The sequence below is a fragment of the Miscanthus floridulus genome, chromosome 6 (genome assembly GCF_019320115.1).
Source record: "Miscanthus floridulus cultivar M001 chromosome 6, ASM1932011v1, whole genome shotgun sequence".
NCBI classification, from domain to species: domain Eukaryota; kingdom Viridiplantae; phylum Streptophyta; class Magnoliopsida; order Poales; family Poaceae; genus Miscanthus; species Miscanthus floridulus.
This window is the reverse complement of record NC_089585.1, coordinates 12665691-12731287: the sequence shown is the minus strand read 5'-3', so window position 1 is coordinate 12731287 and position 65597 is coordinate 12665691. Positions and strand designations below refer to the sequence as shown.

Below are 65597 nucleotides of genomic sequence, written 5' to 3'. Positions count from 1 at the left end.
CCATGCTTAAAGGCAGTCAACTCAGATTTGCAATTTTCTAGACAGATTTGATGATTGATGATTCTTCTTTTTTTTCTGTCCAATCTTTGAGGTTATTTTAGTTGAGAATACATACAAGATGTTATATTCATTCAGTCCTCTCATCAACACTCATAATCTTGTAAATTTTCCTTGTATAGCTTATTCAAATCAACCTCAAACTTGATTCAAGCGAAACTGAAACTTTTGATCTAAATGGTCTTTAGCAGCAACATCTTTCTTTAGGTGAAGAATAACCTTTAAGCTTGTGAATTAAATTAGCACAACATCTTCTTATTAATTTTCTATGAATAAGCTCAATCACAAGAAGATATTAGTAACACAAGCACTAGTTTTCCATTTAGTAACCATTTATATGTGGATGACAAGTGGGTTACCAAAATGGAGAAACCTCATAACATGGACTAAATCTCCCTTGATGTCTCATGCATATTCTTTTGAGTGGAATGGAAATGTAAATGTGCATGGTTGGTCATTTAAGTCCAAAGGGCAGATTTAAGCCATATTATGGTGAGTGGCTAACATAGACAAATCTAATCCAAATTAGCTAGAGAGAAAATACATCACATAGTTTTGGATTGATAGCCTTCATATAATAGCACACTCTATTTGAGAAACACATTCTCATTTAGTGAGACTACATAAATCACTTAGAGAGAAAGATTAGTCTCACAACTCTAGCCATAGATTAAAGTCTCCTTTTATAAGTGCTCTAAGTATTTGAATTTCTCACATAGGACTTTATTCATTTAAGAACTTGAGATTTTCACTCTATGTCTAGGTCATGACAACAATAGTGCAATCAATTTGAACTATGCCAAGAGATACTCATAACCATTATAGCATGTAGATGCCCATAAGATGAGAATGAGAATTTAGCAATCTAACATATGACAAGATTCCATCAAGTAGGAAGTTCTTGACTTGTGAGTAATAAGTCCCTTTACTTGACTTGAGCTTGATTCTTTATTCTTGGCCATTTTGAAATCTATGTTGCTTGATGTGGATGATCAATTCAATTTTGATCATATTTCTATTCTATGACCAGCAACCAATGAATATCCTCAAGTGCTTCTATTATCCTAAGTGGTTACACAAGACACAAAGGAGTTTAGTTTTAAATAAATTGCACTTGAGATTTAGATGTTACCACCCTTCTTGATTGTAATGGATGAGGTGATCTTTTCATCTTCATCTTGCACATATGAAGGTTGTAGATTTGTCCATGAACTAGAGTGGAGTCAGCTGCTACTATGTAGGAGGGACGGCACTGCCGCCCTTGGGTGCGGCACTGTCGCCCTGCTAATTTGCAGCAGGGGTGTGCTGCACCTCTGCATCAAAGTTGTCAGCAGAATTTGGTACAGCAGCAACTTGAGGAGCTTCCACGTCTATAGCATGTACTTCTTGTGGTCTTATATCACCAATGGCCATTTTCTTGATTGCTCCACAAGGTGGTTCCTCATTACCTACAATATGAATAAGATCTTGCTCTACTAGAGAGCCATTCAAAGCATCATATGGCAAATGATTCACTTAGACTTGAAGTACTCTAGCCACTCTTAATAATTCACAAACACACATATATTTGTCAACTATTAGAGACTACACATGTCAAGTGGCTAGCTAGCAAGGGTTAGGTACTAGTTACCAAGGTGAATATGAAGTTTGAAGTATTTTCATTGATTCATCTTTGGGTCAACCATATAAGAATATGCAATGTGAATTGATTGATAGCTTGAGTGAATATTTTCAATCAACTTGCTCAAGCACCCCAAAGCTTCATATCACCTTCAAGTACCTACAACACTTACTAAGCACAGTTTGGTACCCAAACTATATTGGGTCCATTATGGTTATTCACAAGAGACTTAGGCATCCAAATGGCCTATGTGCTAGCACATGGTGAACCAATCACCTTTCTAGCACAAGTGTCATTTTTGGGCCTCCTAAGCATATTTAAATCAATTGACAAGTTGAGCTTAGAAGTGTTACCCATGGGACAATCCTTACTTAAATGTTCCTTTCCTTTGCAAGTGTAGCATAGGCGGTTCTTGTTCTTTCTAGCCTTCTCTTCTTGCACTTTGCTTGCTACCTTGCTAATGAACATCTTTGTTGATGATGACACGCCTTCACTTTTCTTATTAGGACATGAGCCAATTTCATGTCCCTTCTCATGACAACCATAACACTTTCTCTTGCTTCTTGTCTTGTTCTTTGGAAGTGTGGCTTGATCATCGACCTTGTTGGAACACATAGAATCATTGTGTCCCATGTTGGAGAACTTGATATGAGCCATCTTCTTCTTCTCTTGGATCTTGCTCATGCCCTTCTCTTCTTTCTTCAAGGGGCAATCTCTGACATGGTGACCATCTTTCTTGCACTTGAAGCAAGTGATGAGAGTCTTCTTGATTGACGTTGCACCTTGATGGCCTTGGGAACTTTCCTGTTCTATCTAGGTATGGCACTGTCGCCCTTGGGGTGTGGCACTACCATAGTCTGTGCAGCTGACTGAACTACTACATTCTGGACAGATTGCACTTCTTTAAGTATCCCCTTCACTTTGCCATTGTTGGACTTGTAATCCTTTTTATAAGGCTTGATGCATGCATCGGTTGATCCCTTCTCAAGCTTCTTCACCATGTCTTCATGGTTATCTTGAGAAGGTTGAGCATTGCACTTGCCCTTCCATTGAATCAAGTCCCTTTTTAGCATTTCAACTTTTTCCTTGAGCTGTTCGTTTTCTTTTGCAATGAAATCATCACAAGTTTCTACAATTTCATGCTCAACGGAAGGTTGGCTTGCTTGAGAGCAACACTTGTTAGCACATGATAAAATAGATGAAACTTGTGTATATGTGCATTTGTGAGTGTGAGGTTGGTATGATTTTACCGTTGTTACCATAACCTCATGAGCCACTTCTAGCATGAGATGAGACTCCATAAGCTTCTCATGAGAGCACAAAAGCCCATCATGACTTTCTTGCAAAGTCTCATTTTTGCTAGTAAGCCTTTCCAACTTGTCTTTGAGCATATAATTCTGATCTTCTAATTGAGCAACACAAGATAGAGAGTTAATCATATGAGTTTGCTCAATTGACAAGTTTTTATACCTTTGGATCAAGCTAGCATGAGAGCACTTAAGCTTTTCATGCTTTTTGGTCAACTTCTCTAAGCATTTGATCTTTTCAACGAGAAGCTCTTCTTGCTTGTAGAGATCTTCTTCTTGCTCTTGAATCTTCTCTATAAACTTGATCACTATCAACTTGTCTTTCTTGCTTAGACGTGCAAGGTGTTGATTGATCTCATCATCATCACTACCACTGTCACTGTCACTGTCACTCTCACTCTCACTCTCACTTGCCACTTTTTTCTTTCTTTGCCATGAGACTGATATGTGAAGTGGTATGGAGAGTTGAGCTTCTTGGTAAGGTGGATTCATCATTTGGCTTCTACTGATTGCAAGCTTCTTCTTTCTTCAAAATGTTAGTCTTACAAGAACTAAAGAAAGTAGAAGTACCACATGTAAAAATATTGTTCTCACCAACTATTTCATTACCATCCAATAAGTCATATGTTGGCGAGGAAGTGGATGTGGCATGATCAAATAGGCCTTTTGAGAGAATCACTTGAGGCTCATCATTTATCGTTGAAGTTGAGCATTCCTCAAGTGGTTTTTCCAATGAGAGGTTGCTCTCTTCACATTTGGAGTTGCCGTACATTTCCTTGAGCGTGGTCCAAATGATATGAGCATCACCAAGTGGTTTACCATCTCCAAATATGACAACATCAAGTACATCTTCACTCAAAGCACTAAATAAGACATTAGCAGCTTGAGCATTGAGTTGTAAGCATTTCACTTCCTCTCTAGATAAGTAGAGCAAATCATCATGAGGAGGTAAAATGCTCACATCTACAATCTGCTCTATTTGAGGACCCATGGTCCTAAAAACATCAAGCACACTAGCAGACCAAGATGTATAATTTGAGCTATTTAAAAGTAAAAGTTCTAGAGATACCTCCTCACTTATCGACATCGTTCTCTCAAGGCGGTTAAGCCTAGAATTGAGAGCCAGGCTCTGATACCAATTGAAAGGATCTTGATGCCGCCTAGGAGGCCTAGAGGGGGGGTGAATAGACTTGTAAAAATTCAACTTGAAACTCTGTTAGAACAGAGGGCGGCACTGCCGGCCTTATAGGGTGGCACTGCCGCTCTTCAAAAATAAAGCAGATAGTGTTGAGATTTCACAGATAGTAACCTGGCCCTCTCAACTGCTCAATCCCGTAACAGAAAGATAAAATCCAGTTCAAAAACTAGATACCACAGAAATCTCACACAAGAGAGGATTGAGCTACGAAACCCTAACAACAGCTAGCAAAAAGTTGAACCAGCAAGAACACAAAGTGAAGCTCGCGAGACACAAAATATATCCCGTGGTTTAGTTCACCACCAAGGCTTGCCTAAGTCCACGTTGTTGAGACATCCATAAAAGGATTGGCTCGCCACCAAGGCTTGCCTTGCCCTCGTTCTCAAATCAAGAGAATAAACTCTTGAAGTGAGGGGTAATTTCTTAGCTGCAGGATGAGGTTACAAACCTCCCAAGGCTGCCACATAAGTTAGCAAGCACAAGGGCAACGCCTAGCTAGCTAGGAGCAAGCTCCAAGAGTAACAAACCCTTGAACCGTTGGCCAAACGTAAACCAAATGCTCTTAGACTTTGGGAATAAGTGGATCTTCTCTCCAATCGAGTTTTGTTGCCTTTTCTCTTAAGTTTTGATGGTTGAAATCAAGGATTTGCTTGAGGGATGAAGGAGCAACAATGGAGGAGAGAGAGGTGAGCTTTGGTCTGTTTAGTTTTAAACTGAACCGTTGGAGAAGAAGGCTCACTGTTGTGGGCCGACCTAAATGGTATTTATACCTGTTGGGTCCCAACAGTCGTTTATAGGCGGCACTGCCGCCCTAGCCAAAATAGGTAGAATCTGGAGATTTTTGGCTGGCTGCTTTGGCTAGGTAAGAGGATATAGATCTATAGTTTCGAGCATCTGGTTGCACAGTTGACCAACTGTACTAGAATCTCTCTTTATAGTATGGCTTTTCCTAAACTCAAATTCAAAGCATAAAAGAATATAAATGCCTTTGAGCTGGTTGCCACTTCATTTGGCAATTGAAAACTTCTATTATCGAATATGTTTTCCTCATTCTCATTATACCTTGATTATATGACTTGAACCATTTCCATACATATGAGTTTACCTTTATGGCTTCAAGTCACTTTCACTAATGATTTGATCCTCAACACAATATGACTTCTCATAGCTTGATTAGTACCTCGACTCAATGCAAGTACTCTCTTCTTTACCTTAGCCATGGTACCTTGATCGCTAAGCCATCGCTTGCCCTTCTCCTTCGCTTAGTACCTTGAAGCTCTTTCCTTGCTATCTTCACCCTATCAAGCCATACTTAAGTCACATTATATTAAGCATCCATTGAAAACCATTTCTTCAATATTTTGATCCTTGCTTGAATATTTTCTAGATATGAATGTTGAGATCAATCAAGCTTCAGTTTGTCTCACATAGAGACATACATGGATCAACATCAATATGGTCAAGCCAATTCATAATTCCTTATTCCCTTCTTATTTTGGCTTGACATTCCAATTGATCTTTTATATATTCATCCATGTAAGCAAACCAATGTAGAGACCGACTTATATCCACTATACATTGTCATTTACCAAGTATGTTTGCTTTCACATGATGCTATGATATCCCACAACATAGAAGCCATTTCATTGATTCCATTTGCATTGTTGTCTTTTGCTTGAACTAGATTGCATCCAAAGACTTCCAATACAACAATACATAGTTGGGCATTCACTTTAACATAATGTGGCATATCATTAAGTTTGCCTACTAGTTGAACCTTGTATATACTTGTTAATACACAACCCACAAGTATATGCGATAGACTCAATTTCCTGTTCAACACTTAGCAAACTTATTAGACCTTTAATTATGTTATCATTCAATTTACCAAAATCCACTAAAGGGCTAGATGCACTTACAACGAGGCGCGGCGCGCGCTGCTGGTGGGGCTGGCGTGCTCTAGCCCAGAACCCGCGCTGTGGCCCGAGATGCGCGGCGTGGTGCAGGTGCTGGGCGGCGAGGCGGACCCGCCATTCGTCCCCATGGCTAGGCCATCCATGAGCCTCGGCAATAGTGCCAACAACCAGCAGCTGTTGCTCAGCCTACAGGACAGCGTGTCGGACTTGCTGGGGCTCACCGGACTGTCAGACGACTCGTCGTCCGTTGACTCGCTCAGCTCATCCTTGCTTACCAGCACGCTGCGCAGGGGCGGCCATGACATCGGGTTCAGCAGCACCGCCGGTGACGCTAGGTGACCGGTGGCCAGCGGTAGGTAGCTAGAGTTTGTCTTCTGAATCCTTGTCGATCTCGAACGCAAAAAGAAGAAACACCATATGTATGTATTGACGTACTGGCGGCACACGACACTCGAGGCGCAGCTGGAGAGCATCACGGAGCCACCAGTATATGGCCGCCTTGACTCCCACAGGTTCTTCGGCCTGTACCGGAGAGTCGACGTGCTCTCGTTCGACACGTTCGTGGACAACCTCACCGACGCCTTCCGTTGGATGACGCTCGAAGACGACGGCAACCTTCACGCATACTACTAGACCAGCGGATCCAAGGCGTGGACGTCGGACTATAGGGCCATCTTGGAGCGGTGCGAGCTACCAACGCCATGCGGAGCGTACGGCCTATGTGTCCCCGGGAAGGCCAAGTGCCAGTGCCTCAACGACAACAGCACGAGCGCCCCCGCCGCCACCGACACACTATCTTGCCACGCCGAGGAGACCGCCGGGTGCGGGTGCTGACGATGATGGCCTCCGCGTCGTGCACTACGGCATGCGCCATGGCTCCACCGTCTTTCTCAGCCTCCGCCTCCGCACCGACGACGCCTTGCAGTCACAATACATGCTCGCTGCTAGTTTCGGTACACACACGCTTCACACTTTGCGTGACCAACTAACCATTCCATCGCCATGGAAGGCATGAGATGCGTAACATGCAAACGCAGCCAGAGCAGCCAGTCACAACCATGAGCCAGCTACTGATGATTGACCAGCAGCTGGTGATGCGCTTCGAAGACCGCGATGACCATGGCGACGGCGGTGGTGGCGAGGAGGAGGAGGCTGGTGTCGCGGCGGTCGCTCCGCAAGATCCTGTCGCGGCTACACGTGTACGTGTGGATGGCCCAGCACAACGCCAAGCTCCTGGACCTTCTGCTGCTACGGTGAACGCGCGGCGGCAGCGGCGTGGGCGACCTCACCACGGAGGAGGCGGGATGGTGCTGGAGAGGACGAGGATGTGGAGGCTCGACGACAGTGGGACCCCCGCTGGGAGCTCGCCGTGGAATCGGTTGTCGGCGAGGGACAGCGACGTGAGGAAGGGGAGCGAGGACAGAAGGCGAATGTGCGGCGTCGGAGCTGCAGAACTCCTCGAGGAGCTCCTACGCCACGCGGGTGTACTTGGAGTTGCGCAGCACGCCCGCGACGTCGGCTGAGCCGTAGCTGACATGTAGCTGCTGCCCCAGCGCGTCGACCTAGCCGTGCAATGCCATTGGCAGTTGTTGTTGCTGCACCGATGGGCCACCCTGATGTTGCTGCTGCCGGTTGAAGTAGAGCATGTCGTCCTAGACCCTTAGCTCCTCGGCCTGCTTTGCCATCTCCAGCTGCTACAGCGACGGCGACATCGAGAGGCACAACCCCTGGCCTTCCACGAATAGGGCCCCGGCGACGACGTCGACGACGATCTAGACTGCTGCTGCTGCTGCTGTGGGTTCATCAGGAAGAGCTGCATCGCTCATCTGGCTGGCTGCTTGCTGCTGCTTCGGGGACGACGTTTCACCTAACGAGCCCATGCTGGCCCCACTAAGGACCAAGCCAGCACGACCCGTCGCGCCGGCCCCAAACCAACCGTCGTCGCCGCCGGACAAGCCGGCCACCCCTCCAGGCCCGGCCTACTGTCGCCGTAGCCCGAAGCAGTAGTTCACGCTCATCTGGCTGGCCAGCAGCTCGGTGGCGGAGGGCCCCGACCGTGGCGCGGGGAAGTTGAACATCTTGGAGAGCATGTTGGAGGCCCCGGCGGCCGCCACTGCGTGCTCGTACATGGACCCGGGCCCGCCATGCTTGTCGCCGTCGAGAGGGAGCAGGCCGTGCCCGGCGGCGGCGGTCGGGTCGAAGCCCTGCACCCTCAGCTTGTCGCGGCGGCTCTGCTGCGCCACGTGCTCGTGCTGCTGCCGATGGTCCTGGTGGTGGCTGGAGTCTGGGCGGTCGAAGCCATCGGAGGAGTAGCCGTAGACGTCGCTGTTGCCCTGGTGGGAATCTGTGGGAGTGGGACATAGAAGCCTAGTCATCATGCGACGTCCGCGCCGGCCCCGAACCAACCGTCGTCGCCGCTGGACAAGCCGGCCACCCCTCCGGGCCCGGCCTGCTGCCGCCGTAGCCCGAAGCGGTAGTTCACGCTCATCTGGCTGGCCAGCAGCTCGGTGGCGGAGGGCCCCGACCGCGGCGCGGGGAAGTTGAACATCTTGGAGAGCATGTTGGAGGCCCCGGCGGCCGCCGCTGTGTGCTCGTACATGGACCCGGGCCCGCCATGCTTGTCGCCGTCGAGAGGGAGCAGGTCGTGCCCGGCGGTGGCGGCCGGGTCGAAGCCCTAAGCCAACCTGAAAAAGTATGGACCTGAGTGATATGACATACAAAATTTATAGGCCTAAAAAGCCACTTTAAAAATTAATGGATCTAACCGAAACCTCCTCACAAGTTAGCCCATGTTTAGTTCCAACCCAAAATCCCAAAAAGTGCTATAGTAGCCATCACATCGAATATTTGCGGCCCGTGCATGGAGCATTAAATGTAGACGAAAAAAAACTAATTGCACAGTTTGGTGGGAAATTGCGAGACGAACGTTTTGAGCCTAATTAGTCCATGTTTGAACACTAATTGCCAAATAAAAACGAAAGTGCTACAGTAGCCCAAAATTTCAACTTTCTGAAACTAAACACAGACTTAATGAACCTGTGATGCATTTAACTAAAAAAAAAAAAGAAACATGTGCCCAATCCAACAGGGTGCTGCCGACGACATCGACACGACCAACTGTCCAGCTGCGAAGGTCGGACGAAGAAAGCCGCCACGCATCCAAATCCCAATTGTGCACTGCTGCTGCCCCTGCCAAATGCCAACCTGCCGCTGGGGTCTCCCCTGGTCCCCTATCTCGCGTCGTCTCACTGGCTCACTGCTCGCAGTATAATCACAGAGGCACAGGGACGAACGAGAACGGGATCCCGGGAAGATTCACCCGGACACCATCTTTTTCCGTTTTCCGTAGCGCACGCGACCGGACCACGAGCGCGGGCGGGGGCGGCGACCGCTTCGCGAGAAGGCCGCGCAAGATGATGCAGGGCGCGGCGGCCGCAGGGACGACCTCTGTCTCCGGAGCCTCTTGGACTCGGGCCACGCGCGGTCGCGCCTCCGCCCTCGCCTCGCGCCACGTCGGCGTCGTCGCCTCCTCGTCGTCCTCCTTCTTCGGGCCCCGCGGCGCCACCGGCGCCACCGCCCCGCCGTTGCCGCTCCTGCGCGTCCGCGGCGGCTGCCGGCTCAGGCCTCTGTCGCTGCTGTCCGGTAGCGGCAAGAATGGGGAGGTCGCCAAGGCGGCGGCTGCTGCTGCCGCGGCGGCGGCATCGGTGCCGGCGGACGACGCGAGTGCCGCCGCGGTGACGAGAGACGGTGGCGCCGGCGGCGGCATTGCGGCTACGGCGCAGCTGGGCGCCATGATCGTCGCGTGGTACCTGCTCAACATCTACTTCAACATCTACAACAAGCAGGTCTGTCCGGCCCGTTCACCGCAGCATCGATCTCAAGAGTGATCTCCATATCACCTCCCCTCTTCTTCCCCCTGATCGATCAAGACCAACCGGGTCCGTCTCCGTCCCCCCATTGCAGGTTCTCGGCGCGCTGCCGTTGCCGCGACCGTACACCATCACCGCCTTCCAGCTCGCGTTCGGCTCCCTGCTCATCTTCCTCATGTGGGCGACCAGGCTCCACCCGGCGCCCAAGCTCTCCGCTGCGCAGGTGAGGCCATTCTCTCCGCGACGACTGCGTGCGAAGCGAAGCTGCAATCTCGTTCGTTTCCCCCCTCCGCTTGGTTTGCTGATTCGTAGTACAACTTTTGCTGCTGCAGCTGGGCAAGATCGCGCCGCTGGCCGTGGGGCACATGCTGGGCACGGTGTTCACCAACATGAGCCTGGGCAAGGTCGCCGTCTCCTTCACGCACACCATCAAGGCCTCCGAGCCATTCTTCACCGTCGTCCTCTCCGCCCTCTTCCTCGGCGAGGTTCACCACCGTCTCACTCGCACCTCCTGAGTCCTGAAAAAGCAAAACGAATTCTCGCCGATTCCGCCGTGAATGGAATCAACAAGAAACAAGAAGAAAACTGGAATCTATGATCAGTTCTCATTCGATGTTTGCTATGCAGGTCCCTTCCCTGCCGGTGCTGGGCTCGCTCGTGCCGATCGTTGGCGGCGTCGCCTTGGCGTCATTCACCGAAGTTTCTTTCAACTGGTCAGTGCTGCCCGCCACCTATTTTGCCTACTGTTGGAGAATCTTTGGATCGTAGTGTAGGCCTTGTTTAGATTGCAAATTTTTGCAATCTGAACACTGTAGCACGTTTCGTTTGTATTTGACAAACTTCATCTGATCATGGACTAACTAGGCTCAAAAAATTCGTCTCGTGATTTACAACCAAACTGTATAATTAGTTATTTTTTTACCTACATTTAATGCTCCATACATACGTCCAAAAATTAATGTGATGGAGGGAAAGTAAAAAAACTTAGAATTTGGAGGTGATCTAAATAGTGGCCGTAGTACCGAGCGATTCTTTGCCTTTTTGCTGTTGGGACTCAAATGATTGGAGGAATCTTGACAGTTGACACTGTAATTTTGTCTGGGAATCAGGACCGGGTTTTGGAGCGCCATGGCGTCTAATCTGACCAACCAATCGAGGAACGTCCTCAGCAAGAAACTCCTTGCCGGTGACAAGGTGAATTTTCCTTCATCAGATTAATAGTACCGCCGGTCGGTGAACTATAGTAACAGTAAAAATTGCCTCGTGATGCAGGATGTTATGGATGACATAAATCTCTTCTCGGTGATCACTGTACTGTCATTTCTGCTATCTTGCCCTCTGATGTTCTTGGCCGAAGGCATCAAGTTCACCCCAGGATACCTCCAGAGCACGGTAGGCGTTTCAAAAATCAGACAAGATATATATACTTCAATAATCAGCTGTCATCGCTCTCCAAACAACGAAGTTACCATAATCTTGCTTTGGCATCATGTAGGGCCTTAACCTCCAAGAGCTCTGCGTGAGAGCAGCGCTCGCAGGTCTGTGCTTCCATGGCTACCAGAAGGTGAGGAGATAATCATGTTCTTCATCCCCATGGGATCTTCACCTCTTTCTGTGTCTCCAAAAAGAAAAGCTTGTGTTTGATGCATGGTCTTCCCTTGCAATGGCAGCTCTCGTACTTGATCTTGTCCAGAGTGTCACCGGTGACACACTCCGTCGCCAACTGCGTAAAGCGTGTGGTTGTGATCGTCTCCTCCGTTCTGTTCTTCAGCACCCCTATTTCGCCTGTCAATGCACTAGGTAGGTAACTTTGATCAATCCCCAACCCCCCCCCCCCCCCCCCCCCCCCCCCCCAAAAAAAAAAAAAAAATTACTCCTTTTGCATCACTTCAAGCCAAATCATGGTGTCTATGTTTTGCTGTTCTTCCTACAGGAACTGGTGCTGCATTAGCAGGTGTTTTCCTTTACTCTAGGTTGACGCGAACCAAGAAGGCAAAGGATGCATAAGCTGGGATGAAACAGATTACAGTAGTTTGAGAGAAATTACAGGCTTTTGAGGTATAGAGATTAGATCGACATTAGAATCTCAATGAGGATATGCACCAAGCATTGTTTCCACCCAGTTGTACACTTGTACCACAGGGCACAGGCAACAGCCATTTGCAGAGTTGCAAGAATCATGAACGAATATATTCTCGAGTTTCACGAGACATGGACATGTTCTCTAGCCATACTATATGTTTAGAATTAGTCCAAACCACGGCAAACGACTGTCTACGTCATTGTGTGGTGGCCCAGCGAACACAAATCAGCAAGACGGTGGCGCATGTGCAGAAGCAGCATGATATATAATATACAATATACAAAGACAAGCGCAACTTGTTGAGATTCCCAGGTCTCAACCAAGAAGCCTCTGTCGAGGCCACAAAACTCGCATGAGCAGAGTCACCTACGTGCTGGATGATCCTTCAACACATGTAATAACGGGCACTCAGTTCAATATAAAACCATGCGGGCGGCATTTACAACAGTCTTCGACATAGATTGTACATAACATTAAACGCAAACATGAAACATCAGTTGTCCATGGTTTCGTCCAAAATTCATCCCCATGCGTTTGTCTACTCAGGATTGGGTTATAATAGCATTAGGAAGTATACTAGCAAAGTCAAGTTTTAACGCTTTACAACCTACGACCACAGGCATATGGTACGGAATCAGGCGTCTCCCAGGCGTCAAAATCAAGATAGCAGGAGACCATTAGGGATCAGACCATCACCCATATCCTAAGTTAGTGATGTTCCAGGACTTCCTTGGATTTAAGCAGGATAAGATAAGGAAATAATATAACTTGTTAGGGTACCATCTTCTTATACTTGGTTTAGTCACCATCGCCGAAATTGGATTGCACCTAGTGGATGCAATCACCAATTAGAAACTCCCACGGGCTTGCCAGGAGGACTCCTGCTCCTAGCACGGAATCCATCATTGCTTGTTTTGCTCTGATCCCTTCCACGTGATCCATAGAACCTGCCATTTGAATGGAGGATACAGACGGTTGAGATTCATTCAGACGGTTGAGATTCATTCTTCATGGATGCAATCACATTCCATAAAAGATAAGAAACTTAAGAAACCAAGTGATAATAGTTGTTGAAGAAAAAGGGAATAGGACAAAAGATGCATTAATATAATTTTGTTTTCATGCTAAGCAAGTTCCATTAGATCAGTACTTCAACAAGACAGACAGCACCAAATGACAACAAGTTCAGAGATTATATAAACTTCAAAATTTCAAATGACATTGGGTAATTCCAAAGATGGTAAAAATGTTGGCTCAAAGACTAATAAAGTACCTTTCATGAAAACTGAGACCATCCCCAGACTGATTGTTGCTGGAGCTGTATCAAAGATAGCAATTAATCATGTAGCAGGGATACATCAGCTAAATAATCATCTGGATAGGAAAATTTATACACACCTGGGTGGAAAGCTTGCATTGTCACCCGTCTGATTGTTGCGGCTGCTGTTATCATAGCTGTAATGTGATGGTTCATTACAATGTATAGAAGTGCCAAAGACAATGTATAATAGAAATTTTCACCATACCTGCCAGGAAAGCTCGTAATATCACCAAACTGATTGCCACTGGAGCTGTTATGGAAGCTGCTAATTGATGACTCGTTAGGGCTGTACTAGGCTAAAAGGAAGCATTCAAACAGAAACTGATACGCACCTCGAGTGAAAGCTTGAACCACCCCCAGCCTGGTCGCCGAAGCTGCTGTTATTGAAGTTATCAGTTGATCTTTTAGCACCATATCCCTGACCACCATAAGAGTCATCAGAAGATGCCCACCGACGTGATCTTCCACCATATCCTCCACGAAGAGCCATTTCTTTTAACTGTGGTGGCACAGATTGGTTTGCACCCTCCAAAATCTTGACAAGGTCCGAAGCGTACTTCGAATCCTGGTCACCGAAGAATGTGTAGGCAGATCCTGTCGCACCAGCCCTACCTGTCCTCCCAATTCTATGGACATAGTCCTCCACACCAGTTGGGAAATCATAGTTAACCACGATCCTGTGAGGAGATTTTGGAAGGATTGTCAGTAGGTTACATTCGAAAATTTGTATGGATTACAAAATATGTGTGTATTCATCATTTTATTATCAGCATTAGAATGACTATGGCACAGTTGCTAATGATTAGAAGGTAAAAGCCCTAAAAAATTTAGAAGCAACGAAGACACGGTCCTACCTGATGTCCTTTATGTCCAAGCCTCGAGCGGCGACATCGGTGGCTACAAGTACTGGACACCTGCCACTTCGAAAGTCATTCAACACAGAATCCCTCTCAGACTGTGATTTATCACCATGAATAGCAGAAGCACCATACTGCCGTGATAGGTTTCTAGCCAACTGATCACACATCCTCTTAGTGGAGCAAAATATTATGATTTTTGATCCAGGATCTTGTGAACGCAAGATCTGATCAAGTCGTCTTGATTTCTCCATATGTGGGATGACTTCCACATGCTGCAGTGTGCAACAAACCACTTCAGAGTACAGAAACAAAGTATCTGGTTGGAAAAAAAAACATTTTTACTCACCTGAGTAATTGACTTATTTGCAACCAGCTGATCAGTGTTTCCAATGTTAACTTGAACTGGATTATTCAGTAAATCCGACGCTATTCTTCTAACCTCTTTTGGCCATGTGGCAGTGTACATAAGAGTTTGCCGTCTAGGTGGTATTTGTTTCACAATTTTCCTTATTTGTGGCTCAAATCCCATATCAAGCATTCGGTCAGCTTCATCAAGGACAAGATAAGATACTTGGCGCAGGCTCACTCTATTCATTTCCAAAATGTCGTTCAATCTCCCAGGAGTTGCGACAACAACGTCGGCACCACGCTCCAACTCTCTTAGCTGAGGGCCTTTTGGAGCACCTCCATATAAGCACTTCAAACAATAAAAAAGTAGATTAACATCCCTGATACAACATATATTAAACATAAGTGGAGCTTTCATCTGCTCGCATATGAATTCATTAGAATTAACAAATATGGTTAGAGGCGCTAACGTAGTTAATTCATTTAAAAATATGACACATGTTCTAGACCTAGGCAGGTAAAAGCATTAGTAATGATAACAACAGATATAAGAAAATATAAAGCAACATACGGTAGAAGATATTCTTGAAGATCTGCCGAACTTGACTGCTTCATCTTGAATTTGTGTTGCCAATTCCCTGGTTGGAGACAAAACTAATACCGTTGGACCTTCCCTTGAATTATGCTGCAGACGCTTCAGAAGAATAAACCCTGGGAGGAGATAGCCCAATGTTTTTCCTGAACCTGTCTTCGCCACAGCTACTATATCACGGCCCTTTATAGCAATTGGCCATGACTGAGCTTGGATAGGAGTTGGTGCCGAGAATCCTGCTTGCAGAACCTGCAAAAGGTAGATACCCTTCAGGGATGAGTATTATCTAAATACCATATCTGCGTAAGGATAAAAGTCATAATATAGTCTATAGCAAAGAGAAAAGGCTTCTCATGATGTGCAATTTTTAGTTACACAGAAGCCAAGCCAAACATCATGCAGCTGGGGACTGAACAAAATAGTGAGCTGTTTCAAACCACAGGAGGCTGTACAAGACAACAAACAGGTCGAACCACGACTTGGATTGTTGACTTGAAGAGCCTGCTGCAAAGAAAACTTGGTTTAATCATGCATACATACAATGGATGCACAATGGCCACCTGGTTCCATCAGAAAGGAATCCAAAAAAGCACATTAATATTGCTACACGTTGTGTAGACCTACCTCCCTTAGAATCTCTGATGGGAAGCCTGTGGACTGAAATGTCATGAATGGCGCAGGTGCCTCATTGCCCTGTTAATAAAAGAAATGGAAAAACTAAGGAACATCTAAATAAATAACAAGAATGATTGATGGTACTCCCTCTATTCCAAATTATAAGACGTTTTGGCTTTTCTAGATACACTGCTTTAACTATGTATCTAGACATGGTGTATTATATCTAAATGCATAGCAAAAGCTATGTATCTAGAAAAGCCAAAACATCTTATCATTTGGGATGGAGGGAGTAAACAAAAAAATAAAAGGAATGGATTAGTTGATCACATACGACAATGGTAATCTCATGCTTAGCACGATATGCTTCTGTAGAAATTTGGCTTCCATTGGCAGCCTGAGAAACTTGATTAGTGGACGGAGCACTTTGTGAAAGGTTCACTCCCGATGCAGAGCGTGGCTGGAAACAAGGTAGCATGCTATGAGTGGAGAAAGAAAAGTACATCGCTTATGATATGCTGATCGTATCTTGACTCTTTGATGCACTATTACTACTACAGTACTATTGTATCTTCCTGATATTTTGAAACAGCAATGTCCAGTGAATAACAATACTGTGCATTGCGTGTACACGTAACTAGACACATTGTGCATGCAGCTTCAGCAGGTTGCTCCAAAAAAAGTATCTCTCTTGATAAATAGTTGGTTAGCCAAGAAAAAGGTCATCACTATGAACTGAACTCGACTAATTACGTATTTCCATCTCCGAAATCGACCAGCAGGCAGAGAATATCCTTGCTTCCAACTATACTTTTATTGGCAGCCTTGACGTAAATCACACCATGCAAACAGAAGAGCAAATGCGGGGAAAAATATGACATGTAGCACACGATTGATATAGTGAAGTAAAGAGAGAGAAACAGGGCACCTCCGAGTGATCATTCCTTGCCCTGTTATCCGAGGGAGGCACATACTGCGGGCGACTCACCGCGGCTTCCGACCGCTGCTGAAACACCAAAGACAGACTACTATGAGAATGTAGCAAACATTTGTTCTCTAGAAGAAGAAAAAGGCCCATCTCGCAGACCTCAACCTCGCACAAAGCCACATTTTTGGAATAGGCGTTGTTACCTCGGAAGGTGCGCTGCTTCTCGGCCTCTCATCGGGTCTGGAGTAGCCAGGCGGCTGCGACGGGGAGGACGGCACGGCCGCGACGGGGCGCTCGTACTGCGTAACCTTGGTCTCCGGGTTCCAGAAGTACAGGTACCCCGTGTTGCCGTCGATGAGACCCCTCCACGGTTTTGGGAGCGTCGGATCCGGCGGCGCGTAGCGCGGGCCCTTGGACGCCGGCGCGGACGCCGACGACGCCATCCCCCGCGCTTCTCGTGTACCCTGCCACACAGTCCACCCAACACGGATCATCAGATCAAAAACGACACAAGCGGGACGAGACGAGGACGAGATGCAACGCGCGCGCGAGGAGGGAGCGGGATCGAGTCGCTGAGGGGCCGAAGCGGGCGAACCCTACCGATTGGCGCGGCGGAATGCGCGTGGCGACGTCGGCGGCTGCGGCCGGAGTAGGGGATGGGGCGGGGCGATTGGGGTTTTCTCGCCACCGAACCCTCCTCCCTCTCTCTCTGTCTCCGGTACAGCCGGTCAAGTAGGCGTCACCGAAAAAGGGGAGCGGAGGCGCCGAGGACAAGTCGCCAGTGTCGTGTGTGTGTGTGAGAATGCGCAGTGGGGTGGGGGGCGACAGCTGGTGGTGGGACCGGCGGAACGCAGAAGGCCGCGCCCGCGCGTCGTTGCCGGGGGCCCAACGCCGATGGCCTTTTGCTGGTTTCGGCCCAGACCACACTTCTCGCCGTGCCCCTTTCGGCCTTTCTTGGCATACCTGTGAACAATGAACGCTTCGCTTTGGCTTTTGGCTCTGGGGAGCCACATGGTGAGTGGTGACGTGCACCTTGCCAGATCCGGTTTCTTCTGCCGACTTGGCATTCACGGACCGTTGTTGTTTTGATGAATGGGTCAATGGGTCATGGCCTGGCTGCTGCTCAATGATTAATGAGGAATTGGGAAGTTCGATTTGAGGAGAGTAACTGCTGATCAGTCCTGTTCCGTTGGAGCCTTAGTAGGTTATTGGCTCACAATAAGGTTGTGCTCACATTAACCATTTTTTCCCTTATCGGCAAGAGAGGTCATTCATCAAAACTGTCACAGCCACTTCACATTACAGAACCAAACGAAATTTAACAGTCCGGAACTTGATCAGTCAAAGGCTGCATCACCACGAACTGGACACTGACATGACTCCTCGCTCCTTAGAAAAATCCAACCATCTCGAACCAACACGCAACTGCCATCGTGTTAACTGTTATGTCAAAGCCTTCTTAATCAATACAAATCACACTTTTTGTCACAACTCAACCTCACACACCTTTCTTTGACAAATTCAACAAAACCACTATCAGTATCAGGACTTACAAGCGCAGCGCTGTATTCTGCAAGTACAACAGGCCTCCATTGACAAAAACAAGAATGACAGGCCAACTCATTACCTCATCTCAAGCCTACAAACACACCCTATGTCATTCTTTTTTCCCCTCTCTTGAGGAACAACTATGTGTTATCCCAGATATGTTATCCCATGAAATCATTTGCGCTAGTCATACAGCCCCTCCTGCTCCCAGATGTCCACAAGGAAATCGACCATCTCCTGCAATTCATGACCCATGTTTAAGCCTGCATGCCTTGCAAGAAATGCTAGACTGAAATGTGTTAGATCTTACATGAAGAGGAATGGATTGAGGAAATGGCTTATTTGATCCAAGCAGGCTCTCATATGCTGCATTCCAACTGCATATATAAATATGGATTTTTTTAGCACAATTACATAAACCTCCACAATCAATAAGATAGCATTCCTTAAAGCTTCTTGGGGTGGCACAAACGAAATACACCATCAGAAGCAAAATAAGATATTATCGGCTTCAGCATATTATGGGGAATGGAATAAAAACCTAGTATCTATTTGAGCGAAAACAAATTGTACACAAATAAGACTGACTATCCGCTTTCTGATTCAATTAACAGCATAGCTGGTTCTCTGCATTGTTCTTGTAAAATGAGCAGCTGCCATCAAATTTGGTACTCTATTTGTTGCTTATGAAAGTTTCCTAGATAATTGCGCTGTAGAACTTCCAAGTCACATAGATATAACCATTTACGGTATGTAGGTCCAAGCTCAATATAACCTTATCAAATATTATTTTACAATCACTTAATAACTTCCCTGCAATTAAAGTAGGTGTAGAAAGTGGTCCCAACGATGCTAGTGAGGATGATGAGTGAGGATGATGAGCAAGTTTTATGGAATCAGAGGGAGTGCACAAAGGAACACATTGGGCTTGAGCAACATATAGTGTGCAACATGAATGAATTGATAAACTATACTAACAGCACGCAATTGGAAGAATCAGTAGAAACTGAAACCAGCAAAGCCAATACAACTGATATCGCCTGGATAAAACAAGTCCATCACAATGATTTCAAACTTCAGGAGAACAAAATATGCATCTAAAAATAAACTAAATTTAAAATGAAACTAGTTCTGTTTCCGTAAGAATGCAGACAAAATGGTTACTGAAAGCTAAAATGATGGTAGGCAAGCATGGTATTCTGAGGTTTGATCTGAAAAGTTGGTGATCCCAGCACAACCCTTTGCTTTCAATATGAAGCAGGGCCAAAGTGCATTTGGTCAAAGAAAATGTACTTTATAGAATATATACTTGTCTGACAAAAAAGTGGTATGGGTAAATTTTTTGGGTTGCGGTCGTCATTTCATTTGCTCATACCTCAACACTGGTTCGCGAACCTGCTTCACCTTCGGCCGTAGACTTCTAATTTCAGTCCACTCCTGCCTAGTCTGTTCCCACAGAATGAGTCCTGCAACAATATTTTGAACTTCAGACAACCATACTAAGGTTGTTCTCAATAGGTACACCAATTTCACATGTTATCCAGCACGAACACCAGAATAACAATCAGCCAACAGTTTGCCTACTCAAAAGTCAAAACTTCTTCACCCATTCTTTTAGGAAAAGAAAAAAATGATTAGAAGATATGGCGTTCACCAAAGAACATGGGCACCTTAGCTGATTGAAGGTGTCAAACTCGGGTAGATGGAGAGGTCAAGTAGCCTCCCCACCACCAGGGCACTGCCTTTTCTGCCTACTCAAGTTTCTTATACGCTAATCTAGTAGCAAAATGTACCAGATGTTGTGAAAGATGACAGGACAAAACTGTGGTTTCAAATCTTCGAAATAAATTTCTGATTAAAACCACGGAAAACTAAGGCATGGTAGTATGGTACACCAACTGCAACGATCTTGGTACCGGCATTAGTTAAACCCTGACATAGTTCAACATGAAGATTGAGATTTATGCCAAGCGATGGTACTTTTAAGAACAATTTATCAAGCGATGGAAATTTAAAACCACGGAAAAACTAAGACCGACATTCTTTTTCTCAGCTCAGAGAAGCTAGGACAAAATCAAGGTTAAGATTGCAGTAAAGGAGGCATTATGCCGATCCAGTGAAAACGCCCTAGTTTAGCAGAACTGAAAACATGATTCAGAGTGACCTACCATTATTACCAAGTCCAGGAAGGTTATGACTGCTACCAGTTCCATGCTGATCAAAGGCCCAGTTAGATGCATTGATTGGAGAAACACCCCTGAGATCTACTGGTTCAACCTCGATGGTGGTTGTGCTCCAAAATGGCTCTCCAATGGTTATTTGGTCATGGGTGATTAGGTTTCTGGACAGTTCACCCAGTTGCTTTACAGTCTTATCGCAGCAACCAAAACAGCCTCTGCTCTGTTCGGAAGGAGTTTGATCATGTAGACAATTAGCATAAGTAGATAAAAAAAAAAACAAGTAAAGATACCCAAATATGAAACTGAAACAGATGGCAAACATGCCACAATCTAGAGGCAGACAAGGTCACCTCCGACTTTCGGCAGTGGGTGAAAGACCCAGAGCACACATAGAGTAGACACCTAGGCTAAAGGCTGCAAACTGCAGACATACAGCTAAGCGGTAGTCGCTAAATCTGGTCAGGCCACTACCTTGCGCACGCAAGGTCTTGAAAAAACGATATGAATTCCAGCACCTATGTCGAACTCGTATACAGATACCCAGCGGAATCAATCACCAACCTAGATGAACCATGGCGCGGACGCCGACCGGAACGCCCTGCCGTCTCGCAACGGCGCGATTCCATATTTCCATCTGTGTCATCACACTCTACAGGCTAGTCAATCTGCCAGCATCGCACCCGGCAGAAGCAGCTGGTTCGCTCGCGGTCGCGGCAGCGCAACCCCTCCTTCCTCCTACGGTTGGTTCGGTCCCACGCGGCGCAGATCGCACTCGATTGACCAGATGTGGAAAGCTAAGGCGAGCGAGGAAGGGGAGAGAGAGGAGCGTGAGCGAAGCGGACCCACCCGGAGCAGAGGAAGAGGCAGGCGGAGGAGAGGAGCCGCGGGATGGCGCCCCAGTCCCAGCCCTCGCCCAGGTCGACGTCCCCGTCGCCGACCCTCGACGCCGATCCGCCGCCGGCGCCACGGTCGCGCGCGGTCGCCATGCCGCACACGCGCACACGCACACACCGCCGCGCCGCACACACCCAACTCGCCGGATTGATTGACTCGGTCGGTCAGGTTCCGTGGCTCGCAACGCGCCTCGCCTGGGTGTGCGGGCCGCGGCAGCCAGCAGGGTGGGTAGGCACCGACCCGATCGGACTGGAGCCCAAGAGCGAGCGCGGGAGGGTCCCGTCGCGCTGGTACCGTCGCACTTGATTTTTTTTTTCCGGATAAGGTAACTAGACTAGACTAGAGACCTAGGCGCAAATTTTTTTACTCTCTTCGTCACATTAAATTTTTAGACATATATTAAATATAAATAAAAATAATAATTAATTACATAGTTTAATTGTAAATTACGAGACGAATCTTTTGAGCCGAGTTAGACCATAATTGGATAATAATTATCAAATACAAACAAAAATGCTACAATATCAAATACTGATTTCTAGCCATAGTCTAAATAACGCCAAGAGGAGGAGCGGAGAGAATCGGAAATCTGCGCGGACTGCGGTCGTCTTCTCACAGGGCGCCGTGACGTGGCGTGGCTCTTGGACGTCCACCACGGCCTCTCGCGGACGTTGCACGCCGATGCGTCTTCACCGCTAGTCGCTAGAGCTTGCTTCATGTTCTGGCTGTCTCTATTCATGTTCGTTGTGTGTGCGTTTGTTGCCTTCTGGCAATTGCTGTCATTTTGGCCTTTTTCAATAAGGTGCTGCATTATTTTTCTAAACTAGATTGGAAATAGCTGTCAGTTTGGTCTAATCCAACCGAAAAATAAAAATATGCTTGGAGCTCGTCCTCTCGCAAGTCACAAGCATCGATTCTCTCGGACGGTGACTCAAGATCGTAAGGTGGCAGTGACCTCGTCAAGACACGACAAGGCATGTGATGTAAATCATACTAGCAGGGTAGCAGGTGACTTCGGTCCCTGCCCTACTGCGCCGCCACCATCGCGCAGCCGCCCTGTGCGCCGCTGCCACTCGCAGCGGGCATTGTGCTGTAGACTCAATGACCAAGGCGGTTCTGGTCCGGCGGCATAGCTCTGAACATCATTGTATCATGTGTATGGTTTGTCCAATGTATTTGCAGTTAATCGGCCTGTTCGCTTGCTTTATAAGCCGTACTGTTTAAGCCAACGAATAGTATTTTTCTCTCACAACAAATCAACCAACAGTACTTTCAGCCATGGCTTATCAGCCAAACGAACAGGGCAAATTATCTATTTTGTAACATTGTTGGTTGCTTTGCGTGCACACATTTTTGAAGAACAATCATACGGTGCACTTATGTTTTTCCCTATGAATATTTTCTAGATGTTTTCCTATGAATATTTTCTAGAGGTTTATATTGTATCCGCAAGGAACAAATGGATAGCCCGGTCTAAACCCTATACTAAACTCGCTAAGCTAAATGTATATGTTGATTTTAAGTCGACTGTGGATGACCTAGAATTTCTTTTGATTAGGGTGCACTCAACAATACCCCCCCCCCCCCCTCCAGACTATAAGACATTTTTTTTTGTTTTTCTAAATACATGATTTTTGCTATGTACTTAGATATATGCTGTGTCTAGTTACATAATGAAAATAATGTATATATAGAAAAGTCGAAATATCTTATAATTTAGAATGAGGGGAGTATAAGATACCGTATCCAATCCTATCTTGATTTTATTTCAGACACCTAAAATATAGCAAGTTTCTTTCCTTACCCATAGTTCTCAGTTAATAACTTGCATCACAGGGTCCCTATGCTTTACAAGCGTTTGCTTTGCATCGTTGGTAACTTCATCAATTTCAACATTGATCGAAAAAGATGGTATATATAGATCCACATTGATGTACTGTGTGTTGCATCATCACCAGCCAACATTGGACCCACACGGCCACACCATCAACAAACAGAATACCAAGATACCCCTCGTACGCCACCTATAAATACTGCGGCCTTCCCATCTTCAGTTCCTCCTCCGATCACAATTACGACCCCATCAAAAAAAAAATCGCACACGATTACCATCCTGCCAGTCATGGCCTTCTCAGGGTGCATGACTTGCATCGACATGCAAATCTCCCCCGCGATGGCAAAGCAGCATGCCGGGTTCGGATCAGATCACACGGCAGGCCTATTCCCAACTAAACCCGCGGCGGCGGCGGCGGCGTCCTGGCCTGAGGTCGACGCCGTCGCCACGGCGGCGGAGTGCGTCGACCAGCGGCGCTTCCGTCGGAGGATATCGAACCGAGAGTCCACGCGGCAGTTCCGCGCGCGGAAGCGGCGCCACCTCGACGAGCTCAGGGACAGCGCGGCGCTCCTGGAGTGCGGGAATCGCGACCTGGCGGCGCGCGCGGAGGCCGCGTGCGACGGGCTGGCCCTCGCCTTGCTCGCCAACGCCGCGTTGCGCGCCGAGGCCGCCGCGCTGTCCCGTCGGCTCGCGGCCGCCCGCCGCGCCCTCGTCCTGCTCGGCCGTGTGTACGCCGGGGTCGATGCTGTTGCCAGCGTCGACGGCGACTGCTGCCTCGGGTCCACGGACATTGAGATTGAGTAGATGGTTGCCTCGTTGATCGCGTAGCCGTACGAGCTGCCGACGCAGAGCCCAGAGGCCGGCCAGAGCACCTGAATGCAGTGAAGAAGTTGATCCTGAAACCACATGTAGATATTGTTGGATACTCCTATTAATTAATCCAGGCATGCATGTTCACATACAGCTCCTAGCTATAGAAATTTAAACTCTGTGCTTAAGTTGTTTTTGTTTATATATAGGTTGTGGTCGGAAGCGTCTGTATTGTCTGAAATGTGCGAGTTCACACGGGGAACAAGTCGTAGCGAGTCCACGTCGTACGTGCCACGATCGAGATGTATGTAGTTGTTTGTATTGTACAGAATGCACAGTCAGAAAAGGTGCTGTGGTTCGTGGCACCAAAATCACGGAGTTCATTACGTCCACGATCCAATGTTTTCTCATGACGAGCTCTGCACTGTACGCCGTGTTTCCATTAGGTCTTCGCTAGAATCAAACGAATATACTAATCCCATCAGATTGAAAACAGAACATAATGTGTCTATATGGACAGGGGCAGGTGGAAGATAGTATTGAAAGAATGATTATGGCTGGCTTGGCGGCTTAGCACTTCCATTGATCGAACAGGAGTTTTATAGGAGGTTACATGACTCTTCAGAGTTGGAACTCTTCATTCTAGACTTATCACATTCTTCTAGACTATACGTATTCTAATACGCTCCTCCTGCAGTGTCAGCCGAGAGAGGATCAAATGTTGAGACTAGTTCGGAAGTTGATGAAGACAGCCGTGGGCAATCCCTTATACCCCGTTTGGATGTAGATATTGGAGCCTGAAATTGGGAATTGGAATCATGTTTCCTAAATTCTGTTGTTTGGATGTGCTTGGTATTGATATCTAGAATTACAATTCCAATACCAAGGTATTGGACTATAACTGGAAGTTCGGAACTGGGCTCTCCCAATACGAACCTCACCCCTCTGTATTGGGTGGAATTGGGCTCTCCCGATTCGACGCCTCCCCTCCGTGCGAGCCCCGACCCTGACGTCGCGCTCGATCCAGCCCTGACACCGACACCGCGCTCGATCCAGCCCTGATCCCGACGCCAAGCAATGCCTCCTCTCCGTGCGAGCCCCGACCTCCGTCGCTTTCCTTCACGTGAGCCCCGACGCCCTCATGGCGAGTCCTCACGCCCCCTCCGTGCGTAGGCTCCTTCTTCCCCAGCTCCAACCTCATCTTCTTCCCCAGCTCCGGCAGCACCTCCCCGCACGTCGGGCTCCCTCCTCAGATCCCTTTTCCCCATCGCGGTGGTCCCTCCTCAGATCCGCAAGGGCCTGCAGTGAGGGAGCTTCTTCCTCAGCTCCACTGAGGCCTATGTCGATGGGAGCTCCTTCTCAGCTCCACCATGTTGTGGTGGGCATAGCTACCGTTGGCGATGGGAGGAGCAGTGTGAGGGCTAGGTTGCTGGTGCGGTGGAGAAGACATGTGCATTTGCCAATTCCATCATATGACATCCAAACATGAATCAGTATTTGCCACGTTACTAGATTCCAACTGCCAATATCATATGCATCCAAACAACAGAATTGGTTTTGTAGCTCATTTCCAATACTACTCTGATTTGGTATTAGAACCCAATTCAATTCCAGCGTCTCAATATCTACATCCAAACGGTGCCTTAGTGAATATGTCTGCATAATGAAGGGACGTTGGAACATGAACTCGCACAACTCCAAGGGCCACTCTTTCTCGGATGAAATATAGATCGATCTCCACATGATTGGTCCTTTGACGATTAATTGTATTTGTGGCCAAATATACGACACTGATGTTGTCACAATATACAAGAGTGGCACGTGTTAAAAGACGACAAAGCTCTCCCAAGAGTTGACTAATCCAACAAGCCTCTAGACACAACATTAGCAACACCCCTGTATTCGTCTTCAGCACTTGACCGGGAGACAGTGATATTTAGGGACCACTTGTGGTTCACTGCCGTAGGTGTTTCGAGTTGCCACCGACAAGTAAATTTCTAGTATTGCGCGTCTGGCTCTGATGGCGTGTTTAGAGGACACAAGGTTTTATACTGGTTCGGGTAGAATGTCTCTACGTCCAGTTCGTCGCTGCTGCTCGTGTTACTAGCACTGAGAATTTGTAGTAGGGGTTACAAACGGGCGAGAGAGGGATAGGTCCCAAGTCTCTGGTGGAAAAGAATGAACGGGTGCCGAGAACTCAGTTGCTGCTCAGCCGCGTGCTTTTGTTGTATTCTGTTCGAGGTTCGAGGGGTTCGTGACGGTTTGATCGGGTCTAGCCTCAATCGATAGTTTGATCGGTCGATCCCCCTCATGGGGCGCCATGCTTTCCCTTTTATAGGCCAAGGAAAAGCATGGGTTATAGCGGAGGAAAAGAAAAGAACCAGAGAGGGAGATAGAGACGAAGACCTTCAGGATCGTCGGGTCCTTCTCCTTCATGTGGGTCCCACCTACCCTATAGATGTCAACAGGGACGGCTCCACGTCGTGGCCCTGTCCATCACGAGAGCCATGTGCAGGCATCGTCTGCCGGTCATGGCGTTCCACTCCATCCCGACGGACGTTATGGTGAACTGACGTGCCTGTGAGTGTTCGTACGAGGGTTAGGCAGAACAACACTGGTACTCCCAATGCTGTTCCTGATGTGAATCCTCGGGTATGGCACGTCGTGGCCGTGGGGTTACATCGGGGTGTGCCGATCTCTTTCCTGGTGTTAGAGCTTTGACCCAGGCCCATACGCTTGGACCTGGAGTGGTTGGCGGCGGTATGGATCTCCATCGGGCGAGACAGAGTTCGTGACCTTAGGGTCGGGCGAGGCGGAGCCCGTGACCTCAGGGTCGGGCGAGGCGGAGCCTTCCCTAGAGGCCAGGCGAGGCAGAGCCCATGGCCTCGGAGTTGGGCGAGCGGAGCGCAAACTCGAGGGTCGAGTGAGGTAGAGCCCGCGACCTCGGGGTCGGGCGAGGCGGAGCCCGCGGCCTCAGGGTCGGGCGAGCGGAGCTCAAACCCAAGGGTTGAGCGAGGCGGATCCCGTGACCTCGGAGTCGGGCGAGGCGTCGCCCTCCCCAGAGGCTGGGAGAGGCAGAGCTCACGGCCTCAGGGTCGGGCGAGGAGGAGCCTACGGCCTCAGGGTTGGGCAAGGCGGAGCCCGCGGCCTCGGGGTCGGGCGAGCGGAGCGCAAACCCAAGGGTTGGGCGAGAAGGAGCCCGTGGCCTCAGGGTCGGGCGAGCTGAGCGTAAACCTGAGGGTCGGGCGAGACGAAGCCCGCGACCTTGGGATCGGGCGAGGCAGAGCCCTCCCCCAGAGGCCGGGCGAGGCGGAGCCCGCGGCCTTGGAGTCGGGCGAGGCAGAGTCCTCCCCCAAAGGCTCCCCAGAGGTCGGTCGAGGCGGAGCCCGCGCACCTAGGGGTCGGTTGGAGCCGTAGTCGCGCCCTTGACTGTTCGGATGGATTAATGTTGATGACCATTAGCCCCTCCTCTTCGAGTACCCTAGTATTGGTCTCCGACAACTGCACCCATATTAATCATCATGTTCTTATTTATGCAGGTCGTATGTTTCCTGCTTATTATTAATTCCCCATCATTCATGCACATCTTTAGTTAAAGTTCATTTGGAGGTGATTATATAGTTAACTTTCATCTTTTTTGTGTGTTCCATTGTGAGAAGATTTCCGCAAGGTTCGGAAAGACGACAATAAGTACTCATACGTTCAAATTATAAGACGTTTTGTTTTTTCTACATACATTACTATTACCCGTCCCCAACGCTACATGTGTGGCTATATGCCCAAGCTTCCACGTTCGCAAGCAGCCTACACATCAGTTCGGATAGTGGTTCCGCAGGGCGCCAATGTTGCCTGCAGAAGATGCAGTAGCTTGTTATGATAAAAGAGAGAAGCTACCACCAGAGCATGCACCGGAAGCCAAATGTTGAAGGTCTGCGGCTCCTTTTATCAGGATCGAGTTATTGGAAAAAGGAATAGTGGGGCCACAATTTAATAGATAGTAACACTTGAAATCTCTGAATTTTTTATATCTATGTAAATACATGTTGATCTACGTTGACCCTACCCTTACTAAGTACGTAGACATGTTGTATATTTAAATACATAACAAAAAATATATATCTCAAAAAGATAAAATATCTTGTAATTTAGAATAGAGCGGGCAGGAGTAATAAGCAACTTTGGTTTTCTTCACTCTGTAGCAACGAGTTGCTTCCTTTGAACCGAAGCAACGCCCAACTCCAACAAAATACACGGAGCAGCCCGTCGATCTCCAATCTGATCGATCGTGCGCTAGTGGCGTCGTGTTCGTCGCGTGTCCCCACACACACGTATATGTGTGCTGATTAAAGTAAGCGCACATAGGGATGATGTCGAGGTTAACCTGGGCAAAGAGTAGAATAGTGGGGCGCTCATCGATTAAAGCTGTGATTATTGGCCGTTGATTCCGTGGGTGGTCCCACGCCTGCACGGCCGTCTTCCGTCCGTCCCGTCGGCCGTCGCCAACCAGAAAGCAGAGCTGGGGCCGTCGCCTTCGGATTCGGCAACGCGCGCGCTGTTCAAATTCGGCAACCAACTTTCCACGGTGGCCCTTGAGCTGCTTGGTGGGCTCCGCAGAGTAGCAGGCTGAAATCCGTGCCCCTCTTACGAGTTGCTATTGGCTTATACCAGCTTCGCGCCGCACAATTGAGAAGGCCTGATGTGGACTGGCCCAAAGTAGCGCACGTCCAGCATCGTAGGCCCATTTGCTTTTCCCCCTCCCTAATTCCATCCGTTGCTCTTGCTCCCCGAGTTGTTAAAGCAAAAATCGACTATGCTTTTATTCCCAATTTCAAAAAAAAAAGACTATGCTTTTATTCTCCATCAGTCACCAACTGACCAACTCACCATGCATTGCACACCATCTTTCTCTAGATAACTATAGCATACCGCTAGCAAATCGATACCAGCAACTTTCTATTGGAATGTAAATGAGCATCTACCAAATTTATGCTTTTATGAAAGTACTTTCTGAGGTAAATCTACACAAATGATCATCAAGTCTCTAATTGATTTAAGAGGTTTTTTAAGTGAAAGCTTTAGAAGCTTGACTCAAATCTTTGCCAAAGCGCAAGGATTATTTGCAAACCCGATGGAGTGCGGAACTAACCACTTGGTCACTTTTGACCGAAACGTCAAACTTATTTTCGCCATTTACCGCTGCGTTGTGAGCGTGTGCTCTTTCTGTTTTTGTGCATGCTGCATTTGCTGTGCTGTGCCTCTTGCGGTTCCTGTGACAGGCACTAGCTGGCGTCATCTTGAAAGCGAAACTCCACTCCTTGAATTTCCTTTTCGGCGGACAGCTCTACTTCTTGATTTCGATGCTGAGATAGACAAGTGCTAGAACTAGTTACTTCTCGTGGCACATACTCCCTCGGTCATAAAAAACGTAATTATAGAATATTACTCAATCCAATTATCTTAAATTTAACTAAATTCATATAAAAAGATATTATTGCATATATCATACTAAATAAGTACCGTTAGGTTTGTATTGAATATAGTTGTATATCTATTTAGAGTCTTCAATGTCGATACTTGCCTGTTCGGCTGGTATTAAAGTCGGCTGATAAACCGGCTTTGATTGATTTGTTGTGAGAGAAAAATACTATAGACTCTAGCTGATAAGTCGGCTGATAAGTTTAAGCGAACAAGCCTAGTTTTTTTTTATAAAATAGAAATATACCGTGCGTTGCACCGGGATAATATTTTCTTTAATTAACCTCATCACTCAGACGCAAACACGTGAGCTCCGAGGATTTTGTATTAGACGTGGACACGTGGATCCGACAGTCCCTGTATTGGAATCGGGTAGGATGCGGACGCGTACGTCCTGAGTGGGGGATGATTCGTATCGGACGTGGATACACGAGAAGGAGCGAGATATGGTATCACCAGGTAGATGATTACTTTAGAGTTTTTTTAGGTGTTGATAGATTAGTGAGTTTAAGTTAGTTTGACTTTGAATGAAGTCTAGAGTTGTATCTTCTATTTTCGGATAGAGATAACATAAACTAGTACAGAAACGGTTTTTATCTGTACTAGAGATTTTTTTTCACTGGTGGTTCGTAAAAAATATGCGCTAGTAGAACTGGAACTATAGACGCATGGCTATAAATTAACAGTGAAGATACATCTCTACTAGTAGATTTCCTAAGGTTACAAGCTATGTCTATCGTCACTGTAAATCAACTAGCAGTTTAAGTCTAGGATTTGTACTGACAGTAACTTTAAAGAAACATAAGGGGCCGTTTGGATCTTTTTATTTTAGAGAATTGAAATCTACATAACAGATTAGGCTATTAGGCTTAGAATTTGATATTCCATAATTTTTTCAAGCTTACAAATAAGCCTATCTCAAATTCATAAGGTGGGAGATAGAAATGAATTGTATAAATCACTATACTATAATTCTATTCTATTCTCCAACTTATAGCACATTCTTTAACTCACTTCCCTACAATAGAAATATAATATATAAATATGCCCCCTGTATACGTAACAATAAATATATAAATATATTCCATATACAACTATATTAGCTTAATTAATCTATACCTAAATTATAATTATTAGAATGAATTCAATTTTCAGGATCGAAACAGACCCTAAGTGTAAAAACCATGTAGAAACTTTTACTGTATTAGTGATATCATATAGTAGTATTTTTGGTCCACGGTCCATGACCTAAATAAAGCTCGTTAGATGGAGATAGGCAGCTGGCCAAGGCCTAAGGTTTGCCGACACCTCGGTGATGAAGTGCTTCACTCTTTCGGTCTTTCCTCAAAAGAAAACGAAGTGCTTCACTGTTTTGCAGTACCATTTGCTGATCTGTCGAATATCTGGGGGGTTCTATTTCTATACATGCCATATGCCAATTGCTCTATTGGGCGTTTTAGTTTTGGACCTTTTTGTACCACTTATGCATGGTTGCTTTTTATATTAGCCTTCTTCATCCTCCTGGTTTCCTTTATGCCCCTTCTCATGCAAGTTGCCGTTCTTTGATGAGAAAATTCTTTATTTGACACTGAAAAAACTTGTTGTTCCCAATTTAACACCCAAAGTTGAAATGTTCCTTATCCGACCTCGGCTGAAATTTATGTTCCTAGAATGGCACTACTGTCAGAATGGCCATGTAACGATGTTAACTGAGACGCAAAAAGATGATTTTGCCCCTCCTTCAGCTTTTTAGTCTGGACACCTTCTCTCTTGTACATAAATTATTGTTGGCCGGCACAGAGGTGTTTTAACGCCATCTTTTTTTTTTAATTTAACATGGTTGTTGTTCCTGGAGTACAAAAATGATTTGGTGTTTTTTTGACAATTTTTGCAGCATTTTTTAGGCCATTTGTGCACCTTTTTTTTGGACAATTTCTGCACCAATCATTTGGACAGAGTGCATTGATAAATTTTTGCAGCAATTATTTGCACCATGATAATAAGGCAAACAAAGTTGAAAGAACATCCACAATAACATGAGGTCAACAACATCCAGCTAGCATATACACTAACATTCAGGTTCACAAACCATCCGGGTTCACATCCAAACAACATAAATATGAGGTTCATATGCACGGTTCTCTTCATATAAATATTGAGACATACAGGTTCACATCCAAACCAAAAGACATGGCATTTCAGCTTCTCAGATTCACAAACTCAGTCTTCTTTTACTCCTTGTGCTCATTGCAGGACTTGCAGGCTGAACCATTTTGCTCCTTGTGCCCATTGCAGGGCTATCAAGTACCAACTTCTTTTTTGGAGTCTTTTTAGAAATTACCTTCTTCCTTTTGCCCTTCCCCTTCTTAACACCTTCAGGTTCGTCAATTGAAAGTCCCTCGGGCTGATTTGAGCCACTTCGTGACCTATACATGTTCATGCATATCAACAATTATTTAAAGAACATATGTAAAAGTGCTATGCAAAAGAAGTCCAGATTTATTACAGCTACCTTTTGGAGCCTGCAGAGTTCGAGTTACCAAGTTTTCCCTTTTTGTTACTTGAAATTTCCATGCTTTGGCTACTAAAAATCAGAATTAGTATATTATACTTAGAGTTCAACATGAGCTTTCAGATTTAGAAGTACCTTTTTGAAGCTTCAGAACACAAGTCAGCATGTTTTCTCTTTTTAGTAGTTGTAGCCTCCAAATTTTGACTACAGAAGTGTGAAGGACTATAATGAGGCACCATGCGATGCAATATAAATTCAGAACAATGAGAGATGAGGAAACCTTGGTGGAAAGGACATAGAAGCTGTTGGAGCTTCATCTTCCAATGCCATAATGGAACTTTGATCAGATACAATTGTATTTTTTCTCTTTTTTGGTGGTCCTCTACATAAGAAATTACAAATTAAACATTTATTGATTGTACAAACTATGCATGAATGGAACCTGAAACATTGGCACGTACCTCACAGCTTTCATTGCTTCTATGTCTTCTTTGCTTCCCTTTTTGCAGTTGTGCCAATGGTGGCCATAGTCTTTACATATAGGGCATTGGTGCTGCCCTTTCTTCCTTTTATTGTCACTATAGCCCTTGTGCCTCTCAGTTTTAGGCCTACCAGCAACAGCTTTCAGCAGTGGTGGATGCATGAAAAATTCATGCTTAGATTTAGGCCATTGAGACTTGTCAGGTAAAGCAAGGATTAGTGCACTATAAGCTGCTCTAAACTTCTCAATGGAGTAGTACAAATCAACATGTTTCTCAATAGGTTCATTAGTGAGGTAATAAATGCTAGTGCATGTTTGCAAGGAATGCCAGATACATCCCATTGTCTATAAGAACATGTCCTGTCAACCAAATTCACCACAAACCGAAAGCCACTACCACCAAATGCTGTCACTTCAGCCACATCTTCTGAGGACTCTGATACTTCCAAGATCAATTCTCTGCTTTTCTCATTCAACATCTTAATTATGTGAGGCAAAATCAAGCCATCTAATTTCTTCCCAATTTTCCTTCTTTGGTTCCACTTCACCATAAGTAATTGTCTAAGCTTGTCCATGAAATCATCGAGATTTATAGCCTTAAGGTCCTTAATCCAATTGTTGAAGGACTCAGCCAAGTTGTTGGTCACATAGTCAACTTTACAAATGGTTCTGAATTGACTTCTTGTCCACAACTTCTTGTGACACTTTCTTAGGTAATTTGTTGCAGCAGGCTTTGCTTTCTCCATTTCAGTCCAATGTTTCTCAAACAAGTATGTGTTCCATGAGTAAGCTGCTGCCCAAAGGTGGTCATCAAAAACCTTCCCACGATACTTCTTGAAATTGCTAACCAAGTGGAACATGCACTCCCTATGCTCTGCTTGAGGGAACACTTCAGCAACCCCTACCATCACTGCCTGCCCTACATCTGTGCTTATTGCTAATCCCCTTGGTGACCCAATAGCCTCCCTGAGCTTACTCATGAACCAGATCCAATTTTCATTAGTTTCTAAATCAAAAACACCAACACAAACTGGATACAACCAATTGTGGCCATCAACTGCATTAGCACTTGCCAATTGCCCCTTGAACCTGCCTGTCAAGAACGTACTATCCACTACCAAGTAAGGTCTGCAACCATTAAGAAAGCCATCTATGCAAGGTTTCAATGCAAAGAAGAATCTCCTAAATCTGATTTTCTCATTTATTGTGTAGTGATCAATGATTACTAAGCTGCCAGGGCAAGAGTTCTCCACTTGTGCCTTAAACCTAAATAAATTGTTGAAGTTGCTGTCCCAATCACCATATAATTGTTGCAATGCTAACTTCTGGCCATAATATACTCTCTTGTAGTGAATATGCACTTTGTGATGTTCCTTAATCTTCTTTTGCAGTTCTCTTGCTCCTAAAGTAGCATCTTCTATTAGAAAGTCCTTCACCTTCTTGCATATCCAATGTTTAGTTCCATTCTTCACCTTCTTTTTCCTTCTAGTGCTAGAGCAATCATGCTTAAAGTTGTTCTTCTTGACCTACAAAACAGCAGCATACATTATTAGTTAGACACACATAGCAAGTATATAATGGAAAAAATGAAGAATAATGAGAATAACACAATGAGATCTCCAATACTTACCGCTACAGTCATTTTGTCTACTATTGTAGAAGCATGTATTTTCCATGGACAGTTATCCAAGACCTTCCTTGAACAGTAACCCCTAAACCTCTGCTTTGAACTCTTCTATGTGGCGAATTCAAATTCATGTTTGATTGCATGCTGACAAAGAGCCAACTTGAACTCGGCCAAATTAGGATAAGTAGAGCCTGGTTCCATAGGAGGATCTTCTTCATCATAATCAACAATTGGATGATGATTTACTTCTTCATATCCTTGCTCAGGCTCTACTTCATCCTCTGAGTCATCCTCCAAATCAATGTCACACTGTAAGTCAGATTCCGAGTCATCCTCGAAATCATCTTCATCCTTAGCCACAACCTTTTCCTTCCCTCTATCAGAACACCCAACCACACTTAGAGCATTGACAGGTTCATTTTGCATGTAAATTGTCTCCTCATCAACACCGACATGTTCATTCATTGGATTTGGATTTCTTAGATAATCATCATTAGCTTGGACCCTGTTGCTGTCAGGTTGCTCTTCCCCATCAAAATCCCATTCAGTGATAGGCTCAAATGTTTCAGAGGGATCACAATAAATAATAAACATGTCTACAACCTTCTCCTTATTGTGCATATCAAACATGTACATCAAATCTTGGTCTGAATTTACTTTCAGAAAAGTTTTCAGAACATGATCATAGTACTGAATATGATCAACTTCCAAATAACCTGGTGGATACTTGTCTATAATTGACTCAACGAAATCCATATAATTTGACAAGTCTGAATCGACAACCATATCAAAACTAAAACATTTGACATCCTTTCTAGCCTTTTTGTGATTGCCAAGCAATTTGATTTTTAGCAAATAACTGGTATTTGTATCCAGCCTGATATTTCACAACAATAGCAGCATGCATCAGATTTCAACTATCTATGTACAGGCGGTCTGTGTACTCCTAAACTGCTAATTGGATGGAACTCATGTAAGGACAAGGGACCTACTAATACATGGGCAACATTCTGTGTCTTTTTTTAGAAATATCAGCATATGTGCACAACGTTTCCTTATAAATCAATCTCTCTTAAACCAGCTAAATAATTTTTCATATGAAAATTACTTCACTTATAGTCAGACTATGCAAGCAAATCTTAGCAATTGAATGGTGAAATTCATGCAAGGCTATGAGTTGTACTTCTATACACAACCACTAATATTTCTAGATAGCCTTTTTCTTTGTCTTCTCAACGTATTTGTCCCTAGGCTTCAAAACTACAGGTGTTTACATAGAACTAAAAAAATAAAATCTTGCAGTTGGGAGTAAACATTGTGCAAGGCAAAACAAAGTTCTAGAAAATCCAAATATTTCATCAGTCTTGGAAATTGGCAGAGCGCGAGAAGATTCAGATATGAGAGGCATACTGTAATAAAATTTAGCATTGACACGACATTTGATCGAGCACCTTGTACGCATAACAGATACTACTACAGGAGAAGGAACAGGAGAAGGAAGCTAAGCTGCATCCGCTGACATGCTCAACATCTTTGGCAAGCAGTGCACAAGATGGAAGGCAACAAACTCACCCTGTATAGCCGGCCGCAGTGCAGGCCGCCCCACCCGTGGCCGTGCTAGCGTCACGCGGGGAGCCTACCCTAGCCCTACTAACGGTGGCGCCCACCCTGGCCATGCTGGGCTCGCGTAGGGAGCCCGCCTCGGCCTCGCATGCGGCTCCAGCCCCGCCCATGTCGACCTCTGATGCTCCGCCGCCACCGTCGTCCATCCAATGCGGACGAAGCCAAACCCAATGAGATTTGAAGCCCTATCCCCTTCTCTTCTCTCTTTCTGTGTGAGCCAGGGGCATATTAGTCTTTTAACAGGTGGCCCTACACGTCAGTTAACCATACAGTAGGTCCAAAGTGACGGTAGTGTCATTTTGGGAACATAAATTTCATCCGAGGTCGGATAAGGAACATTTCAACTTTGGGTGTTAAATTAGGAACAAGTTTTTTTAGTGTCAAATAAGGAATTTTCTCTTCTTTGATTGCGAACTCTTCTAGCTTTCTCCTGCACTAATGTTCTGCCTCTGTCAGTATCACGAGTGTTCGGTTGAGTGCAAGTTGCTGTTCTTTGAGCGCATCCCCACGGTCGGGCACGAGCCACTCCACCGCATCGGTCCTCTCACAGATAAGACCACGTGTCGGGTTTATAAACCCGGGGTCTCTAATGAGCCCGCTTTCTAGTAAAAGCTCAGCACGACAGATGGCATTACGAACGACGCCTAACTCCTGGGCCGACCCAGATACCTAACGACAGGCCGGAAGAGCGATCCAGTCTCCGACCGGAAGGCCTGACCAAGGAGGGGAAGACGCTCGCTTCCGACTTCGACCCGCTTTGTCGGTCAGAAGGTCTGGCCAAGGAGGGGACGACACTCGCTTCCGACTTCGACCCACTTCTCCTATCGGGAATACACTGAACCTCTGCTTATGGCTCTTCTCCGACCGGCATGGTCGGAGCTGACTGGGAACGACCGGTCGGGGACACCCGCTCGATGAGGACCCAAGAAATCAGGCGGAACAGATAAGGCAAGACGCTCAAGTCAAATGTAATACCGAGGACCATACCCTGCACACCTGTAGAATAGTACTATCAGGCCATGCCAGCAGGGTACTTTGCAGCGTTTCAGATATGTCAGAACACAAATAGTGTTGTAGGCGTCGACATTTATCCTATAGTATGGTAGACGCCGATATTTGCCATACCAGAAGAACACGATGAAGCCTGCCACATACATCTGGACATCAACAGTATTGTGAGCGTCGATAAACTGTCTTGTATCTGACGGCGTGTCCAACAAGATTTGAGAACACACTCTCTCTCTCTCAACTTGTAAGACCATCCCCTTGACCTATAAAAGGGGATGCACTCTCTTTCAACAGAGGACGGTCATTCCGACTCTCTCTCGGCTAGCTTTAGACATTCTGAGCACTCGAACAGCTCCACGGCTCTAGAACTCTAAAGCTACACAGAGCATACGTTCCAATACTTAGCGCATATAGAAGCTCCCGTCACTCTCACCCCTTCAGTCTAGAGTTCGACCGGGCCTCTAACAGCCCTCATCTTATTCCCACAAGTTTGTAACCCCACAGCAAACTTCAAGCACCTAGGCTTAGGAATAAAATCACCGACCAACTAAAACTTGTAACACCCCTGGTGTTACGAGCTTGTTTAGCACCGTAATTTAGGCCTAAGAATTTTTTAAATGATTTTCTCGGATTTTAAAATTTGACTTAAGTTTAAAAATATCTAATAGCAAATAAAAGGGTGAATGACTTGTTTATTTGATTAAGCATGAAAAATAATTTTTATAAACAAAAATTGTTGAAAGTAAATTTTGCTAAATAATAACAAAAGTGCCGCTGGCCATTCAGCTCACCTACCTCGCCGGTACGACACGCGTGTTATGTGATTGGACTGAGCTTGCTGGACGGCCGCTGCTGCTTGCTGCTGCTGTCGGCACGTGGCTCGCGTGCACCTGCCCCACTGTTTCTTCCTTGGGAAAAATTGATTCGAGCTGCCGGCATGCTGCATTGTTTTGTTGACACGAATTTTGGGCTCCATTCAATATATATATAAATATTTATTTCATATCAAATAAATAATATAGAGGGATAAACGCTGTCTATGGTCAAATCCATCTAAATGTGCACGACAAGCAATGACGTATGCAAATGTACACTCCCATGTATTGTGTAAATAAAATACTGCATATATCACGCGGTGAGTACGTTTATTAAAAGAAAAAGGTAAAATAAATACAGGAACTCGTGTATTCATGTCCGTCCATAAATGCATGATTCAGAGTGACGTTCAGCAAGGAAATAAGTTAACGCCATCGTACTGCATGCATGTGTTCGTTGTAGCTGCCGCAGCGCCTGGTCACCTATGCCCCTGCACTGCCCATGTTGTTGCCCTCGCCGTCCGCTCCACCTACCGCGCAGTCATGGCGCGTGCGCTAAGTCGTCGTGACTGTGTCGTTGGCCTCGACCACTGTTGCGACGGGACAACTCCCTGCTATCTACCCTTGCGTGTCTTGATTGATTCTACTGAACCGAGTACCGTCGTGGCAGCGTCCGTGTCGCCGTGGCCCACTCCTCATGTCCCTCATTTTCCTCTTCGTGGCGTACACCATGCGCAAGCCGCAACACTGCCCTCCCTGCTCCTCCTAGCTCCAGTCCGCCCATAGTTGTCCTAGCTCTGCTCGTCCTCCTCGCTCTCTCTCGCTGCTTGCTTATGCCTCTGGAGGCCGTAGCCACTGCGTCCCTACTGCCCATGATAGGAGCACCATTTTCTCTCTCCCCAGCTCCTGCGCCACAGCTCCCATCACCGCCGCCTAGTTCCCCTCGTGCACCCGCACGCGTGACCCTGCGGTCCTACGCTGGAGCTGCGGTTCGGCTGCGCTACCCCACTGTCTTAGCTCCACGCACCGAGCTGCCTCATCAGCCATCGGGCCTCGCTACCTATGCACGCGCAGTGCGCCCAGGCTCCGCCGCGGCTCCTCCTGTTCCCCCGGTGCACCGTGGCTATCCATTGTCGCGCCGCACCACTATCCGTCCACGCCGAGCTTAGCCACCGCCTCTGCCGCTGTACCAGGTCGCCCCTACTGCTGCTAGGCTTAATCGAGCGCGTTGCTCCTCCCAGGCGCCTCCTCTACCGTAGTCCGCGCTGTTCCATCTTCGTGCTATGCCATCGCCATAGTCGCCCGAGCTAAGCATCGCCATGCCATGCCACCACCAACATTGCTCGTCCTGGAGCTGCAGTAGCCCGTGCGCTATCCTGTCGTCCTCGCCTAGCCAGCGCTGCCACTGTCGGCATGCCCGCCTCCTCGCCTCTCATGGGCAGGCTACCTGGGGCCAGCTCAGGTCTTGCCATGGCCAGGCGTGGTCACGCGAGCTCTCCGTGTAGCTCATCGGTGGGTGGTCCACCGCCGTTGTGCCTTCCCCGGCCCCACCACATCGTTCCCACCGCTGGCCGATGTTCCCCGTCTGCCCTCTGCTTTTGAGGATGAAGGAATGGGTGAGAATCCAAGAAGATGTTTTATACAGGGTCCATATTGTGAAATACGTGACTCGTTTGAATAGTGAGCTAGATCGTAGGTTGATTAGTTAAAACCAGGGGTCTTTTCTACAAAAACACGCGCCAAGACTGGGCCACTACGCGTGGGCCGCCTTGTTGGGCTGCTCGCCCTGTGCCTTTGCGGTCGTGGCCTGCTTCACGCCGCGCCTGGGCCGTCCACGCCACTTGGGTCATGCCCGCTTGTCTGGGCCGGCCTCGTGCCGCCTTGCTGGGCCACCTACGCCCCACCACATCTGGGCCACTGCTTGTTGAAAGCTCTAGTTTGATTTTGGTGAATTAATGAAACCCTAAGTGCTAACCTAGTTTATCAAGTGATTATGAGATAGGTAGCACATTCCAAGTGGTGAAGCAAATGAAGATCATGATATGATGATGGTGATGCCATGATGATGATCAAGTGCTTGGACTTGAAAAGAAGAAAGAAAAAAAACAAAAGGCTCAAGGCAAAGGTATAAATAGTAGGAGCTATTTTGTTTTATGATCAAGATAGTTAGAGAGTGTGATCACATTTATGTTTGATAGCTATACTATTAAGAGGGGTGAAACTCGTATCGGAATGCGGTTATCAAAGTACCACTAGATGCTCTAACTCATTGCATATGCATTTAGGATCTAGTGGAGTGCTAACACCCTTGAAAATGTTTGTGAAAATATGCTAACACATGTGCACAAGGTTATACACTTGGTGGTTGGCATATTTGAGCAAGGGTTAGAAACTTCACCGGTGAAGTATCCGCTCGTAGAGTGCGGACAGTCCGACAGTGCCACCGACACCCTAAACTTAGGTGAACTTGGTCACTGTAAGTGTCCGGACGCTGGTCTCTAAAGGACCGGTGCATCCGGTCAGTAGCAGCAGAAGAAGCGTAGCGTCGGTTGTCGACCGAACGCTGGCGCTGAAATGACCGGACGCTGGCTGGCTGCGTCCGATCACACTAACATGGTCATACATAGGGGAAATGCCAAGTGACCAGATGCTGGGTGAGTTTGGTCATGAAAAGTTGTCTCTAGATGCTTACTAGAAATGACTAGACACTGGGGTTCAGCGTTCGGTCACTTTGAGCTGCTGCGTCCAGTCGTCTCTTGACCGTTGAGATCGGGCGATCAACATTTGAAGAGAGGGGACACGTGGCACGCATTGCGTGACTGGACGCTGAGGTCCAGCGTTCGATCAATATGACCGGAGCATTTGGGCACCCTGTGTTGTGCCCAGTGAAGGGGTACAACGGCTCTATTTCATGGGGGCTTCTATTTAAGCCCTATAGCCAGCTCAAGCTCACTCTCTTAGCCATTTGTATTGACATAGCAACCTTGCGAGCTTAGCCAAAGCCCTCCCACTTATCTTCATCATAGATTCAATATCTTTGTGAGATTGGGAGAGAATCCAAGTGCATTGCTTGAGTGTTTGCATCTAGAGGCACTTGGTGTTCGTGTTTTGCTGCGAGATTTGCTTGTTACTCTTGGTGATTGCTGCCACCTAGACGGCTTGGAGCAGGGAGGATCATCGTGCGGAGGTTGATGATTGTCTCCAGCTCTGATTGTGGTGATTGTGGGGGGTTCTTGACTTTTCCCCAGTGGAGAACCAAAATGTACTCTAGTGGATTGCTCGTGGCTTGTGTGATCCTCATCTTGTGTTGGTTGTGCGGCACCCTATTGAGGGTTTGGCATGTGATGCCAATTAGCTCGTGAACCTCTAACTGAGTGAATCGCCACAACAAGGAGTAGCTTGCCAGCAAGCAAGTGAACCTCTGTAAAAAATTATTATGTTCATCATTTGATTCCAATGTGATTGGTTTTCATTGGTATTCATCCTTGTGATTGATTGGTTCACTCCTCGATAAGGTGGTATAACTATCTTGCTCACTCTCTATTTTACCGCAAACTAGTTGTCAAGCTCTTTAGTATAGCTAGTTGTGAGAGCTTGTTAGTTTGGTTAGTGTGACTCTTTAGTTAGCCTTTTGAGAGCACACTAACTTAGTATAGTGACATAGTTATTGTGTGGATAGAAACTACATAAACTAGAATTGTGGTAGGTGGCTTGCTTTTTAGTAGGCTAGCGCAATACTCGCTTCGCCTCATAATTGTCTATCCGGTTTGTTAAGTGTTGTTGTAGAAATTTTTAATAGGCTATTCATCCCCCTCTAGCCATTAGGACCTTTCACCTATGCTTAGCCCGCGCCTGGTCGGTGGGCCACGCTATGCTGCTTGGTCGCCACCTACGCCGCACGCTGGACTAGCCTACCGCTGATTGTTGTTGAATTAAATTATTCATAACTCTGATAACATGTTCATGTTCCGCTATTATAAATAAGAAATCCTATACTCTGATAATATGATTACATTCCACTATTATACCATAACTATCATACTCTGATGTTGTATTACCAGTGATGTAAGAAATGGTTAAGAACGTTGTAAGCTTTATTCTCTCATTTGTGATCCTAATGGCAAAAATGAGGATTTTTGGGTTCTCCCCTGGGGTGTGTCGACGAAATCGAGTAATTTAGTATTATCCCCTGAGTGCTTAGTGTCTAATAGAAGATGAGCACTCCTACGAGGCATCAGATTAGGTGGTTCTACCATAGGTGGTATCAGAGCATAAATGAGGAAATAAAGCTTCGAAAACCTTTTCTAAAATAAAATTTGACAACAAATTCTTTTCAAAATGTTAGGATGTTTGCATGTGAAGTTATATAAGTAGCCCTATTACTATGGTTATGTAACCAGTATAGATGACACTACTAACTTAGGTAGACTTAATCAAATTTTCTACAGGTACGCTGACTCGAGCATAGTTCGATAGTATCGATTAGCTACAGGGAGAGAACGATGTGCCAAAAATCTGAGAACAGTTGTCCTATATGCTAGCAATAGTGGAAGGACGTATAGGATGTGCATTCATGCATATCATGTTTGTGCATTGTAGCATTTGTATTGCTTGAAGATACGCCATCCATAGGTGTCATGCGTGTTGTATTGTGCACGACTGACTCGTTCCTGTTCTAGAGTTAGGTCTACACTGTGGCTTCGTGTTTCATGTTCACTCATGGTTCATGCCTGTTGTGACCCATGTCTTCTTATGCCCCTTTTCTACGCTCTTGTCGGACCCTTGCCCTGTAGTCGTACTAGTCAGTAATGGCATCGCACGTCGCTCACCTCGAATGCGTGGAAGTTGGTCAATTCATCATAGTGATCCTACGTGGGAACCCTGGTGGACCATGCCAGGACCACTAAATGCTCCACCTTTATAAGCAGAGCCTGGCTTAGCCATTGGTACCACCACTTGGCACACTTTAGCTTGCTTAGCTTTTCCTTTTAGCAAGCTTTTCGCTCAACCTTCCTCACTACCACCGCCAGAAATGGCAGGAGCCTAGGTTAGTAGTTACTGCTTGAACATTGAGGGTTTTCCCAGAATCCTTCATGTCACCCTACAAAAGCTCAGAGTCAAAGATCGTCCTAAGTATGAGGGCCATGAGTATGAGGAGCATGGCACCGAGCGATGTGAGGTTACCATTTACATTGGGAAGAGTGAAGAGTTCCTCAACCTCACTGAAGCCTAGAGTGTAGAGTTTGACCGTAACTAGGTTTAGCTTCATCGACACCTACCAAGTTGTGGCCCGCAAAGCCTTGTGGTACCTCTTCCAGATCTATGAAGAGCCCATCGCATGTACCCCCATGAGGTTCTTTCCACCTTTGGATAAGAACTGGCAGGCATGGAGGGCTCGCATGGAGGCCTTGCAAGGACAGGAGTCGCAAGAAGATAGTCCTACCATGGTGCACTTGACCACGTACCTGCTTGCTTTGGATGAGCAGTATGACCGGTAAGCCTTAGAACTGAGGATCTACCTCTAGTGGGTGGAGGAAGCCAAGATCTTCAACCAGATGCTCCAAGTGCAACTTACTGAAGCGCATGCCAGTGCTGCAGCTGCTGAGAACCGAGAGACTACCATGTCGGAAGCTATGAAGGAGGCCGAAGACTGACATGTTCATCAGGTACATGTGGCCTATCTTGTCACTAGGGCCAAGCGGAGGACGCTGGCTGCTGAAAGGCAGGATGCCCCAATCTTGGAAGGGATCCCTATACCCCGCCAGAAAGAAGGAGAACCAGTGTTGTAGTGCCACCAGCACCCCCACACTCAGAAGTGTCAGATGTAGAACCCTTGATTCCTTCCACTCAGCCATTACCACGAGAAGATGCAGATCCATAGCCTAGGCGGTAGAAGAATCTGCTGAGCCCGGGAATGAAGATGCGTGGTTAGAGTAGCTTAGTTGCCTTAGAATGCTATACCCGTAGTAGTGTTTTTCGTCACTATCCTCCAGTATTGTACTCTTGCCGTTGTTGTCGTCCGTAGTTGTTGAGATCGTCTAACGTAGGGAAGGTGAATGCTGTGTCATGGATGGGAGCCTGAATGCCTGTACGATGTACGCATATAAGATCATTCGGAATATGCATCTTGTTATTTTGCTGTGTTCATCTACCTTAAGTTTCGTTAGATATGCTTAAAGTTTTCAAGGGCGTTGTTAAGCGGGTTACAAGAGAAGTTGACATTTAGATACCAGTAGACCAGCCACGATTGGATAACATAGGACACTATATCGACTAATTGTGGATGTCCTAGCAAAACACTTAAATCTTTTGAAAACAAATCCGCCATTGGATTTGAATTCCTTGTCCCTTGTTGTGAAGGGAACCCTTGTTGTTTGAATCTTCCCTTGCAATACTCCCCTATTCTGTGGTCTATGACCCCACCGCCTTCATGGCGTGTAAGTTGGTAGTAGTTGCCTAGTTAATAGCTTATGGTGCCACGATGAAACTGATGGCCCCCTATGGAACAACTGCCATATGCTGACACTACTCGACATGCGCTGGTATCGAGGTTGTTGACCAAGTACTTTTATCAAGTTACACCACTGTACCGCTTTTGCTACCAATAATTTCCTTGAAAATGTTCAGGTGTTTAAATAGGAAATCCACAACAGGTTGATGACATAGTATTCTCTCATGGTAAGCAAGAAGAGGTGGTTTTGAAGGAAGCGTGTATGTCGTGCTCTCAATTCATACGGAGCTTGGTACACATTGTGGTCAAGGAAGGGAAAGAAAAAGAAGAGTAGTAAGGAAAATTATTCTCAGGTAGTCGGGAGTGATTGTAACAGTCTGAGTGGATGTCATGTCCCAAGCCCTGTGTTCAGTTGACCATGCTACGCATGCTGGGTCATTTCGCTACATGCCCTGTGAACACTGTCTGTATCGGGCCCTCTAGCTCCCTGTTCTCGCATGGCCACGGCATCGTGCCGTACTCGTTGTCTCTGTGCACTATGTGTTTCTCCTTTTTCCCAGCATTCAGTTGGCTCTCAACTCTCATGCCTCGTCCCTTGTATCGGACCCCCCTTCCCTCTCCTTTCTTTCTTCTTTTGGGGACACGACCGCCTGCATGCCTCCCTCGTTGAGTGCACCCTCTTATTTCCTCTCCTTTAATTCCCATTCGCTCGCTTGTGCAGGGAGCACACCATGTCCGACCTTATCTCCACAACATGAACCATCTGTGTATCCCATCTATGCCGCCTCCACTTCCGGTGTGTTGCGCCCCACGCCCATTCGCCACTATAAAATACCCTTGGTCCTTGCTCTTCTTCTTCATCCTCATTCCCCTCGCATTCGGAGCAGAGCTACAAAATCCAATCGACATTATGAAGCTAGGTTCGTCAGTCTGAGGTGATGGTATAATGTGAGGAGAAGAAAGGATCTGGTTCATCAAAGAAGTTCAAGTTTCCTTTGGGGTAGTCAATCTTAGGGTTCACGATGTTTTACTTCTCAGTCGATAGTTTCTAGATTTTATTGGGCCTACACCATGTTTTGGATACTCATTATCTCGTTGTTTCTCCATTGTCCTCATCTATCTCGACTTCTGGATTAAGTCTTGGTTGTACTAGGTTGCTCTAAACCATGTATCCCTAGATCCCCATGTGATTTAGTATTCAAAGTCATATAATTTTTGTGTAATCCCTGATCTATATAATGTAATCGTGTGTCCCCTCTTCTGGTTCTTGCTTCGAATCTCAGGACGAGATTCTTTTTGAGGTGGGTTGGTTGTAACACCCCTGGCGTTACGAGCTTATTTAGCACCATGATTTAGGCCTAAGAAAAATTTCCAAAATGATTTTCTCAGATTTTAAAATTTGACTTAAGTTTAAAAATGTCTAATAGCAAATAAAAAGGCAAATAGCTTGTTTATTTGATTAAACATGAAAAATAATTTTTATAAACAAAAATTGTTGAAAGTAAAATTTGCTAAATAATAACGAAAGTACCGCTGGCCATTTAGCTCACCTACCTCGCCGGTACGACGCGTGTGTTATGTGATTGGATTGAGCTTGCTGGCTGGCCGCTGCTGCTGTCGGCACATGGCTCGCGTGCACCTGCGCCACTGTTTCTTCCTTGGGAAAAAATTGATTCCAGCTACCGGCATGCTGCATTGTTTTGTTGACACGAATTTTGGGCTCTATTCAATATATATATAAATATTTATTCCATATCAGATAAATAATATAGAGGGATAAACGCTGTCTATGGTCTAATCTATCTAAATGTGCATGACAAGCAATGACATATGCAAATGTACACTCCCATATGTTGTGCAAATAAAATACTGCATATATCACGCGATGAGTACGTTTATTAAAAGAAAAAGGGTAAAATAAATACAGGAACTCGTGCATTCATGTTTGTCCATAAATGCATGATTTGGAGTGACGTTCAGCCAGAAAATAAGTTAATGCCATCGTACTGCATGCCTATGTTCGCTGCAGCTGCCGCACCGCCTGGCCGCCTATGCCCCTACATTGCCTACGTTGTTGCCCTCGTCATCCGCTCCACCTACCGCGCATAGTCCTGGCGCGTGCGCCACGTCGTCACGACTGTGTTGTTGGCCCCGACCGCTGTTGCGACGCGACGACTCCCTACTCTCTGCCCTTGCGTGTCCTAATTGATTTTGCTGAACTGACTACCATCATGGCAGCACCCGTGTCGCCATGGCCCACTCCCCACGTCCCTCCTTTTCCCCTCTACGGTGCATGCCATGCGCAAGCCACAGCGCTGCCCTCCCTGCTCCTCCTAGCTCTAGTTCGTCCGTAGCCATCCCAGCTCTGCTCATCCTCCTCGCTCTCTTTCGCTGCTTGCTTACGCCTCTAGAGGCCATAGCCACCGTGTCCCCGCTGCCCATGACAGTAGCACCATTTTCTCCCTCCCTAGCTGCTGTGCCATAGCTCCTGTCACCGCCGCTTGGTTCCCCTCGTGCGTCCACGCGCGGGACCCCGCGGTCCCACGCTAGAGCTACGGTTTGGCTGTGTTGCCCCACCGTTCTTAGCTCCGTGCACCGAGCCGCCTCGTCAGCCATCGCGGCCTTGCTGCCTCTGCATGCGCAGCACGCTCAGGCTCCGCCATAGCTCCTCCTATTCCCCCAGTGCGTCGTGGCTGTCCATTGTCACGCCGTGCCACTGTCTGTCCGCACCGAGCTCGGCCACCGCTTCTGCCACTGCACTAGGTCGCCCCTGCTGCTGCCAGGCTCAATCGAGCATGCTGCTCTTCCCAGGCGCCTCCTCCGCCATCATCCATGTCGTTGCATCTCTGTGCTAAGCCATCGCCGTAGTCACCCAAGCCAAGCGTCGCCATGCCATGCCGCCACCAACAGTGCTTGTCCTGGAGCTGTCGTAGCCCCGTGTGCCGTCCTGCCGTCCTCGCCTGGCCAGCGCTTCCACTACCGACGTGCCCGCCTCCTCGGCTCTCACGGACAGGCTGCTTGGGGCCGGCTCGAGTCTTGCCGTGACCAGGCGTGGTCACACGAACTCCCCGTGCAGCTCGCCGGTGGGTGGTCCGCCACCACCGTGCCTTCCCCGCCCCCACCACGTCGTTCCCGCCGCCAGCCGGTGTTCCCCGTCTTCCCTCTACTTTTGAGGATGAAGGAATGGGTGAGAATCCAAGAAGAAATGTTATATAGGGTCCATATTATGAAATACGTGACTCATTTGAATAGTGAGCTAGATCGTAGGTTGATTAGTTAAAAATCGGGGGTCTTTTCTACAAAAACACAAGCCAAGACTAGGCCATGCCGCGTGGGCCATCCTGTTGGGCCGCTCGCCCTATGCCTCTACGGTCACGGCCTGCTTCGCGCCGCGCTTGGGCTGTCCGAGCCACTTGGGCCACGCCCGCTTGTCTAGGCCGGCCTCGTGCCGCCTTGCTGGGCCACCTGCGCCCTGCCTCGTCTGGGCCGCTGCCTACGCTTAGCCTGCGCCTGGTCGATGGGCCGCGCTACGCTGCTGGGCCGCCATGCGCTGGGCTAGCCTACCTCTGACTGCCACGCCTGGGCCGCGCATGTCGCGCCCCGCTTGGGCTGCTCTGACCGCTGGGCCGATTGATGGCTGCTGGCCTTTAATTTATAAAATAATTAGCTAATTTAGTTTGAGAATAAATTTGTAAAATCAATATACATTTGTGTAGCTGTCCAAAAATTATGAAACTAGTTTTGTTGAGTTCCTAAAATCAGGAGCTACCCATCAGTAGATTTTGTTCACATAGTTTGATAATATTTTTGGAAGCTATAATTAATTTAAGATACTTAACATTATAAAAATATAAACTTGTAGGAATTGTTGTGATCAATTGGTAATATTGTTGAATCTGAAATTTGTGCATTAGGCTCCTAGCAATATTAGGTACTCACTGTAGTTTTTGTAGCTCCAGAATAATTAGTTTGCTAAATAGATAATGATGTCCTATTTCGAATAATGATTAAATCGATAGAATGTAATAAAGAAACCACATGGATTTATATAACTAAAATAATTATTAGGAAATAACGCCTAATTTGACAACATGGATATGTTGCCTAAGTACGATCATCGTTAGAACTAGCTCGTTAACTTGAGAGGCATAAATCGTATTTTACGAGTCACGATTACAGTCGATTAATTACGTATTTGCATTGCATCGCATTGCATATCATATAGGTACGATGATGGGTCAATGGATCAATTGAATGATGATTGGAAATCCAAAGATAGTGTAATGATATTCTCTCTAGGAGATGATGCAATGGGCTTTCTATCCAGTTGATGGTGGATGTTCTAAAGATGTAGATACTAACTTTTTAATATATATCTTACCCAGGCAAGTCCGGTGCATAACCTCTACTTTTCTACAGTTTAAATTATATTTGTGCATTAATTTTCAGGAGTTGAATGAAACCTACTTGCATATATATATATATATATATATATATATATATATATATATATATATATATATATATATATATATATATATATATATATATATATATTCTATGAGTCTTACTAGTACGACAGGATCGGGTAGATTGCTATGCTATAGGAACCGATAGAAGTCGAGTGATTACCTGTCACTTGCGAGATATAGGAAATATGTTACTATATCATTATCACTTGGAAAATATAAATGGTGGAAAGGAAAAATGGTGATCGGGCATGGATATGGTTTGGGTATTGGTGGGTGTAAGAGGTTGTGTCGCTGTGGATGCGGGGCATGGCTTTGTTACATTGCTTTCCCTGTCTGTGTCGGTTAAGGACCGATCCTTGCATAAGCCATCGAGGTAAGTTACAAATTTATTATCCCGAGCACATACTTGTATATGGGCGCTTGGAAGACTTGTTGCTCTCTTATTGTGGGTTCTGGCTCTTTCTAGACCGACTGTCATGGTTTTGTTTTGGTGGAGGAGGTCCTTGCACCGCACTTAGTCTGGGACTCAGGGGCGAGGGCTTGGAGTCCTAGTTTGGACAGGGACCTAGGACCCCAGGACAGGAGGTTGATGGGTTGGTTCTACTTGTGCCTTGGGTACAAGCGGGGCATGTATTTTCGGGGTACCCAGCTAGGGACATTGATTCGTGAATCGCCGCTGAGTCAATACGGCTTGTTTCGTGCCTAGCACCGTAGTAAGAACTGAAAGATGAAAGATGGAATGGAAAAAGGAAATATGATTGCTTACCACCTGCTTGAAAGTAGCACAAGTGCTTACATAGAATGGTTAGTTAATGAACCAATGCGGCTATTAATAAAAATCAAATATAAGGACGCACGCTTAGTAATGCTTCCTATAAATACAATAAACCCACAAGCCAAATAGCCTTGCATATCCTTGGAGTCTTTTCTTTCCTTCTATCGGGTAAGTCTTGCTGAGTACAATTGAGTACTTAGGGTTTTATTCCCCCTGTTGTAGGTGACAGGTGGATGCTAGAGCTGACCCTTGTGTGTGGATACCTCCTGGTGGGCTTAGCGAGGGTTTCCTTTACGCTGTGATCATAGTTTTTATTTATAACTCTCACTAAATATTTTTATGAATGAAAGTATTATAATCTGTTGTCATAATTTATATATCAATGATTCATCATGTCATGAATAGATATTTATTTCTGCTGTAATTTTGATAACCTATTTATATTCTGTTGTTGAATTAAATTGTTCATAACTCTGATAACAAGTTCATGTTTCGCTATTATAAATAATAAATCCTATACTCTGATAATATGATTACATTCCGTTGTTATACCATAACTATCATACTCTAATGTTGTATTACCAGTGATGTAAAAAATGGTTAAGAATGTTGTAAGCTTTATTCTCTTATTTGTGATCCTGATGGCAAAAATGTGGATTTTCAGGTGAAAGCTCTAGTTTGGTTTTGGTGAATTGATGAAACCCTAAGTGCTAACCTAGTTCATCAAGTGATCATGAGATAGGTAGCACACTTCAAGTAGAGAAGCAAATGAAGATCATAACATGACAATGGTGATAGCATGGAGATGATCAAGGGCTTAAACTTGAAGAGAAGAAAGAGAAAAACAAAAAGCTCAAGGCAAAGGTATAAACCATAGGAGCTATTTTGTTTTGGTGATCAAGATACTTAGAGAGTGTGATCATATTTAGGTTTGATAGCCGTACTATTAAGAGGGGTGAAACTCGTATCGGAATGCGGTTATCAAAGTACCACTAGATGCTCTAACTTATTGCATATGCATTTAGGATCTAGTGGAGTGCTAACACCCTTGATAACATTTGTGAAAATATGCTAACACATGTGCACAAGGTGTTTGCAGGGTTGAGATGAGTTTGGAAAAATGAAATGTCTATTTTCTATTACGCCGGATGTAAAATTCTTGGTGGTTGGCACATTGGAGCAAGGGTGAAGAAGTTAGAGTTGAAATGGAGTTGATCGAATTGATGCTGGCGTCGGTCTACTGACCGGACGCTGAGTCACTCAGCGACCAGACGCTGAAAGGCTGCGTCTGGTCGAGCTGTCAGACGGCACAGTAGGCTAGGGTTGAGCACCGGACGCTAGCTGCGTCCGGTCAAGGTGGACCGGACACGTCCGGTCGGAAAAACATGCCTTGGGGAGCTTACTGGAAATGATCGGACGCTGGGGCTTCAGCGTCCGGTCAGTTTTGACTGGAGCGTCCGGTCAGCGTCATAACCGTTGGAATCTGACGAACAGCGTTTGAAGGCGATGACACGTGGCATCCATCGGGCGACCGGACGCTGAGGGCCAGTGTCCGGTCAGTATGACCAGAGCGTCCGATCAGAGCGCGTTTTGCCTAGTGAAGGGGTATAATGGCTCTATTTGATTGGGGCTCTATTTATAGACCCATGGCCGGCTGTGGCTCATATCTTTGGCCATTTTCATTGACATAGCAACCTTGTGAGCTAAGCCAAAGCCCTCCCACTCATCTACATCATTGATTCATCATCATAGTGAGATTAGGAGTGATCTAAGTGCATTGCTTGAGTGATTGCATCTAGAGGCACTTAGTGATTGTGGTTCGCTGCGGATTTCGCTTGTTACTCTTGGTGGTTACCACCACCTAGACGGCTTGGAGCAGCAAGGATCGTCGAGCGGAGGTGGTGATTGTCTCCGGCTCCGATCATGGTGATTGTGAGGGGTTCTTGACCTTTCCCCAGCGGAGCGCCAAAAGGTACTCTAGTGGATTGCTCGTGGCTTGTGTGATTCTCATCTTGTGTTGGTTGTGTGGCACCCTATTGAGGGTTTGGCGTGTGAAGCCAATTAGCGCGTGAACCTCCAAGTGAGTGAATCGCCACAACAAGGACTAGCTTGCCGGCAAGCAAGTGAACCTCGGTAAAAATCATTGTCTTCATCATTGATTCCGAGGTGATTGGTCATCATTGTTATTCATCTTCGTGATTGATTGGTTCATTCATCTACACGGCGGTATAACCCTCTTGATCACTCTCTTTACTTTACCGCAAACTAGTTGACAAGCTCTTTAGTGTAGCTAGTTGTGAGAGCTTGCATGCTTGGTTGGTGTGGCTCTTTAGTTAGCCTTTGAGAGCATACTAACATAGGGTAGTGTCATAGCTCTTGTGTGAATTGACACTATCTAAACTAGAATTGTGGTAGGTGGCTTGCATTTTGAGTAGGCTAGCGCAACACTCGCTTTGCCTCATAATTGTCTAACCATTTGGTTAAGTGTTGTTGTAGAAATTTTTATTAGGCTATTCACCCCTCCTCTAGCCATTAGGACCTTTCATCAGGTTCTCCCCTGGGTGTGCCCGACGGAACCGAGTAATTTAGTGTTCAACCCTAAGTGCTTAGTGTCTAATGGAAGACGAGCACTCCTAGGAGGCATTAGATTAGGCAATTCTGCCACAAAATTGGATGTAGGGCACATTACCTGAATCAGTATAAACCCTGTGTTATTGAGTGCTAGGCTACATCCGATCACAATGTACAATAAAACTAAAAATATTTATGTGTTGGTCATTTTTCGCACCGACACCATGCTTGATGAGTCCCTCCATGCGCACATGGGTAACATTGGAGTGGTACCATGAAACCATGGAGGATGGAGGCGGCCGCGGAGAAATAAAGGCGGCGGCGGAGAAGCGAAAGCTACAGACCTAGGGCTCCGGCGACGGATTAGCAAGCACGGTAGATCTGAACGGCGGCGATGGAGAAACAGAGAAGGTAAGGCTATGGTTTTTGTGTGCAAAAGTATGAAGTGGAAGGTCGCTATTTATAGGACGGAGCAGGGCGAGAAGGTGAACCATCTGCCTTGATTCACGCACCCGTTGCGCTGCGTCACGTCACCTCCCTCTGAAGATTGTGCACATGCTATCTCTGGCTGTGCCCTCAAAGGACACACCGGATGATGGTTTGCCCAGTCTATGGGCCAAGAACCATCATAGGTAAGGAGGGATATAGAGCTAAAAATGCTCCTATGGCCCATTCAGGCCCAGGAATTCAAAGGCTGGCCCACCGATGGGTTCATAGCCACTCCAGGGAACCCTTAGAGAGAGGGGTGGAAAGGGATGCCCCCTAAGAAGACCTACCAAGGTAAAAGGGAATCGCCATCCTACCAGAACATGTCGCGGGTTACAAAAAGATGGCCAAGGCCCTCAAAGTCTCCCCGTCCAGAAAAGCCTCTAAAAGAGTATTGTACTCCTCCGTAGGCTTGGGGGCTATGGTCGGGTATCGTTGTTAGGGATACCCAAAGCAAGGAAGTTAGCACCCATGCTGACTCCCTCAGATGGCTCAAGATGTATTAAAAGGTCTCGCCCGACCCCTTGGGTGTGGGCTTCGTCTCGCCCGACCCCTCGAGTGTGGGCTTCGTCTCGCCCAATCTTAAGGCAACGGGCTCTGTCTCGCCTGAGCCCAAGGCCGCGGGCTCTGTCTCACCTGAGTCCAAGGCTATGGGCTCCATCTTGCCCAACCCTTTGGGTACGAGCTCCATCTCATCCAACCCCTCAGGTGCGCGCTCTATCTTGCCTGACCCCAAGGTCGTAGGTTCTGTCTCGCCCAACCCCAAGGTCGTGGGTTTTGTCTCACCCAAGATCGTGGGCTCTGTCTTGCCCAAGGTTGCAGGCTTTGTCTCGCCCGACGCCAAGGACGTGGGTTCCGTCTTATCCGACGGGGACCCATATCGCGCTGAGCCCCTGGTTGATTCGGGTAGAATCATCTAGGGGATTTTTGTCTTGACGACGGGTGCACGTGAGCGCACCCATGGGTGTAGCCTCGGAGACCCTAGGTGATTCGGGTAGAATCGTTTAGGGGATTCTTTGTGTTGCCAGCAAGGGAAGTTTGTTTTGTCAGCGGATGCACGAGAGCGCACCCATGGTTGTAGCCCCCGAGCCCCTGGGCAATTCAGGCAGAATTGCCTGGGGGTTTTATTAGTGGGCATTTTTAGGGACCGGGCAAGACAGAGTCACAGATCCTAGCATAGGACGGGGCTGAGGCAGTTTTAGGGATCAGGCGAGACAGAGTCATGGATCTTGGCGTCAGCGTAGCCGAGGTAGTTTAGGGATTGGGCGAGATGGAGTCACAGATCCTAGCATCGGACGTGCCGAGGCAGTTTAGGGATCAGGTGACATGGAGTTTGTAGATCTTAGCATCAGGTGTACCAAGGCTATCTAGGGATTGGGTGAGACGAAGTCACAGATCCTAGCATCAGATGGGGCCAAGGCAGTTTAGGGATCTGGCGAGATAGAGTCACAAATCCTGGTGTCGATGTAGCCAAGGTAGTTTAGGGATCGGGCAAGACAGAGTCATGGATCCTAGTGTCGGTGCAGCTGAGGCAGTTTAGGGATCGGGCGAGACGGAGTCATGGATCCTAGCGTCGGGAGCAGCCGAGGCAGTTTAGGTGTCTTGAGCCCCTAAGCCCTGTTGGGCTTGGTAGGGGTCGGTTGAGTTTTGTGTGTTACCTCATCTGTGGTTTATGGCAATTGGAGGGGCTGAGCTAACGTCGCTTGCCTCAATGACTTGAGTGATGGGCTCGATGAGCTTGCTAATGGGCATGTTCAAGTGAAATCTAGGTTTGTCGTTCATGACAAGGTCAGTATAGCCCTCATGTGACATTTCACCGCACCTTAACTAATAACCCAACAGATGCCTAAGTCGTTCTAGAGACCAACATGGGTGGCCCGCTGGTCTCCCCTTGATGGAGATTCTAAGGGTTTGGTGGAGGTTAGGATTGAACGAGAAGGTTGAGATGACCCTATTTGCTTTAGGGTAGACTAGGCTAGGGCTACTCGAGGCACATCTATGTTTTCTCCCCTGGCTTTGTTTGACGCAAGGCAGCCTTGAGCCCTTCGTGGGCCGGCCTTCAAACCCCGATCGATCATTGCTCATGTTGAATGAGGCAACTACCGCTTCATGACGCAACACGGAGCGTTGTGATGCATTTAATTGCATATGTGATGCTGTATGGAATGAATGAATGTGTGCATGGATCAATGAATGTTAATATAAAGAAATAGTGGGGGTTGGTAATGTTACCTTGATGACTCAAGTGATGGGGTTTTAAGGAGCTCCTATTGGATATGTCTGATCAGGATCCGTGCTCATCGTTCATGATGGAGTCGGTGTGGCCCACTTGGAGCATCCATCTGCTCCTTACCTATCTCTCAGGGTTCGCCTGAGCCATCCGATCGACTCAGGAAGCCCGTTGGTCTCTCCTGGCAGAGATCCTGTTGTTTGGGCCTTTCCAAGTCCCGCCTGGGAAGGCGGAGGGCCGCCTATGTGCATTGGCGCTTGTTTCTTGTGCTCAGCGTGCGGTAGTGGTGAGCCATACCTAGGCCATGTCCCATCTGACCAGGCACTGTTCCATTGGGCAGGGTGCGTCCCATCGGTCAGGCCACGTCCCATCCGCATTGAATGGGGGAAGGGAGAGGGTTTTTTGCCCCTATCGTTTCGCCTTTCCCCAATTGCTCTGCCTTGCCAAACTGTTGTGCCTCTCTTTTTTAAGTAGGGGAAGGGAGAGGGCTTCCATCACATTCCTTCACCTATTCCTTGTCCACTGCCTCTTCTCTTTCTTCCTTCTCACCCAGAGCATTTGAGTGCCACGGTGGTTCCTAGGAGAGAAAAGGAGAGAGCGAGGAAGAGGGAGGAGAAAACTCATAGATCCATTTGCGAACCCAAAGCGCAATGTCGAGCTAGAGGTCATCCATCGTGAGGGAGTCGGTGCGAGCTGCCTTCACCGAGAACAGGTTTCTACCGCCAAAGGAGGTGGCGCACTAGAGGGCTCCTGGTGGGAGGATTTCCCACAACCTCGGGCTAACGAGGTTGTTTACTTCCTCGCCTTTCATGAGCACGAGTTAGGATTCCCTGTACCTTGGTTCCTATGTTGGCTCCTCAATGAGTGGGGCCTAGAGCTATAGCACCTCAATCCAACTAGGGTGCTGCATATCGCCAGCTTCATCACTGTGTGCAATGCTTTCCTTGGTGTGGGGCCGCATGTGGACTTCTTCTGGTGGATGTTCTCCGAGCGAGCTTTGTTGGAGGGGAAGCCGCACATGATCACGCCAGTGGGGGGTTTCACACTGTAGAAGAAACATAGTGCGTTGGGCTCGTACCCCATGTACATCCCCTATAATTCCAATCGAGGGTGGCACGGGGAATGGTTCTACCTCAAAAACCTGGCGGAGGCGCCATTCCCGCCTTTCACTGGTAGGAGGCTAGAGAGGCTAGAGAGCTAGTCGTGGGGCCCCGCTAGATGATAGAAGAAGGTGGAGATTATCGAGGTGGAGCTCTAGAAGCTCGTGCGGCATGGCCTTGATGGGGTGCGGGTGTTCCACACCCTATTTCACCATCGGGTTGCTCCACTAGTGGAGAGGACGTAGCCGATGTGAAAGTACAACGGCCCGACAGACCCTGACCGTACATTGTTGGAGGAGCTACCGAACGATGAGGTCTAGAGTCGCATTGACCGGGTGTTGTAGCTAAGGCCTAAAGAGACCCTCGATGGAAAGCTCGGACCCCTCAATGCCGCAACGGTGTCCAAACTGGTATGCTCCCCTCTCCTTACTCCATGTTCTTTTCCCCTTTGCTCTCCTATTTTTTATTTTGAGTCACCAGTTTCGTAGGGACTTGGAGTTTACAAGTCCCGGCCGCACATTCCAAAGGGGTCGGAGGGCACGGCATGGCAAGCTGCCTAGAAGGACATGGTGGTTGAGAGGAAGAGGAAGAAAGCCGAGGAGGCTCAGCGGAAGCATGATAAGGAGATAGAGATAGCCTGATGTGTGCGGGCTAGGGAGGATAGGAGCAATGTTGAGCCAAAGCTCAAGTCAGAGGACCCCATAGAGGTGGGTGATGATATGATCTTCTCTGAGGAGGAGGAAAGCTAGGAGGTTATTGCGACCTCGGCGGAGCGTTGCGATCCTACGGCCGCGTCCGCTGGTGGCGAGTAGGAGGCAGAGAGGCGCGACGATGTTCCCACATCAAAGAAGTGTGCTGCAAGCATGGATGCCGTCGGTGAACGGGAGGCAAAGCGGACGCGGTCACTGTGCCCTTCTGAGGCATCACCGGCATTGTCCCCACCTGCCCCAGGCATGGCGAGATAGGCCAGGCGGTCGGGAGAGCGGGTTCGCAGCCACACATCATCAGGGCCGGCAACAGCGCATGACCCACAATGGAAGGATGCCCCGCTGGCTGCTCTAGTTGGTGTGCCTCGAGCCAGAGATTGTGGTGATTCACGGGCTGAGCAGGAGTCGGTTGGGTTGATTTCCCCCCTCCCCTCGGCTGAAATGAGGGGGGCATGGGTCATGGCCTAGGAGCTGTTCTCGCTCGATGGGCCTGTGGATGGCAGATCGGGGCTTTAGAGCCATACCGCTTCCGTCTCGGTATGCCTTCTTTGTTTCTTCTCGCTGTTGAGTTTTTTAGAGTGTGACTGACCTATACCTTTTTGACAGCGGTCGAATGTTGACGGGGCTGAGCATCACCCCAACTCCCATGCGAGAGGATTGGAGGCCCACCTTGCAACGTGCTGTGGCGAGCGACGGGGAGAGCAGGGTGGTGGCGGCGGGTCCTTCCCTTCTAGGGGTGGCGCCCCCTAGGTTGGTCACCAATATGGCAACAGCGGTGGTGACGGTGTAGGCGGTGATCCCAGTGGTGATGGCAAAGGCCGCATCGGAGGTAACCCTTACGGCCCCTCCTCTACTAGCTATGGTGGAAGAGAGGGAGACTAGGCTTCCTGCCTCATTGGGCAAAGGGTCGCATAACTCACCCTCCCGATCAAAGCTGGAGGTACCAGGGGGAGATGCGGCCGAGCCATAGCCAGAGCATCTGCCAATGACCCATGAAATTGAGGTGGTGGAGATCCCCTCTAACGGTGAAGTGGGTGATGAGGTAGAGCCATCGGCGCCATCATGGGAGCTGGTGGTGGTCGAACCGTCAGCTGGGCCTTCTAGTGGGCTGGAGGCCACCGACATAGTGTGGCCCTGCCCCGAGGACCCAAGGAAGGTTCGGTTCATCCTTTAGGATGCACAGGAGTGTCATCTCTAGGACGTGCTTGGGGGAGAGGATTCACCATGGAGTCTGATCTTGCCCAACTATCCACGAAGCTTGAGGAGGCCTAGGAGCGGGTTAAGGCCATCTAGCAAGCAGTCAAGGTCGACCTACCCCACGCTACAGTGGTGAGTTTCATAAGTTCATCCTTGACCCTTGGTCTTTCGTCGGTTGCCTTAGCATGCTTGCTTCTCGTTTTTGCAGGGTCTAGAGGAGATGTCGAGCCACAAGTCCTGTTTTCTCTAGATGGAGCACGCTTGGGTTGTCGAGCTCGAGCACAAGCTATAGTCTGCCTGCCATGAGTCCCAAGATCAGGCAGCAGAGGTGACTAGGGCACGAGCAGCGGAGTTGCTCGTGGTGGAGCAGGCGACCGCCGCCGAGCGGGGGCTTGAGGCGGTGAAGGTCTGCCAGGCAAAGATCAAGGCGGTGCTACAGAAGTCCCTAGAGGACACCAAGGCGGTGCTCCAACGTTCCCTAGAAACTCTGAAGATGGAGCGTAAGGCCCTGGAGTTGGAGCGGAAGGCCTGGTCGGAGGCCGACCAGGAAGTGCTCATGCTTCGAGGCCAGGTGATGGGGATGGAGGAGGCGAATGCCCGGCTATGTGAGCAGATGACTCAGCAGAAGGAGGGACTCTCCATCCTTGAGAACACCCACCTCCGTACATACCTTTTCTGCTTTTCAACATGTTGGTTTCTTCCTTTAGCTTGCTTCTGAGCTTGTTGTCCTTCTCCCAAAGCTGAGTGGAAAGGTGGAGTCATTGGAGCAGGGCCTGGAGATGGCCAAGATGATGATTGGCCAAAATGTGGAGACGCTGGCCAAGTCCCTTGAAGAGTGACGCACTCTCGAGGGGGAACTTGACTAGATACGCAATGTTGCCCAGCTTGTCGTCATGGAGGTCTTTGGGTCGGCGCCAAGTACCAGTGCACCTGCCATTCGGCTGGCGGAGGTTCCGAATGAGGTTCGGGCCCTCATCACTGATAGACTATTTTACGAGATGTCGGGGGTGTTGACTTCGGTGGTGACATACCACCCAGACCTGGACTTCGCCACCATCTGTAGTGGGTATGCCGATGGCTGGAGCGTGGAGGACATCCACTCGCTCAGGGAGAGCTTGCTGCCACATGCAAAGTTGGTGGCCGAGCAAGTTTCCATGTAGTGGGTGATGGATGCTCACCGTGCAGACATGGCCGAAGGTGCACATCAGGAGGACGTCGCCCAGCCTGTGGATGGCGTGGAGCCTAGGTCAGAAGCGGATGTTGCCCTGCCTCCGACTGAGCCGAACATTGCCCAGTCAGAGGAAAGGCAGCCCTACCCTCACCAGTCAAGCCGGTAGCCGATGCCGCTGGGGAGCTGTAGTAGAATTTTTAGAGTAGAAATACTTTAGCAGATGTAGAAGATAATGTTGTGGGGGAGCCCCCTGTGTAAAGTGTTTTTGTGATGGAACTACTTCGTCCGGGGGAGCTTGTCCCATCCGTTCCATATTTTTATCTAAGCATAACTTTGGTTTTTATTATTTTCTTTTTTGCACCTGCCCATTTGTACCATAGGCTACAACCTTAAGAGCCTGGGCATGACCTGCGAGGCTTTAGTTGCTCGTAACTATAGGTAGAGGCGGGGTGCGATCGGTCGGAATATTTAAAGCAAAGTTACGTAAGGTAATTAAAGGAATGGGCTACCCTTTCGTTCGGGGAAAATGTATTTATCATATGATAGTAAAAAGTGAGGTGGCATTGCACCCCCATGGAGACCCCGAGTGACCCGGGGCAAAAGTGTTCAGGTTGGGGTGCTCTATCGGAGCAAACGTTAAGTAAAAAATGGTAAGACTGAATTTTAGGGGAAGAGACGACGTAGTTGTTCGTTGTTCTAAGTGTTGGTGAGAATGTTGCCATTGTCGTCCTTCAGTCGGTAGGTGCCCGGTCGGATCAACTTGGTCACCGTATAGGGACCTTTAGTCATCCGGATCCTTGCCTGCTACGCCCCCTTTCTTGGTCGCTGCCTCTTTGCCTTTTCCTTCCTTCGGCCCACCGACCTGTCGCAGAAGGCGCTTGAGGAGCTCACAGTCCTTGTAGAGGTGTTTGATGGGGTAGGTGTGGTTGGTGCACGGGCTCTCCATGAGCTCATTGAAGTGGTACGAAAGGCCCTACTAGGGCTGTTTGCCCGTGTGATCAGCCACGGCGACCAATGCGGAGTTAGCCGATCGGCGATGATCTTTCTTGTTCTTTTTGCCCCTCTACGTGGAGGGGCCCTCGTCCTGATCCTCACGCTTGGCCTTGCCTTTGTCCCAGTCTTCGTTGAAGCGAGGAATGGCGCTCTCTGGATGCGTCGGCCAAAGGCTCGTGGTCTCGAGCCATCCGGGCTGGGACTCCGGTCATTCGGCAGGCGACCGTGCCTAGGGTGTGTTTCACCACTCCTCGTGATGGCCCGGCCGAGGTCTGTGTTGCCCGCCATCACTGTCGCTCGATGGATGTCATCATCATGCTAGGACCGACACTGGTTGCTGATTACGCTACGAGCGTCTTGGTTTGGCCTGAGCCGCTCGCGCGTAGGCGGTCAGTGCAGAACGGGTGCCAGGTTAGGCCAGGGCACAGATGCGGTCTCCTATGCCGCGCTCGGTGGCTGTAGCGGTGAGCGAGTGGAGCGAATCGTCTGGTGTATCCCCACTTCCCTAGTGGGGAGAGGGGCCATGAGTCGGTGTCGTGATGCAGAGCTCTCCGCCTGTTGAATGGTGGTGGTTTCCACCAGTGCCCGGAGGTTTTGGTGGATCACCTGTTCCTAGGGGTCGTTCAGCTCGGGAAGGCCACGCAGAAGCATTGCCGTGGCGGTGATGTTCTGGCCGGACCGAGCGAACTGTGGGGGATCATCCCTCCCATGCATGATGTTGCGCTAGACCTAGCGGGTGCGACCCCAGGCGCTGCTCACCGGGTTACGCACACGGGGCACGGCGTGGTGCGTCGAGCGCACCGGTGCATGTGACGGCTGGTTCTACCGTCGTTGTCGTAGCTCCTCGCCGTGCTTTTGTGCAAGCGCGAGGGCCCCCGCATGAGGGTCCGAAGGGGTGTGAGTTTGTAAGGACTCCGCTAGCACCGGCGGCTATCCCAAAGCATCCGCCATAGCGCACTACCAGGACGGATGGTGGATAGGTGCCACATCGCCGATGCTAGAGCCGTCACTCTCGACGTCGTCATCCATGAGGTCGAGGAAACAAGTGGGAGCATAGCTTGCCATTCCCACGAATTCAAACATGAGAGGGGCGGCACCAGCGTCCTTCGGAGCCCTCGAGCACACACGTCCGTGGGGGACACGAGGCCGTAGAGGAACCAGTCGCATGGCCATCACGACAGGGACAATGGGGTCCCTCTGGAGAATTGGGGAAAGATAGTAAAGAGCAAGTAAGTAAGAGTACGTACATTACTCATAGTGGGGTTTGAGCATAGCGTTTGCTCAAAAAGAAGCGTAGATGCCTCATCGTTGAAGTCATTGGGTGTCCCGGAGTCGACGGAGGCCCCTCCCCGACAGGCGCCGGGATGGATGCCTCCTTGTGGAGGTGTAGTACGTCGAGCCGATCAGCGATGAAGTCTAGGCTTCTGAAGAGGAAGACCTAGGATGGCTCGAAGACAGGTGGAACCCGTGTCCTAATAGGTGGGAGTGTGGAAAACTCTAGCTAGCCAAAGCGAGTCGTATCGCTTGAGCCTGCCATGGTGAAGGTGGTAGAAAAGTAGGCCATCCGACGACCAAAAGTGTTAACATATAGCGTCCTCCCCACAGACGGTGCCAACTGTCAGTGTAGAAAGTGACCAACATGTAAATATTTATAGTTTTGTTGTACGTTGTGATCGGATGTGGCCTAGCACTCAATGACACATGATTTATACTGGTTCAGGCAACGTGCCCAACGTCTAGTTTGAGTTGGTCGGTGACTTTATTCCTGAGCCCAGGTGCTCGAAGTTTGTTGTGGGGGTACAAACATAAGGGAGAAAGATGGGGGGTACAAGAGGTCTGGTCGGACTCTAGTCTGAAGGACCGAGAGTGATGGGAGCTCCGCTATGTGCTAAGTGTTCGAGCGTGCGCTCTGTGTAGCTTTAGAGTGTCTAAATCTACAATGGATGAATTGATGTAAGTGAACTGAGGGATCTATCTATTGAGAGAGAGCGCATCCCCTTTTATAGATGAAGGGGATGGCCTTACAAGAGAGAGAGTGTGTGTACGTATGCTAAGTCTTGTTGCCCACGCCGTCGGGTACAAGATTATTGTAGGCGCCCATAACACTGTTAATGTCAGATGCATGTGGGAGGTTGCGTCGTCTTCTTCTGGTATGGCAGACGTCGGTGCCTGTCATACTGTTGATGTCCAGAGGTATGTAGGGGGTTTTACCATGTTCGCTTGGTATGGTAAATGTCGGCGCCCGCAACACTGCTGATGCCTAGAGGCGTGTGGGGGGAGTCTTACCGTGTTTGTCTAGTATGAGAGTTGATGGCGCCCACAACACTATAGAGAAAATGTCGGCGCCCACAACACTACTTGGGTTCTGACATGCTAGGAAGGTTGTAGGGTACTGTCCTGCAGGTGTACAGGGTATGGTCCTCGGCATTGCGGTTGCCCTGCCTTCCTTTCCCATCTGTTTCCTGGTCCTCACTGAGCGGGCATCCCCGGTCGGTTGGTCCCAGTGTGCTCTGATTGCGCCAGTTAGAGAGGAGCTGTAAGCAGGGGTTCGACGTATCCCCGGTCGAAGACGCGGGTTGGAGTCGAAAGTGGTGTTTGGTCAGGCCTTCTAGTCAGAGAGGCCATTCGGAGGTGGGCCAGGGTCTGAAGCGAGCGTTGTTCCTCCCTAGCGAGGCCTTCCGATTAGAGAGGCGGGTAGGAGTCAAAAGCGGACGCCATTCCTCCTCGGTCAGGCCTTCCGGTCGGAGATTGGATCGCCCTTCTGGCCTGTCGTTTAGGTTTTTGGGTCGGCCCACGAGTTGCGCGTCGTTCGCAACGTCGTCTGCTTGGCCGAGCCTTTATTGGGAAGCCAGTCCATGAGGGACCCCAGGTTTATGAACCCGACAAGCAGTGTCGGGCGTGTCGGTACTGTTCTGCCTAATCCTTGTACGAACGCTGACAGGTGCGTTAGTTCACCGTGACGTCCACCGAGATGGAGTGGAATGCCATGACCGACAGATGACGCCTGCGTATGGCGCCAGTGATGAACAGGGCCGCGACATGAATCCGTCCCAACGGGACCCGCTTGAAGGAGAAGAATGATCCGACGATCCTGGAAGCCTTCTTCTCTCTCTCGTTCTTCTCCTTTTTCTCCTCTATAATCCGCGCTTTCCCTTCGTCTATAAAAGGAGAAACAGGGCGCCCCTACCGAGGGATGGGGACAGGAGAAAAAAATACAAGAGCACGACACGAGCACACAGCTGAGCGGTAATCGAGCTTTTGGCATCCGTTCACTCCCTCCACTAGAGACTTTGGATCCTCTCCCTCTCTCGCATGTTTGTAACTCATACTGCAAACCAAGTGTCGGTAACACGAACAACAGCAAACTGGACGTATGGATGTTCCGCCCGAACCAGTATAAACCCTTGTGTCCTCCGAGCACACCATCCGAGCCAGACGCGCAAATACAAATTTACTCGTTGTGGTCCGAAAACACCGATAGTGAGTTTAAGTTAGTTTGACTTTGAATTAAGTCTAAAGTTGTATCTTCTATTTTCAGATAGAAGTAACATAAAATAGTATAGAAATAGTTTTTATCTATTCTAGAGATTTTTTTCACTGGTGGTTCGTGAAAAATAAGCACTAGTAGAACTAAAACAATGGATGCATGACTATAAATTAACAGTGAAGATACATCTCTACTGGCAGATTTCCTAAGGTTACAAGCTATGCCTACCGTCAGTGTAAATTAACTAGCAGTTTAAGTCTAGAATTTGTACTGACAGTAACTTTAAAGATATATAAGGGGCTGTTTGGATTTTTTTATTTTGGAGAATTGAAATCTACATAATAAATTAGGCTATTTGGCTTAGAATTTAACATTTCATAACTTTCTCAAGCTTACAAATAAGCCTATCTCAAATTCATAGGATGAGAGATAGAAATGGATTCTATAGATTACTATACTATAATTCGATTCTATTCTCCAACTTATAGCACATTCTTCAACTCACTTCCCTATAATAGAAATGCAACATATAAGTATGCCCCTTGTATGGGTAACAATAAATATACAAATATATTTCATATACAATTATATTAGCTTACACCCTGTTCGTTTAGCTTATAAGCCGTAATTTTTCAGCCAACGAACATTATTTTTCTCTCACAACAAATCAATCAACAATACTTTTAGCTATGGCTTATCAGCCAAGCGAACAGAGCATTAATTAATCTATGCCTAAATTATAATTATTAGAATGGATTCAATTCCAAGTATCTAAACAGGCCTGAGTGTAAAAGCCATGTAGAAACGTTTACTGTATTAGTGATATCATATAGTAGTATTTTTGGTCCACGGTCCATGACCTAAATAAAGCTCGTTAGATGCAGATAGGCAGCTGGCCAAGGCCTAAGGTTTGCCGACACCTCGGTGATGAAGTGCTTCACTCTTTCAGTCTTTCCTCAAAAGAAAACGAAGTGCTTCACTGTTTTGCAGTACCATTTGCTGATCTGTCGAATATCTGGGGGTTCTATTTCTATACATGCCATATGCCAATTGCTCTATTGGGCGTTTTAGTTTTGGACCCTTTTGTACCACTTATGCATGGTTGCTTTTTATATTAGCCTTCTTCATCCTCCTGGTTTCCTTTATGCCCCTTCTCATGCAAGTTGCCGTTCTTTGATCGCGAACTCGTCTAGCTTTCTCCTGCACTAATGTTCTGCCTCTGTCAGTATCACGAGTGTTCTGTTGAGTGGAAAATGGCCCCCTTGAGAAGCTTAATTATCACCGTGAATATACTAGTTCATTTATCATTTATGGTTAGTTGAAGTTCCTGTTCCAATTTCTTCTTCTCGTATGTGTCCATCTGAACTTCTCTGATCTAGTGATCTTCCTCCAGAACTCGGAGCTCCTGAGTGAGAGGGCTGCTCCTCAGCCTTCTTGCTGAGGGATACTTTGGACTCGTGATGTGCCTTTCCTCGACAAATCTTTGGCTCTATCTGCCTCTCCAGATCATCTCTCTGTTGACACTTCTTACGGAGCTCGGTTTTCAAATAAATCACACATTGCTCTTTGTGCCTCCAATCTGGCCAATGATTGTGCTGGTTGCAGAGCCTAAGTTGTTCCTTAATCTTTATTCACAACACACCCTGCATTTAGGGTAAAAATAGATGCTTTGCGTCTTTAAACAGAACACATGAAAATGTTCTTTTAGTTAAGGAATCACGCTTACTGCATGGTGCGTAGCGTCTCTTATCTATCACTGAGCTGAAGAAGCCTATGTATTGCGTGGTTGTCCCATGCCGCGGCCCAGAATGGAGTGTAGGTAAGACGATAATTTTTTTTTGTGACTTGCTTAAGACGATAAAGGTTAGGAGCAGAGTTAAGCACCTATATTATGTCCTAGTAAAATTGAAAGGCAGACACCGCTTGACAGTGGATGGGCCAGTGTGCAAAAAAGATATAACAAAGGCGCAGCTTTGACCCTGGATGGGCCAGTGTGAAAAAAAAAGATATAACATGAAGATATCTAGGCTAAGTAAGATCTAGGTTCTAGAGGATATTAAGACCAGAAAAAGATCTAGAGATAGGAACATCTTAGAGGGTGAACCGAATAATGCTTTTTTAAGCTATAGCAAAAGCAAACCATATATACAAGTAGAAAGAAGAATATAGATTTTTTGGAGGGTCCTAGTGGTCAGGTGCATGATCAAACTGATATGATGAGATTAGTCATAAATCTCTTTGCTGCAGAGAAGACTGAAGGTTTAGCCTTGAGTCAGTTTCTGGGATATTAATGATCTAGTGACAGAAAATGAGAATGAGGCTTTGACTGCACCTTTCTTCTCAGGGAATAAAGGCATAAAGCTTGTATTTTCGGTTGTTATATTGTTGGAGATTGGGAGCGGGAGACATGCGTGTGGGGGCACTACGGTTGTTAT

At 47.4% G+C, this 65597-nt stretch overlaps 5 protein-coding genes across 9 annotated transcripts; 2 read left to right on the top strand and 3 right to left on the bottom strand.

Moving 5' to 3' along the window:
- The first annotated feature begins 9242 nt into the window (after positions 1 to 9242).
- Positions 9243 to 12178, top strand: LOC136461681 (phosphoenolpyruvate/phosphate translocator 3, chloroplastic-like). The gene is made up of 9 exons (XM_066460976.1): positions 9243 to 9944; positions 10063 to 10191; positions 10301 to 10453; positions 10596 to 10681; positions 11078 to 11162; positions 11241 to 11360; positions 11464 to 11532; positions 11639 to 11768; positions 11902 to 12178. The coding sequence occupies exons 1-9, from the start codon at positions 9513 to 9515 to the stop codon at positions 11973 to 11975; spliced, it is 1278 nt and encodes a 425-aa protein (XP_066317073.1). The 5' UTR covers positions 9243 to 9512; the 3' UTR covers positions 11976 to 12178.
- A 266-nt stretch (positions 12179 to 12444) lies between these two features.
- LOC136461680 (DEAD-box ATP-dependent RNA helicase 14-like) lies at positions 12445 to 17497 on the bottom strand. 5 transcript variants are annotated; one of them, XM_066460975.1, is made up of 13 exons: positions 17316 to 17497; positions 16919 to 17179; positions 16716 to 16793; positions 16122 to 16247; positions 15797 to 15865; positions 15152 to 15421; positions 14579 to 14929; positions 14227 to 14504; positions 13705 to 14049; positions 13578 to 13622; positions 13450 to 13494; positions 13325 to 13369; positions 12445 to 12998 (listed from the first exon to the last, which is right to left on the bottom strand). In XM_066460975.1, exons 2-13 carry the CDS (start codon positions 17156 to 17158, stop codon positions 12893 to 12895), a joined length of 1998 nt encoding a protein of 665 aa, XP_066317072.1. In that variant the 5' UTR covers positions 17159 to 17179; positions 17316 to 17497; the 3' UTR covers positions 12445 to 12892. The 5 variants fall into 5 exon arrangements, with proteins under 5 accessions (XP_066317072.1, XP_066317070.1, XP_066317069.1 ...); XM_066460973.1 differs by having other exon boundaries at positions 13578 to 13634; positions 17316 to 17495; XM_066460972.1 differs by having other exon boundaries at positions 13450 to 13506; positions 17316 to 17495.
- A 627-nt stretch (positions 17498 to 18124) lies between these two features.
- Positions 18125 to 21528, bottom strand: LOC136461683 (uncharacterized). The gene is made up of 5 exons (XM_066460978.1): positions 21290 to 21528; positions 20432 to 20658; positions 19639 to 19729; positions 18574 to 18640; positions 18125 to 18500 (listed from the first exon to the last, which is right to left on the bottom strand). The coding sequence occupies exons 1-5, from the start codon at positions 21427 to 21429 to the stop codon at positions 18447 to 18449; spliced, it is 579 nt and encodes a 192-aa protein (XP_066317075.1). The 5' UTR covers positions 21430 to 21528; the 3' UTR covers positions 18125 to 18446.
- Positions 21529 to 23416: 1888 nt separating this feature from the next.
- On the top strand, positions 23417 to 24431 carry LOC136457658 (bZIP transcription factor 53-like). Its single transcript, XM_066457682.1, has one exon. The coding sequence runs from the start codon at positions 23460 to 23462 to the stop codon at positions 23973 to 23975; it is 516 nt and encodes a 171-aa protein (XP_066313779.1). The 5' UTR covers positions 23417 to 23459; the 3' UTR covers positions 23976 to 24431.
- A 7170-nt stretch (positions 24432 to 31601) lies between these two features.
- On the bottom strand, positions 31602 to 34091 carry LOC136460222 (uncharacterized). Its single transcript, XM_066460010.1, has 7 exons — positions 34080 to 34091; positions 32834 to 33975; positions 32430 to 32753; positions 32249 to 32350; positions 32104 to 32172; positions 31969 to 32040; positions 31602 to 31882 (listed from the first exon to the last, which is right to left on the bottom strand). Exons 1-7 carry the CDS (start codon positions 34089 to 34091, stop codon positions 31669 to 31671), a joined length of 1935 nt encoding a protein of 644 aa, XP_066316107.1. The 3' UTR covers positions 31602 to 31668.
- Between the last annotated feature and the right edge of the window lie 31506 nt (positions 34092 to 65597).

Bases quoted from the DNA above. Each gene is read 5' to 3' on its own strand.
- LOC136461681 (XM_066460976.1), top strand. From the start codon at position 9,513: ATGATGCAGGGCGCGGCGGCCGCAGGGACGACCTCTGTCTCCGGAGCC. The intron at 11,361-11,463 runs GTAGGCGTTTCA...GGCATCATGTAG, and splicing joins CAGGATACCTCCAGAGCACG to GGCCTTAACCTCCAAGAGCT. The intron at 11,533-11,638 runs GTGAGGAGATAA...TTGCAATGGCAG, and splicing joins GCTTCCATGGCTACCAGAAG to CTCTCGTACTTGATCTTGTC.
- LOC136461680 (XM_066460970.1), bottom strand. From the start codon at position 17,158: ATGGCGTCGTCGGCGTCCGCGCCGGCGTCCAAGGGCCCGCGCTACGCG. The intron at 15,422-15,796 runs GTAGGTCTACAC...TACCTTTTGCAG, and splicing joins CATCAGAGATTCTAAGGGAG to GTTCTGCAAGCAGGATTCTC. The intron at 13,635-13,704 runs GTGCGTATCAGT...ATCAATTAGCAG, and splicing joins GGTTCAAGCTTTCACTCGAG to CTTCCATAACAGCTCCAGTG.
- LOC136461683 (XM_066460978.1), bottom strand. From the start codon at position 21,429: ATGGCGACCGCGCGCGACCGTGGCGCCGGCGGCGGATCGGCGTCGAGG. The intron at 20,659-21,289 runs GTGGGTCCGCTT...CGAACAGAGCAG, and splicing joins TGCCTCTTCCTCTGCTCCGG to AGGCTGTTTTGGTTGCTGCG. The intron at 19,730-20,431 runs GTAGGTCACTCT...ATATTGTTGCAG, and splicing joins TCCTGGACTTGGTAATAATG to GACTCATTCTGTGGGAACAG.
- LOC136457658 (XM_066457682.1), top strand. From the start codon at position 23,460: ATGGCCTTCTCAGGGTGCATGACTTGCATCGACATGCAAATCTCCCCC.
- LOC136460222 (XM_066460010.1), bottom strand. The intron at 32,754-32,833 runs GTTTGTGGTGAA...AACATGCACTAG, and splicing joins TTTGGTGGTAGTGGCTTTCG to CATTTATTACCTCACTAATG. The intron at 32,351-32,429 runs GTACGTGCCAAT...TTTCTTATGTAG, and splicing joins GAAGCAATGAAAGCTGTGAG to AGGACCACCAAAAAAGAGAA.